This window comes from Electrona antarctica (assembly GCF_951216825.1).
Source record: "Electrona antarctica genome assembly, chromosome: 1".
NCBI classification, from domain to species: domain Eukaryota; kingdom Metazoa; phylum Chordata; class Actinopteri; order Myctophiformes; family Myctophidae; genus Electrona; species Electrona antarctica.
Window position 1 is genome coordinate 57923220 of NC_136806.1, and position 65150 is coordinate 57988369.

The following is a 65150-nucleotide window of genomic DNA, read 5'->3' on the forward strand; positions in this document are numbered from 1 at the left end:
GGCTAAATATGTAAAAAAAAAAAAAATTACAAAGTTTTATAGCGATTTATTGTTTTATTATTTACTATAGTCCTACTAGACCCCAGGAAATTACATCTGGCCACAAAAGATCACAGGATCTACTGAATGTGAAGGGGGTACTATAGGGGCCATACTGTGTTGTAGGCTCAATGTGTCAGTTGTGTCACATTCAAAAGATCCCGTGATCTTTTGTGACCAGATGTGATTTTATGGGGTCTATTAGGACTATAGTAAATAATAAATTAAATCGCCATAAAATGTAAAATATTTAGCCCCATGTTCAAATGTTCCCACTGTAAAAATTGCTAAAATCGCTAAAAGAAAGAAAGCAGCAAATTAAAAAAACAAATAACGCTCATCTTTTACGTCTCCAATAACCTAAAACATGAACCTTAAAACCTTAAAAAAATAAAGTTGTCCTTTAACCTCGTTTAATACAAGCAGATTGTAAATGCAATTTGGATCAATGGGATGTCAATGGAGAGCATTGCAACTCTAGATTCATCGCATCATTAAAAATCTAGTGTTGCAAATTGTGGTTAAATGACTCTTAATCATGAAGGAATTTCCAAACTGATTCCACTATATTTCAAAGGCCCAATTCATTCAGAAACACTGCAGATGACCCACAAATAATTTAGCTTCCGCACAGTGTCAATAAATTAACACATTTAAAACCCCTTTTATAGTTCTCTTGTGTGTTACTTAAACATGGTCTATATGTTGTACACAAGGAAACATATGCAACACAACACAACTTAACAGTCACTTCCAATCCAGCTGGTGATGTCAATTAGTCATTTGACGTGTGTGACTGTGTGCGTGTGTGTGTGTGTCTGTGAGTGCGTGCGTCGCTCTCCAATCCAAATCACAGTGTTGCACATTGCTACCGGTATATCAACTGCGGACCCAGATTTTTGTATAAAATGTATACAAAATAGATCTACAAGCTCACACCATGTCCAAATAGCCAAACAATCTCAAACGCACACAAAGTAGGCTAACAAATAAAATAGCCTCTGATGGAAGTAGAAAAGTAGGCTGTATTGAAAATTGGAAATACTCCAGATAAAAGCTTCATATCACAATACACAAAACAATGCTTCTAACTATAGTTGCTATTTATCAAGGAACATCAAGTGAAATTACACGCAATCCCATCAATTCCCTGATAAGCAGTTAATTAGCTAAACCCGTGCAGCATTGGTCCTTCCAGGTGTCCCCAGCTAGAGTTGGTAACCAAATGGACCCTTGCCTTATTAGATCTCTTGAGAATAGTCAAATGAAACCAAACTAAGAGTAAAGTTATTGTTAAATAGCCTACCTGCATTAGGCCAGCTCATCAAATGGTGGTCCGTGGCTCAAATGCCGAATAAATAATAGACTATAGACCTTGATATGAAAAAGGTTGAAAACCACTGAGCTAAGCTAACACTAGCTCTGGTCCGGACCAGAGCTAAGCTAACACCTGCAAACACCGTCTCACCTGAGATAGGCTGCAGACCTCTGTTTCCACAGCTTGTAGAAGCTTTTTTTGTTTTGTTTTTCACCAGCCTGGTAAAAAACACTGACGACTCTACTACTTTACTCGACGTCCATGTCACTAAATGTTATATTCAGAGTTGTTAATTTAAAAAAACGGCTTGTTTGCTGTACAAACACTAGCAGTGTTGCTTGTTGGCTTGTGTAGTGTGGTCACGTGTCTGGTGTGACAAATGTTGGCGTGCACCGACCTGAGCACTTAAATAATCCTGAGCACTTAAAACCCCGCCCCCCGCCGCTGCTGATCAGAACCCCCACTGCAACGCGCACACGCACACATTGATTGATTGATTGAACATTTTATTAACAGTTTGCAGAATTACAGTACATTTCAAGCACAAACTCAATACAAAGGCTGTTAACTGTGAGTGGACGACCCAATTAAGCATTACACTTGTTTACAACAGGGTCCACCATGTTCAATTCATCAAAAAACACACACACACACACACACACACACACACAGCGGTGGCAGCGGTGGCCGAACGGATAGCGGCGCGGTCTTGATACCGGAAGGTTCCTAGTTCGAATCAGCCGTCCGACACGTTAAAAAATTACCACCGTTGAACTGCCCTTGAACAAGGCATTGAACCACTACGATGAAATGTGTTCTATGAGCAGGGCATGGCTGGAAACAAGTTCTTGAGCTTAGCCCAGATACCCTGGGTAAATATAGATTCCATTTCATTTCACACACACACACACACAGTGACGGATCAAGGCCCTGGCGCTTCACAAAATGAAAAGGCCCTACAGATTCAGTCAATTAATTAATTAAGTAATTGCATTTCGCCGTTTAGCGCATATCCACTACTGCCTGCGCTGCCCGCTGACACACAAGACACAGCCGCACTGGGCACAGCCTTTCCAACTTCAGTCTCTGCTAAACTATTATGTAAGGACTAGGAGATTACTTTATGGTTATTAATACAGTCATTAACAATAAACATGCAGCAGCATGTTTTGTCTAAATTGTCTTTGTGGACAACAAATGTAGCTACATTTGCAAACAGTGCTGTTGACCATGTTGTTACATGGTCCATATAATGTGTGTACCAACAGACAATGCCAATATGCTATATTAATATTAGAACGTTTTAAAGACAGATTAATTATTGACGACAATGCAACCAAGTTGCATACATTAATTTACTCACGAGTGCTGAAATCGTGAAATGGAGGATGTAAGAACACACTTTTGTTGCATTAGAGAAGGGTAAATATGAAGTTTTGCGCCAAGGTCTTGTGTTTATATTCCTCTTACATAGGCTGTAGGCTATGTTATTGTCGCAACAACAACACACGTTGGTCGGTCTGAGAGAGGGGGCCTTCCCGAGCGAGGGGGCTTCTGACGGCGTCGCTTACTCGCTTCCCCTCTGTCGGAGGAGGAAGCGACGCGCAGCCGTCGGGAACCCCCCGTCGCTTACTCACTTCCCCTCTGTCGGAGGAGGAAGCGACGCGCAGCCGTCGGGAACCCCCCAGTGCCTCCCCAGTGCCTCCCCAGTGTGTCCCCAGTGCCTCCCCAGTGTCCCCCAGTGCCTCGCGAGTGTCCCCCCAGTGCCTCCCCAGTGTCCGCCCAGTGTCCCCCAGTGCCTCCCCCAGTGTCTGCCCTGCAGTGTCTGCCCAGTGCCTCCCCAGTGTCCCCCCAGTGCCTCCCCAGTGTCCGCCCAGTGTCCCCCAGTGCCTCCCCAGTGCCTCCCCCAGTGTCTGCCCTGCAGTGTCTGCCCAGTGCCTCACCAGTGTCCGCCCAGTGTCCCCCAGTGCCTCCCCAGTGCCTCCCCCAGTGTCTGCCCAGTGCCTCCCCAGTGTCCCCCCCAGTGCCTCCCCAGTGTCCCCCCCAGTGCCTCCCCAGTGTACCCCCAGTGCCTCAGTGATGCATGCTGTCAATGTATGACCACCATGTATTCTCTTAGCATTCTCTTTGTAGAACTTAGCTTTTATTTTATTTCAAGGAGAAGATTTTCCCCTCCAGTGCATTTGATGGCAGGTACGCATGATGTAGAGGCTCTATAAAATAGAGGCCATGGATTCTAGAGCAAGTCTGGCAGGGCATGGATCCAGTGAGTCACTGCCAGGTCCAGGAGGACGTTAACAGTGAAATAGTGAACAGCTAGCCTTTTAGGTATTTGCTGCGGTTCTAGTCATCATTTACTGCAGGGGTTCTCAACCCGTGGGTCGCGACCCCTCGGGGGGTCGCCAAATTATTTTGGGGGGTCCCACATTTAAAAAAAATCTTTTTTTTTTTTTTTTGCAACTGAATGGCTGGAAAATGGAAATGAAGAGTTTACATATAGTACACATAGTACATGCATACACCTTCCCTAATGATTATATCTGGTATATTTATGGTCTATTGTCTATATTATTAAGGTTATTGTAGCAGTACATTTATATTGGGGGTCAGGAGGGGGCGGGGCGGGGGTCCCGAGACGTTGCCAAAGCATTTTCGGGGGTCCCCGGCCAAAAACTTTGAGAACCCCTATTTTACTGTGCTGAAGCTACAGAAAAATGAGGCTGCATGGACGTGTGACTTTGTAGTCCAGGAAGGAAGTGAGACCACATTTTCATGACAGGTTTTTTGTCATGAACATGGCGTCATGAGTCATGACTAAAATATATATTAAAAAACATATTACACACATAAAAACCCCAGGAAAGTGTTTCCTGTGTCCATTAAAATAAACTCTGGTTGCAAAAGGGGTGAAGTGGCCGTTTAATACATTTGAAGGAAATCCATGTGTGCAACTAGCCAAAGTGATAATTGTCATGTCAAGGGCTTTATTCTAATAATGAAACTTGAATCATCGAAGGTTAAGAGCTGTTAGCAAAATGTGCAACGATTTGTAATGTGCTGGCCTCCAAATGTTGTATCATTTGGAGGCCAGAAAGATGCACAGTAGTGCCTATATTTGTGGCTTTCACCAGAGACTGGTATATTGCCTCTTCTAGCAGTGTTGGCCGCTTCTAATTTCCAGATCAAAGTTGATTGATTGAATGACTGAAACGTATTTTAGCAGGGAAAACAAACAAATTATACACATTATGTTTGTAAGGGGGGTGACTTACACTATCACTCGAACTACCAAAACGATACACTACCCTCTTTGTATTTGACGGTAGGTCGCAGATTACTATGAAAACCTGCAAAACCCGTCGCTCCGTCCATCTGTACATCACGCCTTGAGCCATCACACTTTGTGACACATCACGCCACCATATATGGCCGTCAGTCCATCACACCTTGTGACACGCTCGCCCTCAGCGTGACTTACTGGTAATAATAATAATAATAATGCAAAAAAATACAATTCACACTAGACAAAAAAGGGCCCTTTTCAACTCTGAGGCCAAAAGGGCAGGGCCTCAAGCCCCCCTCGGGCCCTATCTGACCGCTCCTGCTCCCCAATAGCTCTGCAGTCTGTTTGACTTTTGCATTCCTTGTTCATGTCAAATGTTGTGACAGTATTTGCCCTCATCATTCTCATCTCAACGTGCTTCGTGGTCCAAAATCAAGAGCACGCTCTCTCATCAGAGGAAGTGTTTCTTCAACAGATGACAGGAGAGAAGGAACCAGAAGACTGCCCTCATTGACACAACAGCCATCTACGTTAACTACGCATCATTTCGGCATCCAAATCACTCTTCCCCGTCTTGTCTTGCCGTTTGAGGGCTCAGCAGGAAATTAGGATTATGCATGTGGTGTAGCTCATCAAATTAGAGTGTTGCCTCTGTAGGGGCTAATTATATCAAGTGCTGTGTGTGAGAACGCCATGCAGTACTGCACAGCACCGTAAGCTAAATACATCATCGCTCGAGTAGGTGGTTTACCTTAAAATAATTGATTTTCATTTCAAGCTATCGCTCACACCGACGCGTTGACAGTGTGTAAATCTGTGATTTTGGGTAGGATGGAGTGTATATTAGGCTTTATTCTGAGGGAACACAGAGGCGGAAATTATGTAAGCAAGCCTCAATTTCACCACTATAATACTGTATGTGGGGGAAATCTTTAACGAGTTAAAACATATTTTGAGATTGGGTCAGTAGCCAAATACATATAATTTTGGGGACATGGTCGCGAGACAGTATATTTTGGGGTCACCAGCCCAAAAGGTTGAGAACCCCTGGTTTAGGGAACAGACCTCAGCGTCTGAGGAGGAGGATTATATGTGTATGCATCATTTGAAGCAAAAGTTGCTAAGTGACCAACTCTATACTGCAAGTTTGGGCCCAAAACATGAACGCGCAAAATGGGCTCGACTCGCGGGCTCGCACATGGAGGTAAGGCAAGGCAAGTTTATTTGTATAGTACATTTCAACAACAAGGCAATTCAATGTTCTTTACATAAAACGTTAAGCAAAAGAAACATGTTATTACAGGACATTTGAATTCAGTAAAAGTAAAACATTTAAAACATCTATCTCCTTAATAGGATGGAAGGAAGGTAGGTATAGTTTGTGATGTGGGCGCATGAAGGACACCGATGCGCATGCTTATGGGCACATTTATTATGTCATCAAATCCATCGGCCCAAACCAAGCACTATTAAATGAGGACAGGAAGCGAAGTCCGTACGGCGGACTCCATGTTGCTCCCTGGAAGGAAAGAAACATGCGCAATGTGCTATATGCAGCCAACACTCTCAATTCTTTCCTTCCAGGGAGCAACATGGAGTCCACCGTACGGTCTTCGCTTCCTAAACTTATTTAATTAACCTTGGCCCAAACCCAGAAGTGAGGGGAGTATGTGCCTCCGTCTGAATTTGTGACATCATGCCGACTGCACCATCAAATCTGACAGCTAGGACACACAGACTTATTTGTGAATCCCAAAGGTCAAATTAGCCTTCATGATTTTGGGGGATAAACAATGAACTCAAGAACATAATATACAGTACAATTAGTGTAATATCACTTATATGCCTATATATCTCATTCTGAAAGTAATCATTGCTATAGTGTTCAGTAACAGGGGTCTCCCTGCTCTTTAGTAAACAGAAAATACATGCATTTGCAGCATTTTGAGGTCACTCAGGTCAGGATCAGGCTCACATTTTATAGTGTTCTGGTTCCAATTTTGGATTGCTCTATTTTTTATTTTGTTCCATTACTTCCAATTTCACCCATTAATCCATGTATCCTGGAGATCTGTCGGTCTTATACAAGTTCACAAAAGGTCATGACGTGACACATGTGAGCCTGTAGATCTGCTATGTTGTGCTATTGTTAAGAAATTGTTAATGTTTTAAAAAAAATAAAAATAACAATAAATAATTTCAATTTAGAATTATTGTAAATTTCCTTTGCCTATAATGACATGCCCCAAACAGGGACACTGAGTTAGTGGTTATAGAAACTGTGCAGCTTCACAAAGTGAAAACGTGCCGTAATTGTAAACTGTAAACCTGTAAATAAAATATGATACAATACATCGAATGACAACATTTATGTTTTAAATCGCTTACAGGGGCAATAGCTAAAGGGAAAGGGTGCATAACTCCTCCAATGCCCGACAGCGAGTAGCCAACCTGATGTGACTCCAAGTATGGCCAGACAAGTTACATGTTTCCAGCTTCTCTACTGTTAAAAAAATGAAAAAATAAAAACACAGCCCCTAGCAATAATCAAACGTACAACCCATGTATTGCTTTATTACATTGACCAGGTCAGGGGGAGAACTGTAAGCGTGCACACCAGTCTGGACTGGTGTCTTTACAATTTACAGTAAAAACTGTCGTTAAGCTCAAGGTGATCCATCTGTGTCATCTGAACAGCTCATCATCCTAATGTGGCATATACAGTAAACCCCTCCCACAAAAAACACACCACACACACGCACGCACGCACACACACACACACACACACGTGCGCGCACACACACACACACACACACAATATGGACTGCACACATTCGAGGCGATGACGCAAAAGAGGAAAAAGCCAAACATATTTTAAAATTAAATCTTAATATAAACATTTTATTTAGTGCATTTTGTGTATACAACAAATAATAAACAATTGGAAGGTACCAGACAGCCATGTCAGCCTGTCGTGTGTGTGTTTTTTTTATTATTATTTTATTTTTCAAATCAGATTGATCCTGGACATTTGGAACACATGATCCAACATGGGTTAATACACATAGCCTACAATACATCATGCAGCTCTAGACCAGAATCCCCTTCCCTTCTCCCATGCAACAGATATTCACCCAATAAAAACCACCTCCTGAGGAGACTCATGACAAAGAAAGCCTCCCCGAAGCATGTGCCAATAAAGAAGCTGAAGGGAAAGGGTACACAGCCCACAAAAAGGGTCCTTTTTGTACACAATAATTGTGTGTTGTACATGCCCTGTGCAAGAGAGGGAAAGTTTTTTTTTTTTTTTCTTCTTATAGTATATATTTTTTTCCTTGTTTTTGCACTTTTACAAATGACATTACCTATAAAATGTTAAGCCACCTAAAATTCCACAGTATTCATTTCTTTAAATATAGAAAATTGTCACCACGATAAGTTACTCAAACACATAACAAGATTCCTTGGAAGGATCTGACACCATATATTCCTATATGGCGGACAAAATCGGCCGATAATGGTCGACAACGAGACGAGGGGGGGTGGGGTGGGGGGGGGTCTGGAGTATGTCACACAAACACGGGGGGAGGTGGGGGGGGGGGGGGGGGGGGGCGTACAGAGACATGATATGTGACACGATAGAAACAGAAGGGAACGTTGGGGGTACACACTGAACAGTCATTGTGCACCTCTGTCTGAGTACAGTATATCAGCAGAAAGCACTGACTAGACCACCAAGCAGGTTGCCAACTTCCACAGGCTTGAAACTAAATAAAAAATAGAAATCATCCCTTTTCCCCACTGTTCCTCTCTCCTCCTTGATATTGTTTCTATCCCTCGTCAGAAATGTGCGATAAGAAATAAAAAAAAGAAACTCCCGGCTGTGCCTCTATATACTGCATACTGGCTTGGTTTTTGAACGGCTTAAAGGGAACACTCTTTCAGTTCTGTCTTTGGTGTGCTGGAACCCCTTTCAATGGCGGAAACAGCAACAAAAACACAAATACTGAGGAAAGGACGATGGAAGGATTACAACATTGTGTGTGTGTGTGTGTGTGTGTGTGTGTGTGTGTGTGTGTGTGTGTGTGTGTGTGTGTGTGTGTGAGTGTGTGTGTGTGTGTGAGTGAGTGTGTTAGCGTGTGTGTGTGTGTGTGCGTGCGTGCGTGCGTGCGTGCGTGTGTGTGTTGGGGGGGGGGGGGGGGGGTAACAAAAACAATAAACTAATATTAAAACGTTCTCAGGCTAATTCCAAAAATAAAAAATAAAAGCAAGGTTGCAGCTGTGGCATCTCAGGAAAAAAAGAAAAAAAAAAGAAACAAAACGAAACAAGCAAGAGACACCCTGTCCCTCATATACTTCAGATCAGCTTGAACATAGGCTTTGTTTTCCCCATGCTAGAGAGAGCTCAGTCTCTGCGCGTCGTGTCGTGTCGTGTGCACTAGAATGCAGGAGGAGAGCTACCGTCTGGCTGGCTGGCTGCATGCCCCAGCAGGGCTGTGGGCTGCTCCGGGCACCAGGGAGGACATAGCAGACATCATCGTATTCACAGAAGCTTGGATGAGACAGAGGACTTGGGGAGTGGTGTGGCGGGTGGTAATAACCTCTACGGTTATTACCGTACATCTGCAGCCTATGATGACAGGCTACCTTTGAATGCCCACCGGCCTGCCTGCCTGCCTGCCTGCCAGCCAGTCTGCCTGCCAGTCTGCCTGCCTGCCAGTCTGCCTGCCTGCCTGCCTGCCTGCCAGCCAGTCTGCCTGCCTGCCTGCCAGCCAGTCTGCCTGCCTGCCTGCCTGCCAGTCTGCCAGTCTGCCTGCCTCCCTAACCCTGTCTGAAATGGTTGGTGACAGTGACGCATAAGCAAACGTTATGTTATCGTCCATTGGAAATAAATAATAATAATAAATAAATAATAATAATACTAATAATACTAAAGATGAGCTAAATGGCCATGTGACCAACGGAAGAAAGGAAATATGATTTTTTTTCCTTTTTTTCCCATAGTATTTTTTAAAGTCAAGAATGGATGATGTTGTTGTTGATGTCGGACTATTGATGTGTCGAGGACAAAAGAAAGATTGCCCCCAAGATATGGTTAGCTATTCATGATCAGTGGGTTGCGTGTAGGGTGGTGGTAGATGAGAGAGTGTGTGTGTGTGTGTGTGTGTGTGTGTGTGTGTGTGTGTGTGTGTGTGTGTGTGTGTGTGTGTGTGTGTGTGTGTGTGTGTGTGTGTGTGTGTGTGTGTGTGTGTATATGCTTTGTGTTGTCATAGCTAATCCCAAACTGCTGACTGGAGACAGAAGTCTGCTTGAATTGACGCTCTTGCTGGAGGTAAGGTTTTTTTTTTCGTCGTTCTGCCCGGCGGTGGCGGTGGCGGTTGCGGCGCTGCGGCAGGCCCAGCTACGTGGACTCATGCTGGCTCACAGCCTTGCCTCCGTTGAGCGCGGCCGAGGCACTCCGGCTCTTGGTGGGCGTGCCGCTGCCAGAGCGGGAGAACTCCGTCAGGTCGTGGAGGGATGGCTCTCTGTACATGGCCACTGTGGAAACACACAAAGACATTGTAAAACATGGATGAGGTTTTTGGGACAGCAAAACTATAAAGTCCAGGCTGTTTCGATTCAGTCAAGTCCTCTGCATTGGTGGTGGTGCTCTTGTATCATAAATGTATCCCGTACTGCGTTATGGAGGAGGGACAAAAACAGAATGAAGCCTGCAAGCATAGCCTGCTTTTCACATTGGCAGGGTTTGCTGAACCGAATTGAAGATCTTTTATACAAAATAAACCACGACCACCTTGCACTTCTCACCAATCACACACGGTGTTCAGCTAGTGGAGATGTTCGCCTAATTAGAAGGGCCAAAACACTCCGCTTGGGCTTACCGATGTATTTGTGCTTGATATGGAATGGCTCTTATGGGAATGGAATGGAATGGCTCTTATCTATATAGTAGCCGTCTGTCTTGTGTGTCTTTCTGTGCATGTCAGGTACTAATCTTGCAAATCAATCTGGACTAATCAGTGCCAAAATGTGTAAAAAGCTGTTTTTATTGCCACAGAAACTAAGAAAGGCATTATATATATATATATATTCAGGAGCGTCTAGTGCCTTTGCTTTGCTGTGTGTGCAGTGCACACTGCGTCCCATTCAGCAGATTCTGCATCAGTCTCTGGCTTCAGGATACTATAGTCAACATCCTTTTGCCTAGAATGCCGTTTGATGTCCGGCCCACGGGGAGTGTGTGGCTGAAACAGCGAACCCAACACTGCAGAGGGGCCCTGCTTTGCCTAGCATTTCTGGTTATGCCGGCAATACACAAGAGCATCCATAATGTACACACGCCAATCAAAGGCAGGACTTCATCGGGAAATGCCTGAGGATCGATACCAAGCTTGTTAGCGATGGTGTTAAGCAATTATAACTTTGGAGCCGACTGACCCAGGGGTCAGGGTATCACCTCGACAAAACTGCTGCTAGCTGTTCTCACGAGCAACCATTAACACCCATACTTCCAGCAACACTGTTGATTGTATTTCTCTATTTTTCACGTGAGGCACACCAGCCCGCAATGACCCTCTCGCAGTTAAAGGTGCATGCATGCTTGTTGAGATGCGCTGTGTGCATTCTAGGATCATTCTAGAACGTTCTATGGGGATTTGCTCCGGCTGCATTTGTATGACCCATGCTGAAGTCGCTTGTCGTCCGCTCACTTGGCCGCATTCGGCTTACAGAAAGATGAGAGAGGCGAAGTGAGGCGACGGTTAGAATTAAAAGCTGTGGGCTGATAGAGGCTTGTGCACTGGAACCAGTGGGGGAGTAAGGAGCGGCTGGTGGAGACGGTGTTGCCAGCGCAGAGACAGCTCTCTAATTGGTGCCCTGTTAACACCACCGCACGAGAATCTTTATGAGCTGCCTCTTGTCTCCCTGTTTCCTTTCCTTCCTTCCTTCATTCGTTCAGTCATTATTTTCTCTCCGTTTCTTCTGTTCCTTTTAGAATTGTGCTATATTTTTTCTTTCTGCAGCACTGCATAACGTGAAGTTTGAGTAGGATACAATGGCTGTAAAAAAAAATCTTTGGATAATAGCACAAACTTCCTCACTGAATTTATTTGTCCTTGACGTTTGGTATGAAATACACAAACGGTCGAAAAGCTAAAAGCTGATTGTATTTTTCTCTGTGTAGAGCCATTCTCTGGCTATATTCAGAATCAGAATCAGAATCCTTCTTTATTGCCATGACATGTAAACATGTTAGGAATTTGGTTTGGTGGACAGCAGAGTGCAGTTACAACATTAGGACAAGTGCAAAACAGGACAAGACAGTGCAAAAACAACATGAATGCAATGAATAGTGAATAAATATAAAGTGCAGCGAGTTCAAATGTTCAGGTCAGACAGCACAAGTCAGTCCATATTCACTCTGAGTGGGGATGGAGGGAGGATAGAAGGGTGTTGAGGCCCCCCAGACAGCCTGTTAAATGGAAGTGAAAAGCTATTAGGGAAGCTATTAGGGATCTCCGAGAGCAGTCGTAGATTGGTAATGAACCCCGGCGTTCAGGAGAACCACCAGCCGGACTACAATACGATGCGTCTTTCACCAGAGAGCTGGCAAACAGGACATGTGTTTGGAATATGAAGTCCAGCATAATGAATCAAGGGATAAATATTAGGGGTGTAACGATATAGTAACTATCGAAATATCGATTTTCATTTAAAAAAAAAAAGTAATGTAAGAAATGTAAACGGCAAATATCGTATCGTTTGACTTTGTATCGCATCTTTTTAAAATGGAGATAATCGGTATCGAATCGTTTTGCAATGTAAATAATATATTTGATCAATGCTAAGTATTTGTGCATTACATTTAGCAATTTTAAGAAAAAAAGAAAAATATGGGGTTTCCATTCCATATAGCTACAATTGGTCTATCGATAAATGTGTGTATTCTCTGTGTTCATGTCAAGGTGTGGGTTTGTCTTGTCCATATGTGTTCGAATACAATGTCCATCTATTAGCCAGAGAATCACTGTGTTTACTCATTTATATTTTCTTCAAACATATTTAATGTATTTTCTAAATAGTTACTGTATCGATTACAAATCATTGAATCGTATCGTATCTCATATCGCCATAATGAACCGATATCGTCCATGTATCGTAATACGTATCGTATCGCTGTTAAAATGTATCGTTACACTCCTAATAAATATAGAAGTCTTTTCTGTCCTGACAATTTTAGGATTCACAGGGATATCATTATGCCCACATAATATTGTAAACTATAGAGCGTCGCAGTCCCCCCTACCATGGACCAGGAAATGAATCCCAATGCATTTTTCCCATAGACATTTCAAAAAGTATTTATTTAAAGACGGTTACGCCGCGGACAAAGCCAACTCGAGTCGTGACAACTCATGACAACACAAACAATATTTTGGACCAAACAAATAATTACAAAGAAGAAAAACAACAAAAAAGTGTTGTAACCTGCCGTTTTTTTCTTCTTTCTAATTATTTGTTCGGCCCAAAAATTTGTGTTTGTTGTCATGATTTGTCACGACTCGAGTTGGCTTTGTCCGCGGCGTAAACGTCTTTAAATAAATACTTTCTGAAATGTCTATGAGGAAAATGAACAGAGAATAATTTCCTGGTCCATGGTAGGGGGCGGGACTGCGACGCTCTATATTGCTAGACTGTGTTAGTAAGTTATGTGTTTGCACTTAAAGAATGGGGTAAGAACGTAAAAGGAACCAAACTTGACAGATTCAATTATAGTGAACAGACTCAGCGATCACGCAAATAAATAAACTGCCTGCGGCCTTCATTGGTTGAATGACTAATATGTCTAGCGCTTCCCTTTTACACTCACATACAGATTCTCGTGTGCCTTTCATCTGGCTGAAGTGAAAACACACCCTCCCCCTCTCTTCCATCGTTGCTGACAGGTACGTCTGCATCTTGTTGGGAGATGAAAGGGCTGTGGTCTTTTCAACACAGAGTGCAGACCCCAATGCCTCCCGCCCCGCTCTCCAACAATAAAATGTTCTCATTTCTCCATAACCACGTGTATAACCACCGCCAGGTACAAGACCAGGATGGGTGGGGCTCCCCCTGGCTCTCCTGTAAAATATAATGCCTCGCCGCTTCTATTCAAAGTACAGAACTTTGTCACTTGTACTGCTTCTGTGCACAGACGACAACGCTTCCTGGTTGCACAGCTTTGGCTCCAGTGGAGTGTGAACAGCTGTATGTCTGAAAGCTTTCGATGGCCTGGTCCCTGCCATGCCTCAATGTTAGGGAGACTGAGAGAGAGAGCAATTCAATCAGTCTTTACAGGGGATGTTCTGGGAAGCTGCACTAGCGAATCATATATAGGTTGCCAGCAGTGGTGGAAAAAGTACTCAAAGTTTTTTTTACTTAAGTAAAAGTATCAATATTGAAATATAGAACTACTCGTAAAAAAAAAAGTCATAAATTCAGGGTTAGGGTAAGTAAAATGTTTTCTAATAATAATAAAACATCTACAAAGTAACTAGTAACTAAAGTTTTCAAATAATTGTAGTGGAGTAAAAATACAATATTTGTCTCTGAGATGTAGTGGAGTAGAAGTAAAAAGTACAAATACCGCAAAATTGTACTTAAGTACTTAATTGTAAGTAAGTTACTTTCCACCACTGACTAGCGAATGGTACAGGTTGCCAGGGTGGCGGTTCAGGTGGGTTAGGAACTGGGAAGGACAGCGTGTTCCTCCCGGTTAAACTCCTCACTGTCAGGTTAAAAGAAGCGGCTGGCCACATCACGTGTTTCAGTTGTCTACAAACTCCCTAAGACCAACCGACAGGTGTCAGCTGTTAACTTTATCGCTGCCACAAAACGTACAAACGTAGCTAGGCTAACAGTACCTACTGGTGCTATCTACGCGTATGTTCGTAGACAACCGTATACTCCATATATGAAAGCAGCGACCGATTATTTACCTTTTAGCATTGCTCCGGTTAGTATGGAGAGCCTCCGTCCCCACCAGCTATGGGATTTTTAAATCCAGCTCCGTTGAGCCTCCATTATAACAGGATTTTCAAAGCACTGTATCTCAAAAGGTTCGAGAGCTGTCCATGGTGGGCCGCCGCGCACCCGACGATCGTAAATCATTTGTGAGTTTGTACCGCATCGATGAGCAAATGTAACTGGTTGTAATGATAGCTAAGGGGTCTGAGCTAATGCGAGTGGTGATGTGCTCATAACAAAGGCTGAATAACCCCGAAAGGAAATCAGGATCGCAGCATTAGAGCGGACGGGTGGCAGTCCTTACGTGTGCTTATGCTGCCCCCTGCTGGCAGCTAAAAAGTGAAAGACTACATACGGGAACTGGGAATTGGCTTAATGACTAAATTGGAAGCAAAATGAGAAATCAAAATAAACATATAAATAAATGCATGCAACCAAAGACAGGAGCCGGACTTGCGCTTAGGCCTTTGCAAACTCACAAGAAGCAGATTGTCAATGCACTACTGGCTGAGTCATCAGGCACCCCAGGGATGCGGGACATTATAATCAACGCCAAAAGCCAGTGTCTCTCCTTGAAGCTTTTCCCCTTTGGAACAAAATGACCCGTCCAGGAATGTTGGGAAAAGCAACATTGCTGAATAGTCAAGAAAAGTTTCTCTATAGATGATAATGAGCACGACGTATACATCCTATAAAGAAGGGCTCTCACCTTTCAGAGGTTTGGGGAGGAAATGGGCTGCTGGCTTGTTCTTCTTGACGTGATTCCCCTTCATGATTTCTCCCTCTTTGTTCAGACCGAGGTACCAGCCCCTGCCCGACTGCTGCTGGCGGTAGAGCATGGAGGAGTACGTCACGTAGTAGTTCTCAAAGACCGACTCCTTGAACTTGCACTCCGGCGTAAAGTGTTCCTGTTGAAAGAGGGTGAGAAAAGAGGAGACAGCTGAGTGTACACGGTGGTCGCCGCCGGACACTAATCAGTGTGGTCTCGAGAGGATTATTTTCATACTCGTGGGCAGCCTACTCACAGAGAGCTGCTGAAGTATACAGTAACACTTCATTAACACCTTGAGGGCCCCGGGGTTATTTAATCCATTACATCAGAGCGCCCAGCGATTTATAGCAGCGAAGCACATTTAGCGACGGACCGGAAGCTATCCCGGATGTAGCTGAAGTGTAGCTTGATGTAGCCAAAACACTCCCGAGGCGATCGACAACAACGGGAGGTATGATTAATTCGAATGCGAAGGGACTGCGACGGGCCGTCTAACAGATAATCTTTGCTTAGAATTGGACGGAATGATTTAGATCAAGAGTTATTCACGTTTTAAGATTTCCGATGTCGTCGGCTAAAATGGGGTGGGGGGGGGGGCATTTTCGATGACGTCCCACTGTTGCGCTACATCGAATGTTGCGCAACAGACGCTCCCAGCCTGTGGAGCGATGCGATCGGTTTTGATATCAATAATCTCTGTCCTATTAATAAATCTCCGTCCAGGGCATTGCACATAATTCATCAATAGGACGGAGACCTCCGTCTGGGGCCCTTAAAGTGTTAAGGAGTGTGCGTGTCCGACATGCACTCCAGCACAATGAGGGCCAGGGATCCATTTCAACGCCCCTGATTGAAGATTTCCATCTCTAGAGGGTTTCTCATAATGCATGCATTCCATTTAGCATGGTGAATAATGCAGTGCTTTACAGCATAGATAACAGTAATATGACAGATACATTGGATCATTAATTAAACATACGGTACTGCATGATGAAGAGTGCGGGATTCTCATTTTACTCCCCATCTTAAATTATGTATTGGCTGATTCATAGTCTTTGTCAGAGGTCTGTGCCCTTTATTTCGGCTTCTGCTCAACCAGATCGTTGTGATCATTTGACTTACTACAAATAAAATCCAAGCACTTGCATTGGATGGCGTTAACAATCTGAAGTGCATCTTTGCACACCTCTATGGCGAATAAGATGTAAGTCTTATCTGCAACTTCCTACACATATTTGAATATAATATGCTCCTCATACCATAAATCAACTTTGGTCAAACAAATGGGTTCACTTTAAAAAGGGAACTGGTGGTGGGAAAGTCGACCGCTTTTTATTTAACCCATTTTGGGCGGGAACCCCTTTTGATGTTATACTTTAGCTATTGAAAAATAGCAGATCTACAAGCTTGTAGCGCGCCACCGAGTGGCGCGCTACGAGCTTGTAGGTCTTCTATTTTTGAAAAATCGTGAAAATAGGATTTAGAAGAAACTTTTTACATTTCGAGGTCAGGCCTAAATGGGTTAACTTATTTTTTATGATATGTAGTTTTATAGCCGAGCAACATGTACTATATTTTACTTTCCTGAATATTTAAAATATAGAAAACAGAAAAATAGAAAATTTGCTTGCTCCAATTTCAAAATCAGGCTATACAATTCAAAAGTCATTAGCCAATTATTTGGATCAGCTGCTGCACAGAACAGTATTACTGTATCATATGCCTAGTCCTCCTTGGTGTAAAGGAACTAAGTACATTTACTCAAGTACAGTATAACCTACTGTTTTTGTAAAACCTTACTGGAGTATTTCCAATGTTCATTACATTTACTTCTACTCCACTACATCTCAGAGGCAAATATTATACTTTTAATCCACTACAATTATTTGAAAACTTTAGTTACTAGTTACTTTGTAGATTTCGATTATTATTGCATACACATACATTACCCATTTCAGCCCTATACATTTCAGCCATTTGAAAATAGCCGGTCTACAAGTTCACAATGAGTTGCGATGAGAATCATGCAACACATTTTATTATTTATATTATTTGTATTTCTTTATATATATATACACATTTGAAAACGTGTGCAATGGGACATGCTGTGTAATGAGTACTTTCTACTTTTGGTACTTATTTTAACCCATTTTGGGCGGGAACCCCTTTTGGTGTTAGCATTCTGTTATACTTTAGCTATTGCAGATCTACAAGCTCATAGCGCGCCACCGAGTGGCACGCTATGAACTTGTAGGTCTGCTATTTTTGAAAAATCGTAAAAATGCGGCACAAATCTTTGAGTGCATTTTGATACCAATACGTTGGTATGCTAGTGTTATTCAGTCTTCTCAAGTAGAGCAGTAAGCTACACATCCCCATGTTGTGTCCTGCTGCCAGCATGAGAGAATTGGACTGCAGAGGCATGCAGCATTAAGTCCCCACCGCGTGGACTGAACTCAGCTCACGTGTGCACATCATAACTCACAGTTGCTACAGTATTTAACCCATTTAGGCCCGACATCAAATTTAAAAAGTCTTCTAAATCCTCCAGTTTTCTGAAATACCTGTGTTTCTATATCAGTGGTGCTCAATATTTCATGTCAAGGACCCCAAAGATTATATGTAATTTGCCTCTGACCCCCATCTGAAAATATGTTGTTCCAGGGACCTCCCCAGAAGCAAAGATTTGAGTTAAAAACGTCCAAATTAGAGCCACATTTTCATGATTTTTCAAAAATAGCAGACCTACAAGCTCGTAGCGCGCCACTCGGTGGCGCGCTATGAGCTTGTAGATCTGCTATTTTTCAATAGCTAAATTATAACAATGTTTAAAACACCAAAAGGGGTTCCCGACCAAAATGGATTAATGCCCGAAGCACTTGTGTCTCTTTCGCTAATGAACTGGCTGTTCAACAGACCCATGGCTCAACTTGCCGTCTGATTTTGCCGTCTACTGCCCATACTGCACTTTCTTTTTTTTCTCCCCACGATTTTGTAACCCATTTTTCACCCCTGTGTCAATTATCTAATGTGATCCTTGGCTCTACACACCCTCCGCCAACCTAGTCCATGGGGAGAGCAACGGACTTGAACTCATGCTTCCTTCATGCCCGAGTGTCCAAGTTGCTCCTTTACACGTGACAGGGGGGAGTTTCCCTGGTTGGACGTATAGCGCGTGGAAGGAACACGTTATTCCGACCAGTTCCTTTCCCCTCCATCAGGCGCCCCGGCTGGCCAGGGGGAGGCAGTTTAGAGACCAGGATTACTGCATGTTTTTTTGTGAGGGTACCTACCCTAGGGGACACGGTGGAGTGAACATGTTTGCATGTTCAAACTCCACACAGAAAGGCCCTTTCGCCAACCCCGCCTCGGGTATGGGCACTGATGACGCGGAGGAGGAAACACGCCGCCAGCACCCACAGCGTCCCGAGCGGGAATCGAACCCAGGACCTTCTAGCTGTGAGGCGACAGCACTACCAACTGTGCCACCGTGCCCCCCCCCCCCCCCATACTGCACTTTACACCACTCGCTCCACGCCTACATTTGGGCCAGTTCCTGGTGCCCACTGTGTACTGTATATAGGAGTTGGCAATTAATGCTCCACCAGCTATATGGCTTATTTCCCTGGAGGTGAAAGTGTAGGTACTGTACATACTGTACATACTGTACTGTATGGATAGTTATATAACCACTTTTTAACAGCCTGCTGCTCAGGGACTACAGATGAAAATTAGCTTTTGGTTAAACTCTGGCTCATTTACATGGATATGACATACTGACATAATGGTTAATGTGCACTGTCCCTGGTAAACACATACACAAATAATAAAATATAAAAAGAGCGTGCTACACAAAAGGTTTGTTCACTCCGCGAGGCTGCTTTGATGGTGAATCTACAGAATATAATCAGCTAAGAGAGGAGAGTGTGTTGCCCCCCCTGAGACTGGAGAGATGGTAGATCGGGGAGGAGGCATTATCTGACTGCGACTCAGCAGTACAATGCACGTTGTGTCGTCCCTGCTCTTCATTTCTCCCAATTGGTTCCCAATTGGTTCTGGACATTTCTTTCATAGGAAACGGTGTGCACGGCACTGGGTATGTACAGTACAGTGTGAAAGGAAAAAATGTATAGTATACCGTATTCAAGGCATATATGCATACTCTATCATGAGCATGTATGTTTTGCATTTGCATTCTTATGTACTAAAAAGACGCGCGCGAACGGATCCAATGTGGCCAGCCTGTAACTTACGATCCAAACCCTTGTTGTTGTTTCTTAACCCATTTTGGACTGATTTAGGCGGATTCTAAAAGCAACTTCCAAATCCTGACCTACGTTTTTTTTGAAAAACTTCAAATATTTATAAAAAAATTACAAAACAAAATCACACCCGTGTGAAGTAACAGGTGCAACTCCGTGTGGGGGTCCCCGGGGGGTCCCCGGAACTTCCAGACCCGCGGGAATGTGCCCAGGGTGCCGGGCCGGTTCCGGCGAGCCACCCCGCGTCCGAAACGGTTGAGAAATTACAGAGTTACCGTGTGGAGGTTCCCAGGGGGTCCCTGTACTGTACTGTACTGTACTGTACTGTACTGTACTGTACTGTACTGTACTGTACTGTACTGTACTGTACTGTACTGTACCACCTGAAATCATACAGTTAATATGTATGTGTGTGTTAGGCTGCACAACAGTGACACTTGATTCTGAAAACCAAACAAATGCAATTTCCGCGCTCAGACACAGCCACCCACCCAGCCCGCCAGGCACACACAAAGCTACTTTTAAGGAAGTGGTTGCACCACTTAAAAATGATGTCGTTTCATACTGTACATAGCAACAAGAACGAAGAAAATGGGTTCCCGTCTTGAAAGATAAAAACCTGAGTCTTTGGCCTACTGACAGTGTGCAGAATAGATCTGGTGCTGATCGGTCTAGCTAGCAAACACACACTTCCAGACACACTTATTATCATGGACATTTCTCTTAGCCATTCAATGAGCTCAAGGACTAGACTCGAGGTCTGTCTGTGGGCTTAACAGCCAGGCACTGTTAAACCCACACATCATAGACTCATAGCTCTCTACACTCATCTGTCACCCTCTCTTCCCCGTGTTCTTGTCTCACACAGACAACAGCAGTCAGGGGAGTGGTGACGGAAATGCAGCCGGTGTCAAAAGGAGCTCGTGACATGTCACCTCTGCGGGGACACATCATGTCGGCTCTGTCCTGGCTCTTAGCTGAGCTGGAGCCTTATGGGTGTCCGAGAGCAGCACTAAACACTACGAGGATGATGGATAGATAACTGTCTGGAAAGCCATACATTGTTATCGTACAAAAGGGTATTTTAACCCTTGTTCAATAGGCCAATAATTTGGCAGACATATACAGTACATTTATTTTGGTGTCACCAGAGTTTAGTTATGTACAGGGAGGGTACTTTTTGAGAGCAGATTAAACCACTTAAAAGCAAGCATGGCTAAACATGGAACATTAATGGTGAAACACTCATCACAGAAGATGAGTATAAAAATAGAGTTGACTGTTAACTCCCAGTGTTTATTGCATATCGTCTCTGTCGGGTGGAAACCTCATTATGTCCAAAACATAATGAGGATCAGGATTCAAATCAAATAAAAATAAAAATAGCAAAAGCTCAAAACAAGCTTCTAGATTTTTGTGTGACGCTGCATGTAGTATGAACAATTCATACTAGAATAAACACAAAAAGTTAAAAAGAGGTTTCTGCCCGACACCTTTCGATCCCCTAGGATCTTAATCAGGATTATTAAAAAAGAAAACGCCATACGACAAATTCGATCGATTTAACTAAATTCCGTTAAAATGTTCTGTTAATAATATACTGTATAGTGTTGGGTGGAAACCATGTAGAGTATAGGTCCAAAACTGTAGCTTTTCAGGATTGGCTATTTTTGCTACTTTTGCGTGAGACAAAAAAGGGCATTCATATGAAATGGAGAAGAAAGTGAACAAATGAAGATACAAGGTTTCTGCCCAACAGCGACAGCATCTTAAGTCTATAATGGATTAGCTGGTGTCCAACAGCCAGCCCTCCAGCTTTGAGCTGATATGCCAAGAGAATCAATGTGTATTAGAGGCCATGTCTGCAGTTGGTTACTTCTTTGATCTCAGCCTCAACCCTAGACATGCCCAGGGATATCTAGAGTCGTCCTGTGCGACTGAGTGCGTGCGTGCGTGCGTGCGTGCGTGCCCTGGGCCTCAGATGGCTATGTAGGTCCTAGTGCAGACACAGCAAGTCCCTCAGGAGTGTTTTTTTTTAATTGTTTTCAAATAATATTAACACTAATTATGCTAATGACGTGTATAGACATCTTTAGGTTTAGGTTTTATAGGTTTAGGTTTTATTGATATCAAACCATTTTATAAAAATCTTTTTTTTATTTTTCTTCAGCGATCCTAGACCGGTTTTGCGAATGCGCACTGCCGTTCACTTCCTTGTTTACGGGCCGTCAAAACTTGCTCATAACATCTACGGCGCTCTCCATGGTTTTGATCTTAGCGCCGATGTTCTGTGGTCATTTCTGACTACCTCAACGAGGCAAGCACCTCGTTGAGGTAGCGTGTGTGGTACTAAGGACACTTGCACACACTCGGATTTTTAGCAGCGTTTGTCCGCCGGTTTTCTGAAAGACGTGTCGAGTCTGCAAGGACCCTTAGACTGACTTACTGTACATCAACAATAGAGTCTGCAAGGACCCTTAGACTGACTTACTGTACATCGACAATAGAGGGATCACAAACATGCAACATCCTGGATGTAGATTAGTCAACGACTGTAAAGGTTTTTGGACAACCACTGATCTGCCCAACTTCCCACTTGGCCACACCCTCAGGTCCTCAGCAATATGCACGTTTGAAGGTTGTAGGAGTCTCAAGCACAAGGACGATTGGTTACACACACACACACACACACACACACACACACACACACACACACACACACACACACACACACACACACACACACACACACACACACACACACACACACACACACACACACACACACACACACACACACACACACACACACACACACACACACACACACACACACACACACACACACACACACACACACACACACACACACAATGACTTTATAGAAGGATTACTAGTTGATATGTACGGCCACCATCCGCAACTGATCTACTACCAAGTGGAGTGGCTAATGCAGGAGGTTTGAAGGTCAGCTGAATTAGAATCAATTGAACGCCGGCCACAAATTAATCTGCTTGCAGTACATACTTGGCGAGGGATTGGATTAAAAAGGCAGCGCTTTATCTTGTGAGAGGTAATTAACTGCCATTATGATTATGACATTCATGAAAACAATGCAGGCAAAGCATTAAGCCACGTTGAGCCAGAGAGATTGACTCAGATCCGTACAGAGCTGCCTGCCTCCCCAGGCTATGTTGTTGTATTGTCATGAATCATGATCTCTTCCTGATCACATGACAGTCCACTTTGTCCATGTCCGTCTGTCTCATCTCTTCACCTATAACATTAACAGTACATCTTGTAGATAAGTGGGAGCCGATGGAGGTGTCGATGGCCGGATCTTCCTCCTAACATGCCTTTCTTTTATTTCTCCAATGTCTGGCCACCCATTAACCTTCTCTTAAACACCAGGCTGAAAACTTAAAATGCCACTTTTGTCGACCACGTGGCTTCCCGCGTCCGCGCGTCTTACTTGTAACAGTAAATCCTGTAGATAGGTGGGAGCATAAGGACGTGTCGCTGGCCGGATCGTCCTCTTAACCCATTTTGACCCGAGATCAGATTCTAAAAATGTCTTCTACATCCTGACAGTTTTCTGAAAAAGCTATGTTTCTATGTCAGTCGTTCGATTTAAAAAAAAATAGGAGACCTACAAGCTCGTAGCGCGTAGATCTGCTATTTTTCAATAGCTAAAGCATAACATAATGCTAACACCAAAAGGGGTTCCCGCCCAAAATGGGTTAATTAATTAATAGTTAATGTCTTTCTTTTATTTCGCCAATGTCTAGCCACCCATTAACCTTCTCTAAACACCAGGCTAGGGCATTTTGTCTAGACTGCAAAGGAGACAAGGCAGTTAAGCTTAGGTCAAAATGTTAAAGCAATACATTAGAAACCTCCTATATTATCCTCCTTGCATACTTGATCAGCTAAGTAATGCGCTGGTCTTTTTCTTTCACTTTTGAATCCATACCGCACCTCAGCTCGCTCAATCACTTTTCCAATCTTACTTATTCCACCACTGTCCTCCTTCCAAGACCCATGCCTCTCCTTTCCTTAGTTCTTTCTGTCTGGTCAGTCTGACTGGCGGCGGCAGCCCTGGACGGCACTCATTTCACGTACAGTTATGCCCTTGCAGCAGTCGGTGGCTAAATAATGGGCACAACAGTGGCCAGCTGTCAGCCAGGCGGGCTGTGCACTACCTATTAATAATGAGCTTATGTGGATTTGGCCAGCGACACAGTTGCTGGGGATAGGAACCGGGAATCTATAACGGCAGGCGCACACAGACACAGACACAAAGCAAAGATGGAAGTCGCGGGCTGCTTGCCAGCTCTGAGGGCTGATGGCGACAGACACCCCCCTCTGACCGACACAAGGAGGGGGCTAAAATGGCTGGGGAGGAGGAGAGGAGACCGGCCCAGTTCTATTATAACAGGACGGTGATAGACAGACATAACCGTATCCACTTGACTGGGCTCCAGCCATATCTCTCTCTCTCTCTCTCTCTCTCTCCTTCAGTCAATAGCTGCAGATATCCAGTACTGTTCACTGAAACCAATCGCCCAATGGTGTGTGGGGGTGGGGGGTGGTGGGTGGGGGGGAGGTGAAACGCACTTCACTTTAATCACGATCCCAGTGGCAGTGTGGGGGGGGGGGGGGGGGGGGGGGGGGGCATTTTAGATTAGAAGGAGGAAGAAAAATAAATAAATAGCAAAAGCTATCGGCATAGAAATGATCTCTGCCATCGTGTCACCTTGTTCCCCCAGGTCTTGTCTTTCTGCGGTGTGTAGTGGTTGGGCTAAATGGACTTTAGATGATCCCATTACGCTTACATGCAGCCTTTAACTTGACTGTATAGAAGACTGCAACAACGAGGCCCTTTCCCCCAAAATGGTGCACAGCTGTCAGCTTGTCGCTTCCATTATGTCCATGGACATTGATTGTGATTTGTTTTTTCCATAAGAGCGGCCATTATTACAGCGTGAGCCTTAGTGTAAATATGCCGCGAGGTGGTACAAAGAATACGTCCGTCCTCTTATCATGGAGCCAATTAGCCGAGACGGATACATTAGATCAAAGGCTCTGCTGTTTGCCGTGTGCAGAACCACATTAACCCTAGGAGTCTCTCTCTCCATTTTGGGCACATTTTCTAAATGTTTCAAACATGTTCCATGAAGAATTGTGAATATTTGAAATAAAAAGATTGCGGTACATTTCTGCTATTTGTCATATACAATGAAGTATAAACCCCCACACTAGTAAAATAAATACTCACATATGAGTGCAAACAAACACACATGCGGACATATTGTGCATAACACAGACCTTGCTGTGTGCGCGCCTGTCAGTCCTATCAGGGCTTGTGTACCGCAGTCACGTTGCTGGGAGATCTGTGACGCATTTCTCCTGCCTTTGTGGCACGGGGAAATCCCGCAGTACCCCCCCCCCCCCCCCCCCCCTTCTCCCTCCCTTCTTATGACACTACCCCCCCCCCCCCTCCTTCTCCCTCCCTTCTTATGCCACTATCCCCCCCCTCCTTCTCCCTCCCTTCTTATGCCACTATCCTCCCCCCCCTCCTTCTCCCTCCCTTCTTATGCCACTATCCCCCCCCTCCTTCTCCCTCCCTTCTTATGCCACTATCCCCCCCCCCTCCTTCTCCCTCCCTTCTTATGCCACTATCCTCCCCCCCCTCCTTCTCCCTCCCTTCTTATGCCACTATCCCCCCCCTCCTTCTCCCTCCCTTCTTATGCCACTACCCCCCCCCCTCCTTCTCCCTCCCTTCTTATGCCACTATCCCCCCCCCCCTCCTTCTCCCTCCCTTCTTATGCCACTATCCCCCCCCCCCTCCTTCTCCCTCCCTTCTTATGCCACTATCCCCCCCCCCCCTCCTTCTCCCTCCCTTCTTATGACACTACCCCCCCCCCCACCTTCTCCCTCCATTCTTATGCCACTATCCTCCCCCCCCCTCCTTCTCCCTCCCTTCTTATGCCACTATCCTCCCCCCCTCCTTCTCCCTCCCTTCTTATGCCACTATCCTAACCCCCCCCCCCCCCCCCCTCCTTCTCCCTCCCTTCTTATGACACTATCCCTCCCCCCCTCAAAGGGTGTTTCCTGGCTGTGTGGGATCACGTGTACGGTACACGGTAACATTATCAGTGTTAGGGATGGGATGATATGAAAATGACGTGTCATGATTATCGTGTGGCAAAAATAATTGTGATTAAGGATATCATCGCGATAATCCGAAATAATGCTTTAAACTTAAAATGGCACTTTTGTTAACCGTCATGGACCACCAGCATCCCAATTCCGGGGTGAAGTTTCGCCCCCAAAATAGCCGATCTACCAGTGTTTGGCAAATCGATTTGTGTAGTGTGGAATAAGAGCGTGCCAAATGTGCTCTTTACAGGTCCGTTTTTATCAAGTATAGAGGATTTAAAGGTATATTCAGTGATTTGACTTAATTCAAATATCACTTTTTTTTTCTTTTTTTCTGGATAATCCTCCCTACTATAGAGTGTGCTGATCATATAAGGAGTTCCTCCCTGTCCCCAGTGAGCCCCTGGGGTCAAAAAACCCTAGTTTCAGTTTTGGTGGCGGGTGGCAAAGCCTTCATCCAATCAGGATGAGAGGGGCCTTCCTCCAATCATGATCGACTGGGGGCGGGCCTTGGTGCACATGCTGTTGGCCTGTTGCACTTCCCCCCACTGTAAAGCGTGCATGTGCACATTTTGTTACCGGGGCGGACTGGGTGGTTTTCCAAATCACCCAAATCACTGAATGCTCCTTTAAGTAGTACTCATTTTGCAGCTCAACAATAGCCAATTCATCCCATTGTATGATGGACATGGACAATTTCATGATGAAATCAAATCCCCACGATACGATTATCGTCCCATCTCCACATCAGTGTTCATCTAACTCAGTGTTTCAAATCTGAATGCAGAGGACTTTACTGTGCAGTGTGTGTGTGTGTGTGTGTGTGTGTGTCTGTGTTGTTTTCGTTTGTGTGATAAACAAGCAGGGGAAAAAAAAGTATCGGCCTCTGTGAGGGGGATCATAGTACAGTAAAATGGTTAGTGTTCATTTAAGCTTCAGTTTTCACTCTCTGGGAGTTTAGGTCCCCCACATACACACCGGGGGGCGTTTGTGTGTTTTAGTATTTAGTTTTGTGTTTTTTTAATGTGATTAATTCACCCGAAAATAACAGTTGTTTGTGTCGTGAATACACCCACACAGAACACTGTTAGAATAGAATAAAATGTTCATTTGGAAAGAGGAACAGCATGAGTAAAGGCATCAACGTCTATGAATGAGGCATCAAACTATATGAACCGTTTTGGTGCGGAATGCTCTTTCATATCAGTCATTTGTCACATCCCTGACTTAATACTGTATCAATTCACAGTGCACGTGGTGCTTTTGTGTGGTTTAATATCATAGGCACCTATAGGCTGCATGGTAATCCAGCCTGATAGCGTGGTGCGGGTTTGAGTCCCGATCCCGACGACATTTGCTGCATGTCCCCCCCTCCCCCCCATCTCTTCCCTGTCAAACTACTGCAAATCTATCAAAAAAGACAAACAGCCCAAAAATGGATGACATTTTCTCAAGGACTTAAATATACTTCACCGTACAATAAATTGTGAGAATCTGCAATGTGTTTGTTTGTTTGTTTGGTTGGTTGGATTTGCACAATGTAGGTTGATGTAGTTAACACACATTTTAAATTAAATTGTTAAATTGTTATATTTTTTGCTCAGGAAAGGGAAGTCTGGAGTTCTCTGTTGAAACTGTTGCCCCCACGGCCCGACTCCGGATAAGCGGTTGAATTGGGACTGTTTAGGGAGAGGTCGACTGACAGATGCCATTCTAATGGGGCGTGCGTGCCCCTAGACAACCTGTCACGTGCAGTACAATGCAAACTTGCCTGTAGATTTGCAGAGACATACAGTACATTCAGTACAGTTTGATCAGGTGTGTCCGCGGTCCTCTCACCATGTGTGCACAATCACGTCTCTTTTTACACTTATATCAAGTGCTTTGTCTGGCGTGGTGTTTTAGCGCTGAAGGGGGAATACCCACTCAGGCTCTTCTGGCGGCAGTGCCTTCAGGGCTTTATGACCCATGTAGCTGTGTGTGTGGGACTGGGTGGGGAGGGACCTTTAGCAAGCTGTGTGTGTGGGACTGGGTGGGGAGGGACCTTTAGCAAGCTGACGTAAGCAATGCAGCAAGAGGTTCCCTTGTACATTTATTACACACACACACACACACACACACACACACACACACACACACACACACACACACACACACACACACACACACACACACACACACACACACACACACACACACACACACACACACACACACACACACACACACACACACACACACACACACACACACACACACTTCTACTGCACAATCATGCTGGTAATGCGTTGACTGTAAAAAAAAAAAAAAGAAATAATAATAATTAAGCGATGTAACAATATCAAGGAAGTGCAATCAATTATACCATTCACTCCCAAACAGCCGCATGCTGGCTGGCTTCAGGGGAGTATAATTACTTTAGGTTTCCACTATAATGTTTCCCCTCGCCGATCATCTGAGGGCAGAGATGCTTGTATAATGGATCTGATCTAGCCTGTTAAAGGTATTGGCCAGATGCTTCGTCCAGCCGAGCCAAATCAATGCCCGCGCAACAATCCCTTTGTCACCCAGGCAACCATATCCCGACTCTAATGTTACCAATTAAGCCAAATGAATTGGGAGGCTGAGCGCGGTGCGGGGTTTTGCTGCATGCATCCATGGTTCAATGATGGTGAAAGTCACAGAAGCTTAAGCCAAGGCTTGGCCCTTAGAGACGAACCCAGCTAAATACTCGCCTTTCAACATCCTGGTCTGTTCATCAGAGTGGAAGTGGATTAGCAGGCATCTTTCTCTCTCAGCTATAAAGATGAATCGCGCTCTTACAATATTAATTTGTGTTGGAATAGATTGAAGTGCTTTATGCTGTAGGGACAACAAGACCCTCGCAAATACCAAAGACAAACACACTCGCGCGCAGGACGAGCACACATGGGAGCAAGCAACACGTGCACGAGCAACACGTTTGTGCATGCACAGCACACGGGCAAACACACACACATGCATGCGCGCGCAGACACACACACACACACACACACACACACACACACACACACACACACACACACACACACAGGCTTGTTAATGACACAGCTCATTGGAGAGAGGCCCTACAGCTCTGTTATTTACCAAAGGCATTGTGCTTATAGTAAACCCTTGAAAAGGCATGGATGGATGTGAGCCAAACCGCACACATCAAACAGGAGCACACAAAGTCCAAACACGGTACAAGTACATACAGTACAAAGTTTGACACATGCACCCTTCTCTCTGCCTCCGATTCTCCCTTTATCTCACACGCACGCACGCACGCACGCACGCACGCAAGCACGTAAGAGAGGGATTTATACAAAATACTCCATTACCTGCTAGCATTGAAAGGCAAACCCTCAGACTCATGCGCACAGCGCACGCACATGCAGCGGGGACTGGACGAGACTAGGCCCACAGTGACTCACACACGTTGATCTCAATGACCCACCCGGAAGTTAACACAATCCGTGCCGGGATTCCTTCAAAATAGGAGCTCTGGGGTGCCGGAAAGACATGGCCGCTTTTACTCTGAAACCCATGACCCGGAAATAATCCGCAAAAATAGTTTGCTTTACATTGCCATCGTTTTAATTTATACGATATACGATCCAAAAAGCGTTGATATTTTGAGGGAGAGACGGATGAGGAGCAGAAATGAAGCGCTAGTATATCCGTCAGATCAATATCAATCTTGTCGCGCTGGTCATTTTGAAAGTAGCTCTCAAGTCAATAAAGTGTGGGCACCCCTGGTGAGAACAACTCTTTTGAGAATGTAAAAGTTTTCAACTGAATATTTGAATACTCTATTCTACATAAACCCCCCCCCCCCCCCCCCCCCCCCACGCACTATTGTTCAATTTACTGAAGTAATAATAATAATAATAATAATAATAATAGAGGGCTCAGGCAGGGCTGCGGGAAGATATTTACAGTAGGCGGTGCTGAACGTTCAGCAGGGGGTGCGCGCCTGTGTTGTTTTTGGCTGCAATTTATTTTATTTTAGTTTTAGTCATAGTCTCTTGAATAGTGTGCATGGGAGGAGGGTGCCCCTACCCCCCTCAGCCATGGGGCGAGGGGCAGATACAGAGATGCTAGAGAAGAGTGAGAGAGATAGTGAGAGGCTAGAGGATAATACATTTTTAATTATTGACTCTCCTTCTCCTACACATTGTGACCATGTAGATGAATACATTATCACAAGTGCATTCTGCCTCACCCACACACACGCTCCTCTCTCTCTCTCTCTCTCTCTCTCTCTCTCTGGAACACAAAACTATACAAGCTCTCAAATAGCAGTTAGATTAAATTAGATTATTATGTGGGACATGGATCATCTGCAGGGACTGGAATAAATATGTAAAAATCTAAACATTGTATGTTAATGTACATGATAGCATCCGCACGCACGCACGCACGCACGCACGCACGCACGCAAAATGGGAGACAGCCTGATCACAGAGCCAGCTGTTCCCTTGCTAGAATGCGTCATCTAGTGCGTCTCCATCATTGATTGGGAATCTCCCTGCGATGCTGCCCTGCAATTGGCTGCCGGCTGCTGCGTTTGGCTTCAAAGGGAGCACTTTACCATAGCAGCACGTACTGCATGCCCAGCGAGTCAGCAGCTATTAGGCAGCCAGCTACACACTCACATCAATCCAATCCAGCCGACTGATTTAGGAATCTGGAATGGAAAGTGCTAACCTTGTCATTTCCGTCCATCCGCTACAAATAAAAAACATCTTCCAATTCACCAGACTTGCACTATACACCGTGCAAAATGCAACGTATACTCAAGAGCTTGTATAGCCTATTCATTTATATATTTTTCCAATAGGTTTTTATTTAATTTTTTTATGGTTTTTGGAAGGTAATTCAAAGATTCGGTAATCTCTGATTTTTAATTGCAGTATTTGAAACATCTGAATATATAATAATATTATATATTCATATAGGCTATATTATAGCCTATATATAGCATATATATATATATATATATATATATATATATATATATAAACTATAGGGTTCATGTGGTTAATTATAATGTAGGTTATCATTCCCCCCCCCCAAAAAAAAGAAAGGGGTGAGGGGGTTCATAAACTATAACCATCATTCTTCATCGCTTGCGAGCATAACATTAACATAACATTTTTTTTGGCCTCCTATTTGTGGAGAAGTTCCTTTTGGTGTTTGTTCCCACAAGAGATGGCTGTATAACCAGGGACGGAATTTCATCCGAGTTTGACCTTATGTTCGACAAAATACAAATCACACCCGTGTGAAGGCGCTCTAATCTTATCATCCTACATCATCCAATAAAAAAATTAATATAACATGCCCTATAGTTCTTTCATGTCATTGGGATAAGGCATTACACAATGCCCTACACTATATATACCGACGCAAATAATATTAACGAGAATTATATACATAGCCGATTAGCCGATTTTGCTCAGAGACATATGTAAATTCTCCTTTCATTGTCAATGGCATTTAATGTTTGTGTTTAATCGTCTCCACCAGGCCGAAGGCATGGGGAGAGAGTATGTTTTGCACTGTGTGTGTGTGTGTGTGTGTGTGTGTGTGTGTGTGTGTGTGTGTGTGTGTGTGTGTGTGTGTGTGTGTGTGTGTGTGTGTGTGTGTGTGTGTGTGTGTGTCCGTCCATCTGTTACCAGCTAATCTCCGGCACCGTTAACCCGGTCAATGCCAAATTTTGCACACGCACTCCCCGGATGCAACGATGAACCTCTGCCCCAAGAACGGCCTGTTATAGCGCCACCAGGTGGCCGACTTTTGAAAAACATTTTTTTTTTCATATTACTCCTCCAGATTCTGTCCAAACATCCCGCAAATCGTTACACACTATCTCTATTGTCATGTGTTCAAGACGGATCTGTCCGATATTTCATAATTTCCTAATTGGCTAACATTGGCTTTCAAAGTTTGCAGGATTGGCCCGTTTTGAACAAAAAGCCTCAAATCATGAACGGAGTGTGCAATCTTTCACAGACTTTCCTACTAGGCTGAGGAATATATCCCACCCTATTCACATTGGCCTGTTATAGCGCCACCAACAGGTGGATTTTTGCAAAACACATTTTCGGAACAAAATGCCTCAAATCATCCAATTGCCATCCAAGGCACGAGAAGAAAATGTCACCCTTTTCACATTGGCCTATTATAGCGGCACCAGGAGGCCACAACCTGACCTGGTGGAGACCTGTGCCCCGAGGGGCACTTTGTCTAGTTCATTTTCGTGTCAATGGCAAACGTGACACGAGTGAGGCTAGCACCCCTCAAAAAATTATATGCCTTGTGGCCACAGTGGCCGGCCGCACAATTTCAAGCCTGACACGAACCAGTGGAAAATCCATAGAGTTATATATAAACTAGAGAGCGGACTGCAACGCGAGCACAGAGCACGAATTTACTCTCTAATGTCTCCATGTCACGCAACTATTCCAGCACAGGCAGGCAGCGCTCCCAATCCTCTTTCACATAATGTTCTCATAATGTCCATTCTGGGCGGGAACCCCTTTTTGGTGTTTTAAGGATTATGTTATACTTTAGCTATTGAAAAATAGCAGATCTACAAGATCATATAGCGTGGCACAGAGTGATCTGCTATTTTTGAAAAATCGTGAAAATGTGGTGCAGATCTTTGAATAGATATTATAAAGTTTTGTAAAACAACAGTTTGACTCAACGTTGTTTGACTAGCTACTTTTCTGTAATTAATATCTTGCCCGCGGTGCTATTTCAGTTGTGATTTGATTCTGGCTGGTTAAAATGACTGCAAATAAGTGTTTGTTCAATCAATGCATATTCTCTGTTGAGGGTGAGGTTGGTTGCAGTTCTTTAATAATCCTTGTGGATTGGTCCACGTTGTGCTGTGCAGGGGGTCCTAGCCAGCAGGATCCATCGTTATTCAATTAACCACCTGCAGCTTGAAGTGTCTGCTTAATTGGTACACCAGTGGAGCTCATATCGTTAAAATCATCAATCTTCGGACTACAGGGGAGGCAAATTAAATAAGGGTGCGTGCGTGCGTGCGCGCGTGCGTGCGTGCGTGCGCGCGTGCGTGCGTGCGTGCGTGCGCGCGTGCGTGCGTGCATGTGGCGCCTCTGGTGGTTCCCACTGATATGATACTGAATGTGTTCAAACCTGAGCTCGAGTCATCATGACACACAACGTTCTCGACAGGCTAGGGGGAATTATGCTGAAGAATGAATGATCTGAGTCTATACACTAAAGCCGCAATCTGTAACTTTAATGTCATCCTAACCGTGATTTGTAAACGGTTCCAAGCCACAAGCACCAACATTTCTACTGCCGAGCTAATACAGTAAGTCTGTTTTGGGTAGACGACATAATTACATTCTTAACTTTATGCACCTCTTGTCATTCAACCAATAATAATGGTCGTACCCAACCACCGCAGACCACTACGCTCATTTACTGTACATGATGTGTTGATTAATGTGCACTAGCTGTCCCTGGTAAATAAATAAACCACACTAGCTGTCTAAGGTAAATAAACCACACTAGCTGTCCCTGGTAAATAAATAAACCACACTAGCTGTCCCTGGTAAATAAACCACACTAGCTGTCCCTGGTAAATAAACCACACTAGCTGTCCCTGGTAAATAAATACACCACACTAGCTGTCCCTGGTAAATAAACCACAATAGCTGTCCCTGGTAAATAAACCACACTAGCTGTCCCTGGTAAATAAATAAACCACACTAGCTGTCCCTGGTAAATAAACCACACTAGCTGTCCCTGGTAAATAAACCACACTAGCTGTCCAAGGTAAATAAACCACACTAGCTGTCCAAGGTAAATAAATAAACCACACTAGCTGTCTAAGGTAAATAAACCACACTAGCTGTCCCTGGTAAATAAATAAACCACACTAGCTGTCCCTGGTAAATAAACCACACTAGCTGTCCCTGGTAAATAAACCACACTAGCTGTCCAAGGTAAATAAATAAACCACACTAGCTGTCCCTGGTAAATAAATAAACCACACTAGCTGTCTAAAGTAAATAAACCACACTAGCTGTCCCTGGTAAATAAATAAACCACACTAGCTGTCCCTGGTAAATAAATAAACCACACTAGCTGTCTAAGGTAAATAAACCACACTAGCTGTCTAAGGTAAATAAATAAACCACACTAGCTGTCCTTGGTAAATAAATAAACCACACTAGCTGTCCCTGGTAAATAAATAAACCACACTAGCTGTCCATGCATGGTAAATACTGTATATAAACTACAGGATCTAAGTGTCTCAATAGAAGGGCAGGTAGACAAACTACAACCATCACCTCTGGATTATTGGTTATATTGTATTTACACACTCTTTACATTATATATGGATTGGTCAAAATAACATTTCTATCCATAGAAAGAGTTATATGGATTGCAGCTTTAAATTCATATTGTGTTGCGTGCGTGCATGTACTGTACACACACATGAGCACACACTACCAATCTACAGTTCCTGTCAGTCTCCATGGTGAATCCTGCCCAACTATGTACAGTACACTGCATGGAGTTGGTGAATTTGTGATGGCAGAGGAACAGGACATTTTCTCCCCTTCTTCTTTTGGGTGGAGGAGCGGATGGGTGGGGTGGGGGGTGGGGGGTTAGGCTTAACCCATTTTGACCTGAGATCAGATTCTAAAAATGTCTTCTAAATCCTGACAGTTTTCTGAATAGGCTACGTTTCTATGTCAGTCGTTCTTCGATTTTTCAAAAATAGCAGACCTACAAGCTCGTAGCGTGGCACTCGGTGCCGTGCTATGAGCTTGTAGATCAGCTATTTTTCAATAGCTAAAGCATAGCATAATGCGAACACCAGAAGGGGTTCCCGCCCAAAACGGGATAAGTTGCACATTCAAGCCAAGATGAAGACCAAGCTGCCATAGCTGGATAACGCAGATGAAAACCCTTTTGCACTGAAACTGAATAATGCTCCTGCGATCCCGCCAGGCGCTAAAGCCTGATTTATATACTTTGTCGTGCATGGTGTCTCACACCGAAAATAACACAACCTTTAGAACTGTGACAGTACGTTACATGCTCTCTCTCTCTCTTTCTCTCTCTATCATGTGTATGTTTCTGGAAGAGGAATGGCTTCATTCAGCCCACATACTGTAGATCTGCTTCCTCCTCCTGCTCATATCACCATAGTAACTAAGATGTCTGCCAGAGACCTTGTTTTTTTTTGTCTGCGTACGGGTGGACTGGAAGGTCACGTAACACACACACCCACCCACCCACCCACCCGCCCGCCCACATAACACAACATACAACAATGCCCCCAAATGCCCCCATATATCCACTAATGCTAAGCCTCATTCTATATCCACTGTTTCGGTTTCTTGTGACCCTACCATTACCATAACATCCTATGGCAGGCAAAAATTTAAAATGATCTGCTAATGGCAATGGATGCGGACAGGACCTCTCTCCTGCTGCTCCTCGACCTTAGTGCCGCATTTGATACGGTCGATCACTCAATTCTCCTCGATCGTTTAGAACATCTAATTGGTATCAAAGGTCCTGCACTCGATTGGTTCCGCTCCTACCTCTCACATAGATCTCAGCGTGTGCTCTTCAATAACTCAATGTCCGATTTTTCCAGTGTTAACTACGGTGTCCCACAAGGCTCAGTTCTTGGTCCAATCCTCTTCTGTTTATACATGACACCATTAGGCGACATTTTTAGAAAGTCTGGCATAGCATACCACTGCTATGCAGACGACACCCAAATTTACATCCCCATCACAGCAACTGACCCATCCAACATTCACAAACTTGAAATCTGTCTAGCCGAGGTAAAGAAATGGATGAACAGCTCCTTCCTACTCCTGAACTCTGCCAAATCAGAGATGCTACTAGTCGGTCCAGTCAAGCATACTCATCTGTTCAATAACATAACCCTTAACCTCGATGGCTGCCCAATAACCCACAAACCAACAGTCCGAAATCTAGGAGTCATTTTTGACACATCTTTATCTTTCACACACCACATAAAAAGCATTACAAAATCTGCCTTCTTCCATCTGCGCAACGTTGCTAGAATCCGTCCAATACTCTCACTTCCCGACGCCGAAACCCTGGTCCACGCCTTCATCACCTCAAGAATAGACTACTGCAATGCCCTCTTCTCCGGTTTACCATCAACAGCAACAAATGGCCTCAGATTAGTACAAAACGCAGCAGCTAGAGTACTCACCAGAAAAAAGAAATTTGACCACATCACACCAACACTAATAGAACTTCACTGGCTACCCATACAGGCCAGAGCCGACTTCAAGATACTCCTCCTGACCTATAAAACCTTAAATGGACTCGCACCACCTTACATGTCCAGTTTAATAAATATATACATCCCCCCAAGACCACTACGCTCTCAGGATGCTGGAAAACTCACAGTCACAACACATAATAAAATAACGGTTGGGGGCAGAGCTTTCACACACCGTGCCCCCTGTCTCTGGAACGCTCTCCCTCAGGATGTCAGAAATTCACACTCCCTGGAAATTTTTAAGTCAAGGCTAAAAACACACCTTTTTTCTATACATTACAGTTCCGCTTAGTTTTTATGCACATTTTACCATGTTTTACTATGTTTTTATTGCTATTTGTGTTTGATTTGTTTTGTATAAATGCTGTAAAGTGCACAGAGACCCCCTGGGGTGATTTTGTACTATAAATAAAATAAACTGAAACTGAACTGAATGAAAGTCAAACTTTCCTTTTGCATGTCAAACATGTCAAACTAGGGGGTTTTCATGATTCTGAATCCATTCCAAGCATTAGTTTTGCACAAAATACACTCCTTCAAGAAATCACAAGAAATAAAACCCCTATAAAAAAAAATACCAGGCCCAATAGTGACAGCAAGTGGATTCATGAATGTATGTGTATATAGACAATATTTTAGGCCAATAAAGACTATATACCAAATGTCCCACTTTAAACAAAAGAAGCCTGTCGGCTGCCGGACTATATGTAAAACATTTGGGACACCAACTTTGTCGTCAATATTATTAGACATTTCCCCAATCAACTGGTTTGTCCAAAATCTGTCCCCAAAATGGAATGTCAGGGACACAATAAAACAAACAAAAAGGTAGGAGCGCACACCAGTAGTGGGGAGGTGCTGACCGCAGGAGATACAACTTTGACTATAAGAAAGGAAAGAGGCCACACAGCTCCTAGTCACGATGCCATAAACTTTATTTTCCCAACGTTTCGGCAAACAGGTTGCCTTCTTCAGGGTATGCTGACAGGGTATGCTGATATGACCCTGAAGAAGGCAACCCGTTTGCCGAAACGTTGGGAAAATAAAGTTTATGGCATCGTGACTACGAGCTGTGCGGCCTCTTTCCTTTCTTAGTCAAAGGGACACAATAAAACACAAGTATAATAAAGACAGACTTACCGACGTGTACAGGTAACCCTCGCTGTTCATGGCCAGATAGAGCTTGGTCTGCACCCCTTGGATGGCCACCACTCGTAGCCCCACTGGGATGAGGTTGAACGTGGCTGTGCAGAGAAGAACAAAACCAGACAAGAACATTAGCACAATCCTCCTGTCACCCATGGTGTCGTCTCCCCCCCAGGGCTCGGTACTACTCGGTCCTCTTCAGATAGATCCTTTGCCGGGCCACAGCCTCCTGTTCCACTGCTTTGCAGATCTCCATTCCAAAACCACCCACTCCACCCTCGCAACCTCCTCCTAAACCACCCACTCCACCCTCGCACCCTCCTCCTAGCGCATTTTCATTCATATCAAACGAGACGAAAAATATTCAGAATTTCTTTCTTTTTTTTGGAGTTGGCCTCTCCTTCTGCACCATACTCCTTGCTCTTCGCGCATGCGTGCTGCCGTTCACTTATGGCTCAGAAAGAATGCCTCGTATCTCCTAATCTAAGGAGCTCTCCGTGGTTTTGACCAGATGGACCAGCTTTCTGACTTCTGACCTGCCTCTCGTTCAAAATGTGAACGCGAGGGATTATCCAGCGACTTTATCGTAACGATATCGAGGTAAGCAAGCAAAGATATTTCTCCCGGGTTTTGTCCGGAACGGAAGGGGCGGGGCTTACAGAGTAAAAGCGGCCCTATCTGCCACCGCGAGCTGTTATTTTGAAAGAAATCCCGGCGCCGATTGTGTTAACATTGGTCCAGATAAAATCATGTCATGTGCAGTTGTTTGCTTTAAATGTCTTAACTTTTAAAAGACATCCTGACAGGGCTTTCTCAGTTGCTTCCCCCCTTTCTATGTAACTCACTCTAAAGGTACCTACAGGTACATCACTCTAAAGGTACCTACAGGTACCTACAGGTACATCAACCACCCTCTCTTCTTTTTAAAACTGCCCTCGAAACCCACTTCTTTAGACGTGCATTCTCCACCTAATCATGTTTCCATTGTTCTCACCTTTACCATTTTAACAGTTTCTATAGTCTTTTTCTATACCCTATTCATTTGATGTATTGGCTTTAATAAAGCTTTAGTGTTTTATCTTGCAAAAGCACATTTGAGCACCTAGAAAAGCGTTCAATATGTTTGATGCGTTGTCATTACATTTCATATGAAAAATGCTGTTTTCTTCTGCATCGGGGGAGATAGGAATCATACGCGTGTTTGTGTGCCTGCCTGCCTGCCTGCCTCCCACATATCTCAAGATCTGTCCAAACTATCGACTTCAACGTTGGCTTGTGTATCACTGAAGACATGAGGAAGTCATGAGCCAATTAAGTACAAGGTTGGTCAGCTCAGCGGTTGACCAGAACCATATCTAGAAATACAAAACATCTCCACATCTGTCTGTCTTTGTCCGTGGCTGGACAAAGACAGAGACAGACAGTGGATGTCTGTCTTTGTCCGTGGATGGACAAAGACAGAGACAGACAGTGGATGTCTGTCTTTGTCCGTGGATGGACAAAGAAAGAAAGAGACAGACAGTGGTCTGTCTTTGTCCGAACATCGATGTCTCCAATATGATGTTATAGTACTGACATCATGGACTGGTCTCCAAGTACTATGATAATGGTTACTGCACTACTGTAAGTAGTGCAGTAACCATCGTTCCCAACAGGCCTCGTATGTAGAGAACTAATGTCGCAATAATGGAACCAAATAATGAAATCGCGCATTTCCCGTCAGTGTGTCGGGCACCATATATGGTGCCCAGATCTCGTGACATCATCACGTGTGGAGACACTGATGTCATAGTAAATGTGACCTGCTGTCGCAGTTAAGCCCATGTATGGAGATCCCTGGTGTCATCAATGTTGGCCAGCAACTCTACATCTAACCTCAAACCTCAAACCCTTAGATCTCCATATATGGATATACAGTACTGTATGTCAGAACCTGTTCATAGAACAAATGTTGATCCTTCCCCATCCATCCTTCCTCTTCGATGTCTCCCTTTTGACTGATACCTGTCCATTCAAACTCTAGACGGGACGTTATTAGTGCAGCCACCGCCGGCGAAAACTAGAGTTCTCAACAGGCCCGAAAATTAAGGCCCGGCCCTACCTGGGCCCTCATCAAATCATGTACACTCAAGAGAATGTCCCCGCTACCACCATTAGATCTCCATATACTGTATGGAGCTGACCTGTTCTGACATTCCATATGTTGATCTGACCTCATCAAACCCTGTACACTAAAGACATGCTCCTTATATGGCCAGTACAGAATGCATTCCATGTTGATCTGACCCCCCCCCCCCCCATGCCAAAGCGCCAGCGCTCGCCCAGCAGTCTGCCGTCGACGAGGCGGATGCGTGAGGGCGAGGTCGCGTCTCGCCCTCAGGCGTCTTACTGGTTAATAGTATTATATGTCCTGGGATTGATTCACCAGTAATACTGCATGTCACAGCCAGGCAACCAGCCAGCCAGGCAACTCCTAACTCCTCGCAACTGACGGCTGCACCGAGTTGCCTCCATCTCGGCCTGTTCAATGGTGAGAGATTTAAACAAGACGCTTAGACTACCCAGTGATGGCCTGCATGTCAAATCCACTCACAACTTTGTATCGCTGTCACTGCACAAGCTATAACACTGACAGTCTTCCCTTGAAATACCAGGTCTCACTGTCAAAGGAGAAGAGAGAGAGAGAGAGAGAGACAGAGAGAGAGAGAGAGAGAGAGACAGAGAGATGGAGACAAAAGCCGATGACAAGGAAAGGAAGGGAGGCAGAGAAAGAGAAAGCGATCGAGAGTAACACCTCGGACAGCTAAGGAAATTCACAAGTCTCCCAGAAGGTCGTGAAATCCTTCTCTGCTATCCTTTGCTACGACACAAAGCACTCTGACTGGGGCTATCAGTGTTTGTTAACCCATTTTGGGCGGGAACCCCTTTTGGTGTTTTAACTATTGAAAAATAGCAGATTTACAAGCGCGGCACCGAGTGCCGCGCTATGAGCTTGTAGGTCTGCTATTTTTGAAAAATCGTGAAAATGTGCCTCAAATCTTTGAATATATATTATTACAGACTTACAGAGTGAACATTTTAACTCAAATCTTTGCTTCTGGGGGGGCCCTGGAAGAACATATTTTCAGATTGGGGGCGGGGGCATATTACATATAATGTTTGGGGTTCTTCACATGAAATATTGAGAACCACTGATACAGAAACATAAGGTTTTTCAGAAAACTGTCAGGATTTTGAAAACATTTTTGAAATTTCGACGCCAGGCCTAAATGGGTTAAGGAAATAGCTCCTCTCGGTATACCAGCGAGCCCTGCAGGGGGCGTTGTGGGTCGGCCAAGCGTACCACAGGGACTTCAAGGTAAAGGCACAGGGCGTTGTGGGTCGGCCAAGCGTACCACAGGGACTTCAAGGTAAAGGCACGTTTAGCACATTTCAACCATAAGGCAATTCAAAGTGCTTTACACACAAAACATTAAGAGCATTAACCCGTTTAGACCTGAGGACGATTCCACAAATGCCTTCTAATTCCTGACAGTTTTCTGAAAGACCTCATGTTTCTATGTCAGTGGTTTTCAAACTATTTCACGTCAAGGACCCCCAAAATGTAATTGGCCGCCGACCCCCCATCTGAAAATATGTAGTTCCAGGGACCTTAATTCAAGAAGCAAATATTTGACTTAAAAACGTTCACTCTGAAAGAATATAGGCAAAGATTTGCGCCACATTTTCACGATTTTTCAAAAATAGCAGACCAACAAGCTCGTAGCGCGGCACTCGGTGCCGCGCTACGAGCTTGTAGATCTGCTATTTTTCAATAGCTAAATCATAACATGATGCTTAAAACACCAAAAGGGGCTCCCGCCCAAAATGGGCTAAGACAAAGTGCCAACGAAACATAAAATACATTTAAGGACATTTTGAATACAAATAGCCAGGAGGTGCTTTTAGTGGAGCTACAAGGATTATTAAGGACTCCCAAAACTCCCAGCAATGGACAGTTTGTGCTGCTTCGGTCAGGCAAATGCCTACGCTTCCACATAGCAACCTCATGTTCTGAGCTTTCAGAGCTCTAGACAAGAACCCAACTGTCTTTACTCTGTAAATACCGGCTCAACATAGAGCACATATATTATTCACATATAACATCTCTACGCACATCTCTTCGCACAAATTGTATTTTTGAGTGGTGCAACCACTCCCTTACGGAGCTGTGTGTGGGTGGGTAGCTGGCTGGGTATGAGCACGAAAACAACATGGTTGTTTTTCACCACCTGTGCGCAACCTAACGCACACACAAACACACATATTAACTGTATATATGATGCTTTCGGGTGTGCCAGTACAGTGACAGTACAGTACAGTACAGTAGAGGGTACTGTACTGTAACCCCCCCCCCCGGAAACACCCACACGGAGTTGCACCACTCACTTCACACGGGTGTGATCTTTTTTTATTGTATATCATGCAGCTCAGAATGTATGCCATATACTGTGTCACTGTTCTAGTGCTGCATCTTAATTACTGCACCTGCTGCTAATTTTAACTGCCCATATCTAACCTAATGTACCCATTTATGCTGTACATATACTGTAAAGAGCGTCGCAGTCCCGCCCCTTAGGAATAACCTGCACAGAATATCTTGACAGGAAGTAGCTCATCATAACATGTCTACGGTGGATTTTTCTTTGAAACAGAAACTTTACAGATTGAAAGAGGATAATTCAAGCTTTCCGTACAGCTGCAATGTCGTCGAGTTGTTTAATGCACTAATAGTCACTCACAACTAGAGCAACTCAGCTGATGACTTGTATTGATTTAGTGAGTGTTCTGTACACATCCAAAAAAGACATGCATATCTGTGCGTGAGCATGCAAGTGCGTGTTGTGTTGTAGTAGGTCCACACAAGCACTTGAGAAGGACAAACATGTCCGTGCACAGACACACCTGAACGTTTGGAAGTCTGCCAAGGACTGAAGGGCTTCCTCTCTTCCACACGCAGTGATATGTGAGTCAGAGAGCTATACTGAAGGTCCTCTTGTTAACCACAGAGTACATCCCCATCCACTGGCTCCTCTCATACAAGTGCACTATAGAGGCAGTCGCCATCTGCAGCTAAGATATTTATCTCTCCCTGATGGGAAAATCATATCCATGTTGTAAACAGCATGGACATGAATGTATATTTCATTGGGCTTGATGTGGGAAAAACAGCAATAGCCAGTGCATTTCTGGGTCAGCAGCGAGGCTTAAAAACCAAAGATATACACCCTAAACCAACAGTTTTTTGTCCTTGAGGGGGTTCCAGGTGGTCCCCAGCTAAATGATGGAGAGTTGGTAACCAAATGGACCCTTATAGATCTTTAACGCTCGAGTGTAAAATGAAAGCAAATGGACCCTTATGGGTCCATAAGGTTTCGCTGAATAAATAATGGACCTTGATATGAAAAGGGTTGAAAACCACCGCCCTAAACCACCATACTGTATTGTACCTCCTCTCTAGTCAAGTTTCTGTTTTTCAGTGTCTCTCTCTCTCAGTCTCTCTCGCTCCACTAATGCCACATCAGGACTGTGCCGGGCTTCTTCAGTTAATCGTACTCCCAGGAGCCCCTCGTGTGCAGCTGCTGCTGGCTCTCCAACAGATTCAACAACATTCATATTCGCTGCAATGTCAGGCTTAAGTCTATACTTTTTTAAGTCTGTACTTTGCTGCATGACCATGTCATTCCAATTGCTTTTCGAGTTAAAAAATAAATAAAATTAATCAATTAAGCCGTACATTTATGTACTGGATACTATAACTGACTGAAAGAGGGGCACACGGTGGCACAGTCGGTAGTGCTGTCGCCCTGGGGACGTGTTCCCTCCTCCGCGTCATCAGTGCCCATACCCGAGGCGGGGTTGGCGAAAGGGCCTTTCTGTGTGGAGTTTGCATGTTCTCCCCGTGTCCCCTAGGGTAGGTAGGTACCCTCACAAAAAACATGCAGTAATCCTGGTCTCTAAAACTACCTCCCCCTGGCCAGCCTGATGGAGGGGAAAGGAACTGGTCGGAATAACGTGTTCCTTCCACGCGCTATGTCCAGCCAGGGAAATTCCCCCCTGTAAAGGAGCAGCTTGGACTCCTCATGCATAGAAGGAGGCATGAGGTCAGTCCGCGTCCCCCCCCCCCCAGGTTGGCAGAGGAAGTGTACATTAGATAATTGGCACTGGGTGAAAAAACTGGGTTGCAAAATCGTGGGATAAAAATTATTAAAACAAATAAAATAACTGACTGTAAGAGGGACCGTTTTTTGTCACGTTTGTGTCCATTATTTGTATGGTTGAAGTACCGGAAACTTTCATTTGAAATAAAAAGGCACCCCGGGTTTTTTGTGTGTCTGAATACTCCATGAACTTGTATTCTCCTGAGTGGACCGTGAGCGTTGGAGCACAGCCTGATCTTAAAGGAAGGACATTTTCATCAAGCAACATTTTTCAAATTATCATTCGGTTCATTTTTTCCCCTGTAATAAGCACCTCACTGCATCACTGGGGACTTTCCCCATTATAATTGCACTCTCCACTCACACGCCACCTGTCTGAGCTTTCCTCATGCACGGCCCAGATTGTCATCACGACATCGTGCTCAACAGCTCATTTCCGGAGGATTCTCAAGCAGGGAAACTAAATCACTCGCCAGAAAACAAAGGTTGCGGCACACTAACAAGAATGAGGACGCCCACTCACGGACATTTCCTGCCTCAGAAGAGGCCAGCGGGGACTCAAGGCGGCGGCGAGACACCTGAAGTGGCCCTAAGCAGACAGTCACGATCTTTCGTCTCTGTCTGGGTTCCCAGTGGAAGCCCCGGAGGTCACAGCCAATTCCAGGGCCACGATAAATGTATAAAGGCGCCTTGAGGACACAATCGACATTCTCCTTTCAAACATTTATTGGCACCGGATTTGTTATCCACCAAGGAGACACATCTCCCTGCGTTTTGTTAGAGCACGTCGTCTACAAAAGCATCCCCATAACATGATTTTAATTGCTGATCAGTAAACAGCGGCTCTTTTTTAAAGGGTGATCAAATCCCTGCGTTCATTTCCTTTCCGCCCACCATTGTGCAGTGAAAGAAAAATAGACCCATGTGGATCTCGGGGATCGACGTCAGTCCTCTACAGTCTATTCTACGACATATACAGGACTCTACAGTCTATTCTACGACATATACAGGACTCTACAGTCTACTCTACGACATATACAGGACTCTAAATTTGCGTTAAGGTTTCAGCCAGAACATTTTTAAGTATAAAACGTGAGAAATAGTTAGGAAATAGGCTACGTCTGTGGCCTACGCCTTGCGCACAAGACATGTGGCACTGATCGATTTTTGAGATTAGCCCTGGACACAAAGAACTAGACTCCTGCAGACTCGCCACACCATAAAACCCTTGGTGCTGAGCGCAGTGACGGTGAGGCAAGGAGACACCAAAATATAAGACAGCCCCCTACTTTGCAGGGGGACCCGATGACGCACATGTGACCAGATTTGACTGAGAGCCTCATGCCATCACGCAACATCCAGCTTTTCACCAGCTTTTTTTTAAAATCCAAAATGAGTTAATAGCACAGGCAGACTCTTCACATACTAGAGCATGTCTGAAATACGTGTCAGAGCTGAAATGGACATGTAAATATCTATGAAATAAATGCTTAAACATGTGGTGTAATATGTTAGAGACCACAGAAGTGAACCTTTCACAAGCCTGTTTTCTCAACTCGCTGTTTCCCTGCAAGCCATTACTCTATAGGCCATATCTCCAAAACTGGTGGGTCAAACTGAACAACCAATATGTCAATTTGAAGCTATGATTCCCTGCTTTCATATGAGTCAAATTTGGCCACATATTGTTATGGACACAGGGAGACCCAATGACACATATGTATTGCTATGGACGGAACAACAGGTATAGGATTATCATTTCATGTCAAGTAGCCTATGTATCAGAAGTTGATGTTACCCAGGTAAAGTAGGCTAATGCGTCACTCGCGCATGTTTGACGTTTTCCAGATGTCCAAAAGTAATTTATGAAAAAGACCTTTTTTTCCATTGTTGATATAACGCTTATGTTGTGATATAACAATATAGCAGCGGGTATTTAAGGGCCAGTCAACTGTCATCCGTGAGAACGTGTTTTGGTACGATGAGGCGTATCCCCCCCCCCCCCCCCCCCCCCCCGTGTCGCGAACATTTCATGAACAGTCAGCCGGTCCGTGACAATAGAAAGGTTGGGAACCCCTGCCGTATATGACTACATAGATACAGTAAATGTACAGTATACTATATGAGACTTTATTTTGATCTCATCATGTCTTATCTCGGTGTCTATTTCTCGACACCGCTGACATTCTTTCCAATCACAGTGTTGTATGAAGCACGGAACTGTGGAGAGAAACACTGTATTTATTTAATGTTGCCTTTCTGATGAGAAATGTCTGCGGAAGGATCACACTTCAGCCAAACTCAGGCACATCAGAGGTTGGACATAATGGCTATTCATATAAATATGATGATATAGTGACATTAGTGTAGGTCCTCTTCCCACCACCGGCACCACAAGACACCATCTAGGCTCCAAGAGGACTAGTGCTGCCATCACCATGGAGACCAGTGCACCCCGGCGCCTAACACAACGCTATTTTTGGAGTGTTGCGAAAGGAGCTTCACTCTTTCTACTCTTCCCTCTCTTCAGCCCGCTCACTTTAATTCTCTCTTCAGAATCTAGAGTTGTGGCGTGTATAGAGTGTTGTGGATAAATCAGGCCATGATGCCGTTATGTAACACAGGGAAAAGTGGCTCAGCGCAGAACATGACGGGGAGTGGTCGCCGTTCGTAGTGCGGTGGAGAGGGACCAGTGTGGTTCTCAAAACATGTTCCTGTCGTGGACAGGATTAACTCATTTTGTTGGGGGGCCCGCAGGAACCCCTTCGCAGGCCCCCTGGTGGCCCCCGACCGTACCCCACTTTAACCCATTCTGGACGGGAACCCCTGTTGGTGTTTTAAGCATTATGTTATGCTTTAGCTATTGAACAATAGCAGATCGTACGAGCTTGTAGGTTTGCTATTTTTTGAAAAATTGCGAAAATGTGCAAATCTTTGAATATATATTCTTTCAGAGCGAACTTTTTTTTTTTTAACTCAAATCTTCTTCAAAGCTTCTGAGGGGTCCCTGGAACAACATATTTTCAGACGGGGGTCGGTGGCCAATTACATATCATTTTTGGGGTCCTTGACATGAAATATTGAGCACCACTGATACATAGGGTATTTCAGAAAACTGTCAGGATTTAGAAGGATTTTTTTTAAATTTTGACATCAGGCCTAAATGGGTTAAGAACCACTGGTGTATAAAGTAGGGCCTTCATTAATGTTTTTAAAGCAAAGAAAAGACAAGGGTTTCTGCCCGACAGCAACAACATGTTTCCCCTCCGCTGTCAATCTTAATTTCTAGCCAGCATACGCTATTCTATTCTATGAAGTGAAGCATACGCTATTCTATTCTATGAAGTGAAGCATACGCTATTCTATTCTATGAAGTGAAGCCCTACAGTACACTTTGTCATCACTTTGACGGGGAAAGGAACTATATCAGCAGTCAACCAATTACAGTGTGTCGTACTTTGATATCGACATGCAGTCTGCACAGAGCTGGTGCCGACATGGAAGATGCTTCTCTGTTAAAGTGACTTTAATTTAATATAGAGCTGCTAATTCAATGCTGGTGTTGGGCAGCAGGTGTGCAATCAGAACACCTGCCCCAGTTTGACATGATGTTCCTTTTCTTGACAGCAGCTGTGGGCTGGGAAAAGTGAAATGCAGTGGACAGGACACAGACACGCACGCACAGGCACACACACACACGCACGCGTGCACACACGCACACGCGTGCACACACGCACACGCGTGCACACACGCACACGCACGCACACGCACGCACGGTACAAAGTCTGGTTGAAGTCTTCTAAGTGTGAGTGATACTACCGTAAGTCTGCCATCTGTCCCTCTAATTACCAAACGCTATTGCTTTTGCTGCATTGTTCTTGTTGTTGTTTTCATGAGAAAAGCGAGTGCGTGCTGTATCTCTCTAGTATTGATCTGGCGTTTAATCTGCCCATTGGAAAACAAAGCGCTGGTGGGTGTAATGGTAATGATAGGGGAGGCGTCAATACTCCAGAGGATCGGATGCGGCCGGCTCTTATCAAAGTCGTGCGTGTGTAGGAGATTTAAAAAAAAAGCCAATTGACAGACTTGTTCAGACAGAGATGAAACCTAATTTAACTCATTTGGCTGAGAGATTTATTTCTCTCTGCGTTCAGCCCTTAATTGCCACAATTATTTTTTTCAGACCGTGCTCTTATTTTGAAGACCAAAAAAAAAACGGTAAATTGTTCCGCGATCTCATTTTAATTTACCCTGTAGGATCTGGGAAAAGAATCCGAGATAAACGGATTTTAAAAGGCATTGACATTGGAGGCGGATGGAGGCAGACCTTTTCACTTTCGGTTCATTTCCTGTTTATCGATCGCCTAGCAACCGCGAGTCCCTATTCATATGGTGGTGAATAGGGACTCTAACTTCAAACCCAATCCAAGGCAAGGAACGACAGGTTACGTTTTCAGCACTATAACCCCCTGTGCCAGGATGTAATTTTGCGTATTTTATTTTTTTACAATAGAAACGCTGGCACCTGGTCTGCGTTTCTATTGTAATGTACTGGTATGGATTGTGTTAATTCAATAAAAACCAAAAAACGTGTCTATCGCAGAAATCGCCATTGGGAAGAAAAGAAAAACACGTCTAACTCGTCCTTGGCAGTCAATGTCCCTATAGCTGCAGAAACCTTTCTTTTCGTCCACTGAACTCTACAGTGAGTTGAGCCTCATCACCAAGGGGTAGATTCAAAACTGAATCTACATAATGTGCCCATAATATTTGTAAATGTTTCTGCAAAATCAGAACAGAGAAAGTGTGTGGCTTTAGTGTTCAGTACAGCATGTTTACAGTGTTCCCAGCATTCTCACTGCTCATGTCACTGGTGGTGGTGGGAGATAAATGGTATGCTGGTGGTATATTCCCATGTACTGTTGCACAGCATGCAAACGGCAGCGATTAGGGTGAAAGGCTCTTCCGTATACAGTTCCACGGTACACACAGCAGCAGAGAGTGCATTTGGAGGAGACGTCCACAGGAAGGGGGAATTCCCCCTGGGTGTCATCCATGCAGGGGGAACCACTAGGCCGGTCACAATTAGTGCCCGATTGCATAATCTGAACCCATTTAGACCTACAGTACCATCGATTCTACAAATATCTTCTAAATCCTGACAGTTTTCTGAAAACCCTCATGTTTCTATGTCAGTGGTTCTGAACTTTTTTCATGTCAAGGACACCCCAGAATTATATATTTTTGGCTAAATATGTTGTTCCAGGGACGCCCCCAGGAAACAAAGATTTGAGTTAAAAACGTTCGCTGTGAAAGAATATATTCAAAGATTTGTGCCACATTTTCACGATTTAACTGATTTCACTGTATCTATTTTTCAATAGATACAGTTTAAAAGAATGGTTAAAACACCAAAAGGGGTTCCCGCCAAGAATGGGTTAATAATCATCTTGATTCACCATGACCATGTTGAAATATTTTCATACTGTACATTTTCCAAAAATAGTGGAAATAGCCGATCTACAAGTTCATCGCGACACGTTGCTAGCTTGTAGATCGGCTATTTCCATTATTTAAAAAGTAAAGTGAGTACTCAGTGAGTAAAGTGAAAGTGAAGTAAATGCCGAAGTAAAAGAAAATAAAGTCTTCTCGTTTTAGTGTTGACATGTTTTGCTTTCATTGTTGTGAAGCATGCTTTGTACTCTGATGTCTGTGAAAGGTGTTCTACAAATAAAGTGTATTTACTTACAATTATTTGTGTGAAGATTTGAGCGTAGAGGGCGGTCTGTGTATTTTCGGAACACAGTTCTTATTTGACGCAATCTTTTAGACCTGAGGACGATTCTACTAAATCATGACCGTTTTCTGAAAAAAACTCATTTCTATGTCAGTGGTTCTCAAACCATTTCATGTCAAGGACCCCCAAAGTATATATGAAAATTGGCCGCCGACCCCTATCTGAAAAAATGTCGTTCCAGGGACCTCCCCAGAAGCAAAGATTTGAGTTAAAAACGTTCGCTCTGAAACACTATATATTCAAAGATTTGCACCACATTTTCACGATTTTTCAAAAATAGCAGACCTACAAGCTCGTAGCTTGTAGGTCTCTATTGCCCTATGAGCTTGTATATCTGCTATTTTCCAATAGCTAAAGTACAACATAATGCTTAAAGAACACCAAAAGGGGTTCCCGCCCCAAAATGGGTTAAATGGTCACATGACTCATTTAAACACATCAGATTCCAATCCGGATGTGGCTCGGATCTGATTCAGGCTGGATTTGTCTGCCAGTGTAAATGGGGCCCATTTAGATCCCCAGTGAGAAATCCAATACAAAACATAAGGCTGTGACCCAGGGGGTATAGTGGGGATAGTGACGTTAGGACTTCTGTACTCGAAAGTCATGCTCGTGACCTATATACCCTATATACGCTCTGCATGGCGATAAAAATAACTAAAGATCACACCCGTGTGAACTGAGTGGTGCAACTCCCCTCTCCCCTCTCCCCCTGCCTCTCTCTCTCCCTCTCTCTCTGTAATTAGCAGGCAACAGTGCAACACTATCTCTCTCTCTCTGTTTCTGGCACAACAGCGCCACTTTTGCCCCTACTGGTACTCTAAACAGTCACAAAAATGGATAAAGAGAAGTTGACACTTAACTGTAACCACTGTCCTCCTCCTTCGTGCCGTCAATGGTTCCATCTGCTTGCAGCTGCAGGTGGAAACCCTGTCGACTGTACAGCTTTGTCACGATCCCCTTCAGCTGGGGTTCTGTGGGGGTGGGGGGGGCACAAGGTGACAGAGGGGTTAGACGACAGGCTTTGTGGCTTGCTGCGGTTCTATACGCATGGTGCTCTCGGGCACTGTTCACTGGAAAGATCTGCATTGTTTATTTAACCACAATTCTTTTAAACGTAATTCGTTAAGTGTTCAAACTGTCAGGCTACTATACTTGGCCTTACTCCCAGAAAACCCAAACTCACTCAATACCGGGCCATATGGGCCTGGTCTACGAGATTCAGCAGACGCTACACACCACTAAGATATCTGTAGCTGTCAAAATACTTCTTGAATGTCAGCGAAGTCCACGATCACAACATCACAGGGAGTTCCACAAACCACGTTCAACTCGGATTCAGCTCAAACAAGAGGTTGAATTAATTTCACTCCTATTGCCACTCAAATGTGGAACGCCCTACCAACAGCCGTTAAGAAATGTGAACCCCTAGACTCCTTCAAAACCACTCTCAACGAGCACATACGGCGGCTGCAATTCGAAACTGGCCCCTGTAAAAAAATGTATTAAAAAAAGTACCCCCCCTCTCTTTATTTCTATACTGTACACATTCTCCTTTTTTCGAACCGTGTATATGATGTTTGTTTTTTCATAGAAGTGTATATTTGTGTGTCTTTAAATGTTTTGATGAATTAAAAATGGAGGACCCTTGGTTTCATCCTTTTTGTATTGACCTGTACCTTCCTTGAACTGTACCCATTCTGCAAAACTGTTAATACAATTTTCAATCAATCAATCAATCAATCAATCAGTAGGGTCCCCCACGGACGCTCCTATTTTCCCTTTACATCAAATATCTTCACCAAAAATAGACAATTTACAACGTGCCGCATAGTGAGCTTGAAGTATTACCAAATGTCTGCCTATTTTCACCAAATATTTTCACCTGTTAATGTCCAGAATAGGGACAATATGGGTTCCTGTGGTTAACTCGGAGTGTAAAAATGGACCTGGAAGGGTGTGGTACTGTTAACATACCATTTCAATGTACAGTACAGTATTTTGTTCCATCTTGAATCTGCTAACAGAATAACTAAAGAGAACTAAGGTTACATGTTCTGTACACATGGGTTATTCACTCTGTACACACCATCTATTTCTGTATGGAGACAAGCAGTTCTGATGGTACACACGCTATGAACAGTTCTGATGGTACACCAACACCAGAGAGCCGATTACTCCTCCAAGATGGAGGTTTCTTGGTGAATATAGAACAGCAAAACAATTCCTCAGTGTTAATCCATTGATACCTGGAACGCATCCATGTCACGTTAGCGTTAGCGTTTTAAACATTATGTTATAATTTAGCTATTGAAAAATAGCAGATCTACAAGCTCATAGCGCGCCACCGAGTGGCGCGCTATGAACTTGTAGGTCTGCTATTTTTGAAAAATCGTTAAAATGTGCCTCAAATCTTTCCGAAAATTGTCATGATTTAGAAAACTTTTTTTTTTTTAATTCAGGCCTGAATGGGTTAATTTAACTCTGGGATTATTAACCCATTTAGGCCTGACGTCGGCAGACTTAAAAATTAAAAACATCTTATACAGTATACTGTATCAATGAATCGTCACACAACAATTCTAATAGATTATCGACTAAATCCATTACTCTGATTAACTACTTCTGTATTATACTTAGTTGTACAATGGTGTTGTACACAAATAGTTGTACACAAACACATGCAGCTGTGTGATCCGTTGTGAGCTTGTAGATCTGATTTTTTTCATTAAAAAAAAATCAAATCAAAATAAGCTTTCATTAATCGTATAAGCGAGGCAAAAGTTTGATCCGTCATGGATTTGAGGTGGTATCGCCCAGCCCTATTAGAACGAGGGGAGAACCAACGAAAGGGTAACAGCCCCCTCAGAAGAGGAATGGGATGTGAAGTGACCCAGAGAGGATTTAACCTACAACGAGCTACGCAGCGCTGAATCATGCTCAGCAAGCCTCTGCAGTCATCAATTAACCTGAACCAGCTCTGCACTGTCTGCAGACATTAACGCCAAACAGAGAGGGGGTAAAGCCCAGGGGCGATCTGCGGCAGATCTACATGGGTCTACTCTACACACAGACGTTGTCAGATCTACACGGGTCTACTCTACACACAGACGTTGTCAGATCTACATGGGTCTACTCTACACACAGACGTTGTCAGATCTACACGGGTCTACTCTACACACAGACGTTGTCAGATCTACACGGGTCTACTCTACACACAGACGTTGTCAGATCTACACGGGTCTACTCTACACACAGACGTTGTCAGATCTACACGGGTCTACTCTACACACACACAGACGTTGTCAGATCTACACGGGTCTACTCTACACACACACAGACGTTGTCAGATCTACACGGGTCTACTCTACACACAGACGTTGTCAGATCTACACGGGTCTACTCTACACACAGACGTTGTCAGATCTACACGGGTCTACTCTACACACAGACGTTGTCAGATCTACACGGGTCTACTCTACACACAGACGTTGTCAGATCTACACGGGTCTACTCTACACACAGACGTTGTCAGATCTACACAGGTCTACTCTACACACAGACGTTGTCAGATCTACACGGGTCTACTCTACACACACACAGACGTTGTCAGATCTACATGGGTCTACTCTACACACAGACGTTGTCAGATCTACACGGGTCTACTCTACACACACAGACGTTGTCAGATCTACACAGGTCTACTCTACACACACACAGACGTTGTCAGATCTACATGGGTCTACTCTACACACAGACGTTGTCAGATCTACACGGGTCTACTCTACACACACACAGACGTTGTCAGATCTACATGGGTCTACTCTACACACAGACGTTGTCAGATCTACACGGGTCTACTCTACACACACAGACGTTGTCAGATCTACACGGGTCTACTCTACACACAGACGTCAGATCTACACGGGTCTACTCTACACACAGACGTTGTCAGATCTACACGGGTCTACTCTACACACACAGACGTTGTCAGATCTACACTGCAAAACCGCATGCAATTTAACCCATTTAGACCTGATCCCGATTCTACAAAATTTGTAAAAAGTTTTTCAGAAAACTGATGTTTTAAAAGACATTTAATGTCTTCTAAATCATGAGTTTTCTGAAAAACCCATGTTTCTATGTTGGTGGTGCTCAACCTTTTTCATGTCAAGGACCCCCAGAATTATCTGTAATTAGCCCCCCATCTGAAAATATGCAGTTCCAGGAACCCCCCCAGAAGCAAAGATTTGAGTTAAAAACGTTCGCTCTGAGAGCGAACGAATATAGTGCAAATCAAATTTTTGCACTATATTTTCACGATTTTTCATACAAAGTATAACAAAGTATAACATAATGCATTAAAACACCAAAAGGGGTTCCCGCCCAAAATGGGTTAACTCTGAGAGTGTATATACAAAAATATGGAACCAAATAGACACATTTGTTACATTTTGTATACTCTTGGAGTTACAAAAATGAACACTGAGCATTGCACTGTGTATAGCAGGGGGGTTTGGCTCCCGTTGTGGAGGCTGAAGGCTGCAGTCGGGACTATAATGTCTTCCCTGGATTATTGAAAGCCGATAAGCATCGGTGGTCATTTTAGATTTTTTTGCATTGGCTATTTCAAAAATAGCAGGTCTATACCAGCTCACAGTGTGGAACTTCCTTCAACGCTGTGAGCTTGTACATCATTATTATTTATGGGTTAGGGTTTTTACATTTTTGAAAAAATATTGTATTGATTTAGAAGACATTTTCATTTCTGACAAATGAATCAATCCATCAATGTGTAGAATGTAATGGGTTAAGCAGTCTTCATGGTCACTCTGGAATTGAGATCAGCTGTGATTCTGACCTGCTGCATGCCCTCAAATACATTTAAATAAATGACTTATTTACTATCAATTACACACCCCACGAAGCCTTGAATTTGTTTGTTTTCATGAAGCCAATATATCATTTGATTCCCGGCAGAGTCTAGCCTACTGACCGATGACACGATCATCAAATGATTGGCTTAGGATTTGGCTTAGGAAAAATAGCAGATATACAAGCTCGTAGCGTGGCACTCGGTGCCGCCCTATGAGCTTGTATATCTGCTATTTTTCAATAGCTAAAGTATAACATAATGCTTAAAACACCAAAAGGGGTTCCCACCCAGAAATGTGTAATCGTTTTCGGGTGAACTACTCCTTTAACACTAGACTATGAGGAAATATAGCACTATATATTGTTGCAATATAATTACCATGGACGCTCGATCATACAAAACTATGATCATAAATGTTCACGTTTGCAACACACACACAACTCGTAAAATAGGTATAATGTGTATTTAAACTTTGAAATATTGATCATCCACTGTATAGGGATAAGCAATAAAGAGATAATTTACAAAACAAGATCATTTATAACAATTAAGCAATTGTCCTATATCCAACAACAACTGAAAAAGCAGACTTTGAAGAACGCAGGACCAATAATATGCAGTAATACATCCCTTAGTGCTGTCTAAAGATGTCACAGGTCATTATGTCCATTTGTGAGTATAAATATGGATCCCAACCAAATTTGGCATGCAGAGCCATTCATCTTTTAAAACTTAAAGGAATATAATACCATCCCATAGAACCACAGTGGAAACAAATGAGCCAGGCTATTTTTTCTTTCGTCTTCTTTTTCTTTTCACTCAATACAAATGTATAGGACTAGCCTACTATGCCATTTAAGTGCACTTTCTTATCACCAAATAAACTCAAATCAATCAAGCTATAGCCCCTCAACCTCGTAAATTTGAAGTAGACGCATGCGGTACAAAACTACAAAGATCACATAAATCTATTGTGAGAAGAAGTGGTGAATGATGGTGGCCTATTGAAATCACACAGTCGCATCAGACCTGGTCGTCTCCTCCGTCTCTTCTTGGAGCCAAAGAGTTTGACGCGGGAGAAGACACTCAGCCGACTGGGCTTCTCACAGGTCCCTTTGGTCTTGTTGGGGCTGCTCACCGTTCGCCCGGCATTGTTCTTCTCCCGTTCCCTCGCCTGCCTTTTTTGCCGGATAAGAGAGCTGGCGATCGCTGCGGCCATGGCCAGTTTGACTGCGCTCTTCTCTCGAGACAATAACTTCCAGAGTTAAGAGAGTCAGTCCTTCCAACCAAGCAACGACCAAACCCCCTCCTCCTCCCCTCCTATATCCCTCCTCCTCCCAAAATAATCTGATGGGCAGGCACCGTCGACAATACCTGTAGTGAGTAAAACTACGAAACGAAAAGAATAGAGGCTTACACGGCAATAATAGAACAAGTCTCCGTTACTAACGTTATAGTAATAGGCTACTGTCTGCAACGCCAGTTAGCCTAGATATAATGTCCTGCAGTCAGCAAGACGTGTCTTTTTTTGTGTTGCTTCTGGGCGTCTCTCGTAAATTGTGCGCGTCTCAGGAAAAAAAGTGACACTCGAGTCGACTCAACAACCAAAGTATTAAAAAGGCACACGTGTTCCACTCTGACGTTCCACAAAGAGTTTCACCACAGCGCATTACAGACAGTCCTCCCGGTCGGTGTCATTGTAGTAATCTTCATTAATAGGTAGGCCTACCATACCAATCGATTTGGTTTTGCCTTGGTAGCCTATATCCCATTAAACTATAGGCATCGCCGCGCACGCACATGGAGAGTCGGCTACAGGCAGGTATAGTGAATGAAAAAGCTTCAAAACGCACAGCCACGGGGGGGAAATAGGAAACACCTGTTTGCAAACACAGAGAAAATTATTTTTTTTGTAGTGTTTTCCTAATCGCTTTGCAGACGCTTTCCACAAACTGCTGCCAGTGCTTCTACAAAACAAAGTGGAGAGAAAAAAAAGACAAAAATAAATAAATAACCAGGCTTTGAGAAATGCAGTGAATCGCTAAAGAGATCTCACTTGTTTTCCCCAATTCTCTCTTTTTTAAGCGGGGGAACAACAAACCGAAACAGCGTGATTCGCCTCATTTTAGATGCAGTATTCCTACAGAGAGCACAGACATCACACGGACTACCTACTGCTGCTGCGCTCCCTAAAAGCACCTCGTTTAATGCTGAGGGGGTGGGGGTGGGGGGGGGGGGGGGGTGAACAGGGGTTGAAGGAAAGGGGGAGTGAGTCTATGACACAGGCTAGAGTAGAGATAGGTATTAATAATGGCCATGATGAACCCTGCGAGTTATGTAAAATGAAATTACCCAAAACTCCAGAGAGAGAGAGAGAGAGACACACAGAGAAAGAGACACAGAGAGAGAGAGAGAGAGAGAGAGAGAGAGAGAGAGAGAGAGACACAGACAGACAGAGACTGTTAAGCTGTTGTGTTTTAATGGGGAAGTTAAATAGCAGCAATTGGGTCCTCCTAGCTGTCTTAGCTCAGTAGGCTACCTGTGTGTCTGTGTGTCATTAATGGCTTTATTGTCTCCGTTGAATAAAATAGGATTATTTAAAATCCGCGTGCAAATGATGAATTAAAAAGACATGAACATTGAAACAAGAGCACAGCATTACTCTTTCCAGCAGAATATGTCAGATCTTATTTCTTCTCCTTTTTTCCCCCAAAATTAGGTGGGGTGAAGGTGCAGCTCCTTTTAGGACATCACTCACACAAGTGAGGCGCATGCATTAAAAACATAATAAAAAAGCACTTCTAGCCTATACGATTACTCGGGGTTTTAGTACAGCGTAATGTGACGATACACTATCATCATCAGAAGGGTCACCCCCGCCTGGACAATGCGATTAAATGAATGAAAACGAAACCCCAGTAGTCACCATAGTGTGGCTGCATGTGCCCCGACACTGAACTGCATGCATTGCATTGCATCCAGTGCCTGAAAGATAACCATGCCTACGATGTCCTCACCAATAGTGCCATCTACAGTCCTCACTTGAAATTGCCTTAGAAAAGACTCGTTTTGACTTCTTTTAGATGCCCACCATTACCGGAATCAATTAGATGCGTTTGAATAGGCTAATATATTAGTCAAATTGAAATTTCCCTAAAAATCGAAATACTTTTTTTTTTTTTACATTGTTTTCAATTCCGCTCTTTTCTAATCATTTTCATAGCCCATAATGTTGTCTGCCACAATATGCTTTTTTATTTTTTTATAAACAAAGTCTCACAAATTAAGTCTCATAAGGGCTACGGACCTTACGGTATAATGTTGAAACAACTTCAAGTTCAAACTCGACGAGAACGCGGCGGCAGCAGCACAGGAGCAGAGGCAATGAAAACATGATCGCTGAGGTCATTGCCGCTCCAGGACCAAGGACAGTTCCAAAACAGCCAACTGCAGTAAAAGCCGCATAAAGCGCTCAGCAAAAATCCTTCCTCAAAATGATCATAAAACAGCCCAAAATGCCATCGGCACTAAACCATAGAGTAGACTATGAAACATTTTTCCAGCACTTAAACACTTTGCGGAAACAGCAAACAAAGCAAAAAGCAAGTTACTTACGGAAGGGGTGCTATAAAGCAATGACAGCTATACACACACGTACCTGATACGGATTTTCTCAAGGGAAAAGTCTTATTCATGATTCTTTTGATTTTTTTTTTTTTTTGCGAAGCCCCCCAAAGCAGTGAGTAGAATATGTGCGGTCCTTAATGAGAGAACGGCGAGGAGACCAGATTCAACAAACTAACTTTAAAACCATGGTCAAAGAACTGTCAGAGGCGTAGTGTACACAGCAGCAGGCATCGAGGCGGGGCTATCAACAGGACGATCATTACAGGACATTAGAGCGACATGCCATTATGGACTTCTCGACTAAAATTGCTCATAAAACATTCATTTAGAGAGGTCTTGGCGGCTGTCCGGACGCGTGGTATATACTGCGCTCTGCGTGGGTCCAGATTGAAGAAGAAAAGTGATCGAAAATGGAGACAAGAGATTTGTATACTTCCTTCTTGAGGCAGAGAAGACATTCCTCTCATGTTACAAAAATGATTGTAAAATGATCCGATAATGCGTCGGGCTAAACTGGTTACACGGGCCTTTCCACTTTCGACTTTGAAAAAAAAAAAGAATATCGACTTACAATCAACTGGGATGATAATATGCATTAGTCTAAACTTGTTTCCAAGGAAGGGTTTTTTCTGCTCTGCATGGCCATGTTCTACACATGGACGCTTTGTGCTTTCCTGTCGTTTTTTTCTCCATTTCCCCAAACTGTCTATCTGACCATGACTATAGTGTTGTTGTGACCACACTGGGGTATGGGTTTCTTTATGAGCAACAGCAGGGGTGTGTAGAGCAGTGTTGATTTCGTCGACTAAAACTAAGACAAAAAAACAATGTTCGTCGACTATACCTTTTTCCACGGACGAAAACTATACATGAAAACTAAGCTATGATGACTAAAAGCTAAGACTAAATATACTGACAATTTTGTAGACAAATAAAAACTGGACTAAAATGTTAGGAAGGGACTATAGTGGACAAGAGATCCAGTATAAGTCATTTTACACTTGGTTGCATGCAGATAGAATAGCATACTATAGATCTGCTATTTTCAGCAAGTGTAAATCAGACATTACGACTCCATCAAGGCCCGCCAAAATACATTGCCGTCGACTAAATCAACTGTAGATTTAGTCGACTAAAATCTTATGATATTTAGTCGACTAAAACTAGACTAACACTACAACGTTCCAGGTGACTAAAATGTGACTAAAACTAAATGAAAACTATTCAAGAGACTATTATGACTAAAACGAAAAAGTGCAGCTGCCAAAATCAACACTGCATGCACTGAAGAGATGACCTTCCATTCATCGTGTCACGTGTGATCCCTTGACATTGACATACAGAGGGGTCTATTTGCATATAGTGTGTTTTGTTCTTTGAATATTACAGGCTACACTTAAACCATTCAAATTAGCTACAAAGTGTGTTTGTTTGTTAATAGTTTTAACTTGGAACAGAATAAAAAAAAAATGATACACAAAGAATCAGTTAAAATGTGAAGGAGAATGCCTTAAAAAAAACAAAAAAACAGGGCTTCAGAACTGACAGTCTCCGGGAATTGTTGTAGCCTATATCATAGGATAAAATTACATCCATGTGGAATATACACTATAGACATGTCATACTAATGGAAAAACAAAAACAATGTGGACAATATAGCAAAGAAAATGCAACAGTAAAAGTCATGTATAGGCACAAAAAAACGTAACCTCTGGGGAAAGTATTGAATCACGTTAATGTCGACACTGACATGGGTAAATTACACCCCTTATAACCCATTCAGGTCAGGAACCCCTTTTGGTGTTTTAAGCATTATGTTGTACTTTATGTATTGAAAAATAGCAGATCTACAAGCTCATAGCGCTGCACTCGGTGCCGCGCTACGAGCTTGTAGATCTGCTATTTTTGAAAAATCATGAAAATGTGGCGCACATTTGGAATATATATTCTTCTTTCATGAAATAGTTTGAGAACCACTGACATACTGTAGATTGTTTTTTCAGAAAACGTCATGTTTTACAAATGCCTTCTAAAACATGACAATTTTTCAAAAGTTTCTCTGTCATATAATTATTATATGAAATATAATAATAATAATAATAATACAAAGACAAAACAGCAGGGATGTTTTAATATACAGTAACTTTGTAACCCTTCTGTGAACCTTGGTTCTCTCAGGGCGAGGTTCATGTATATGAACACTAGATGGCGGAAGTGCACTGCAATAAACATCAGACTAGAACAGTGACATAAACCACAGCTGTGCAACAGCAAATCACGTATTAAACAAGTGCCACCTCAAAAGAAATGCCACTGTCACAACAGCATCACAGGGTGTTATTTAATTGGTGGTGGGGGAAATAAAAACAAGAAGTGTATGTCTGAAAAATGACAACGAGAAAGGCTGCAAAGCAAGTGCATTTTCGTTCCGTCCCCATCAGAGATCCATTTATCATTGTTTCTTTTCCTGTTGAAGGACAGAAATAGTTGGGGATATCTTTTGTTGTCCATATGGGTCAATATGTCAGTGTATTGACCATGCAGCTCTGGTCAAGGGATAGATTACATATACATTGTAAAGAAAATAATGCATTTATTTCTGTCTCTCGTGTCATAAAGGCCGAATACATGGTGTCAGTGTCATTAACAAAGAGTACTCTGACCGCCCAGGGGGCACAATCTGACCTTTAATCCAACACACTCTCCTCAGAGGCTGTCCGGAACAAAGCTTTAAACCATTAACCAGTATTAGACCTGAGGCCAATTCTAAATCATAACAGGCAGCGGTGGCATAAGGGTTAGAGGAGCGGCCTTGTTGCCGAAAGGTTGCCGGTTCGATTCCCCGGGGCGGGCAGGAAAAATCTGATTGTCGTCAAAAAGTGATTGTCATCACTCACCCAACACCGCTGAAGTGCCCTTGAGCAAGGCACTGAACTGCTCCAGTGGAGCTGCTTAGTGGCCAACAGTATGAGACTGTGGTTCTACTGGTCAGCTCCCAGGTTTTAATGTGTGTGTCTCTATGTGCAGGGCGTTGCTGAAAATGAGCACTTGTGCTCAGCTACTATCTTGGGTAAATAAAAAATAAAAGTTTTCTGAAAAACCTATGTTGCTTTATCGAAATGGTGCTCAAACCTTTTCATGTCAAGGACCCCCAAAATTATATGTTTTCAGCCACGGACCCCCCATCTCAAAAGATTTGAGTTAAAACCGTAAATTACATTAAATAGCAGTGCTGTTCCATTCAGTTTTAGTTACATTTTTGTCACCTGGAATGTTTTAGTGTTAGTCTAGTTTTAGTTTTTGGCGGGCCTTGATGCCGTCGTAATGACTTGCTGAAAATAGCAGATCTACAAGCTCACAACACGTTGTGCTGCGACGTGTTGTAGATCAGCTATTTTCAGCATGCAACCAAGTGTAAAATTACTTATACTGGATCTCTTGTCCACTAGTCCCTTCCTAACATTTTAGTCTAGTTTGTATGTGTTGACGAAATCGTTAACATATTTAGTCTTAGTTTTAGTCATCATAGCTTAGTTTTAATTTAGTTTCCAATTAGTTTTCGTCAGTGAAAAAAGGTAGTCGACGAACATTTTTCGTCTTAGTTTTAGTCGACGAGAACAACACTGTTAAATAGTCATGATGGTGATCTGACATTAATCTAATAGTCATGATGGTGATGTGACATTAATCTAATAGTCATGATGGTGATCTGACATTAATCTAATAGTCATGATGGTGATGTGACATTAATCTAATAGTCATGATGGTGATCTGACATTAATCTAATAGTCATGATGGTGATCTGACATTAATCTAATAGTCATGATGGTGATCTGACATTAATCTAATAGTCATGATGGTGATCTGACATTAATCTGACAGTCATGATGGTGATCTGACTGTTCTGACATTGCACAACCTTCACATTTCAAACCAATGCAATATCTACTGCAAATTCTACAGTTTACTGGAAGAAATGCAGCAAAGAGCTACATTTTAGACTTCATAGTACGACTTCAAGCTCACAATGCAATATGTTACAGTATATATATGCTTGTAGATCTGCTATTTTAGCTGCGTTAAGTAACACTCAGGAGAGGTACAGTACATGTGCGTTCCTACTGTAGTCCCTGAACCCTGAATGTAATAGGCCACTGACCCCCATCTGAAAATATGTTGTTCCAGGGACACCCCCCCCCCCCCCCAGAAGCAAACATTTGAGTTAAAAATGTGCCCCCTGAAGAATATATATTCAAATATTTGCGCCACATTTTCACGAATTTTCGAAAATAGCAGATCTACAAGCTCGTAGCACGCGCTATGAGCTTGTATAGATCTGCTATTTTTCAAAAGTGAAATTATAACAATGTTTAAAACACCAAAAGGGGTTCCCGCCCCAAAATGGGGTTTAATACCTGGCATGAAAAGGTTGAAAACCACTGCTGTGTACTGTAAGTACACTCTCTCTTCTACTATGTCCCCATATACCTGTATATATATATCTGTGCATATACCTTCCATTGCACTACAGAGTTTCCGTCCTCCATCTCTAATCCCACCCTGTGGGATAATGCTGATGGACACCTCTCTCTCTCTACACTGGATGTTAACAACCATGGTTTCTATATACCCTCTCAGCCCCCTCCCCTCCCCCCCCACACTGATATGCCCTGCCTGGGCCATCAGTCAAACCAGACAGACTGCATGATGGCTGGCTTTATCACTGACAACGTGAGAGAGATGAGGAGGGGAAGGACGAGAGAGAGAGAGAGAGAGAGAGAGAGAGATGGTGGGTGAGTGAAGGAGAGAGGGAGAGATCTAGAGACTGTGAGGGGGGGGGGGGGGAGATTGAGAGAAAGAGAGATAAGGAGGTAAGGAGGGAAGGAGAGGGGAGGCGGGAAGGAGAATGATGCAGGGGGGTGGGGGATATTGAGTGGAAGGCCTTGTCATGATTATATATTTATAGTCCCTCACATGACGGTGTTGCTTTCTGACAAGAACTGATTTTCAAGCTTTATACTGTAAACACGTTACAGCAAGCGACACCAACGGAATATAAATGTGGCTTCATACACAGCAACAATCAGACGTCAGAGGAAAACAGCACATGCATGTGTGTGTGTGTATAGGAAACAGCGATAACACCAGGCCATGTGACCGCTTACTTGTCATGAAAAGTGATGAATGCGCGATAACATAACAACATATGTGACTAAATTTGACTGAGGGACTGCCATTGGATTTTTTTGAATTTTCGTTTTTTAATGTCATATGAAAGCAGGGAATCATAGCTTCAAATTAACATATTGGTTGTTCAGTTTGACCCACCAGTTTTGGATATATGGCTTATAGAGTAATGTCTTGCAGAAAACAGCGAGTTGAGAAAACAGGCTTGAAAGGTTCACTGCTGTGGTCTCTAACATTACACCTAGCTACATGTTTAAGCATTTATTTCATATTTACATGTCGATTTCAGCTCTGACACTTATTTCAGACATGCTCTAGTATGTGAAGAGTCTGCCTGTGCTATTAACTCATTTTGGATATATATTTAAGTTAAGTTTTTCTCCTCTGGTGAAAAGCTGGAGTTTGCACGATGGCAGACTGTCAAATCTGTTCACATTTGTCATGGTACGGTACTGTACTGTACTGTACTGTACTGTACATGCATGCAGCGCAAATTCAGTCCAGAAAATCTTCTATTCTCAGCCAATCACGCCCTCACTTTATTGATGGAGCACCTCATTTAAATGGGGAAGTTTCCATTGCTCATTCCTTACTTGCCGTTTGCCGCTGCCTACTGCCAACTGTGCTACTACACCTGGATCCAGTTGCACCACCTCACACTAAGTAAATGACTTAACCCGTTTAGGCCTGACGTCGAAATAAAAAAAAAAGTCTTCTAAATCCTGACAGTTTTCTATATCAGTGGTGCTCAATATTTCATGTCAAGGACCCCAACAATTATATGTAATTGGCCGCCGACCCCCATCTGAAAATATGTTGTTCCAGTGATCCCCCCCAGAAGAAAACATTCGAGTTCAAAATGATTTGAGGCACATTTTCACGATTTTTCAAAAATAGCAGACCTACAAGCTCGTAGCGTGGCACTCGGTGCCGCGCTATGAGCTTGTAGATCTGCTATTTTCCAATAGCTAAAGCATAACATAACATACTTTCCGCCCAAAATGACTGACTTAGTGTGAGGTGGTGCAATTGTTTTGTACCTGCTTTTAGGAACTATATGAGGGATCCGGAACAGGGCCCCTATTGATAGGGGACGTGTTAGTGTGCTATACCTCAGAGCTGTTGAAAAACCATACTGTCCCAGTGTTTAGAAGAGTATGAAGAAGGGTATCATATCAAACAAGCAGACAGCGTCTATTCCTCTCATGGCTTCAGCCTTGCTTGTCGTCCCCTGACTCTCCTCAGCCCATTCCATCCATTCCAAAGACCTATACACGTTAGAGTCAACATCCTTATACAGCAGGGGTGCCCACACTTTTTTGAGTGGTGCAACCACTCCCTTACGGAGCTATGTGTGTGGGTGGGTGGCTGGGTATGAGCACGAAAACAGTATGGTTGTTTTTTTTGTGGCTCCAATGAAGTTGGCCCATCTTCATAAATAGACCATCTTTGGCCAAACTACCCGGACATTTGGCAGAATGCACTGGAGTCAATGAGAGCTCAGTGACCAGCTCATGAACAAACATTATTTATGAATGACTGAGACCTTTTGTAAAGTAATCACTTCTGGAAAATAACAGAAGACGTGTAACACATTGTTTGCTGTGTTGCTTTTCGATGTGTACACTGTGTAATTTGTATAGGTATGGTATCTAAAGAGCACAAAGTACCTTTCTGAACGTACCAAGTATCGCGAGACTTCCCACCGTTTCCTGTCTGTCAGCCAAATATCGCGATACTTCGGAGCCAGAAACGATACCTGCTGCTGTTTAGATCCTCAGATAAAATTATATACTGTGCACGTTGAAAAGTAAGTGATTAGAAAACAACCTGTGATATGTCTTCTTTTATATTCCTGAACCGATTATATGACAAAGGTCTCAATTGTTCATAAATAATGTTTGTTATGAGCTGGTCCAGCCGGCTCCATTCACTGCAGGAAGTAGGGTGTTGCCATGAAGCATGGAATTCACAGAAAAGCAGTGTCGAAATCTCCTGAACAACACATTTTGGAGGATCAGATAAATCAAGAAAAACAAATCAGATGGAATAATGTAATGTAATATAATAGCAGCCTGCCATGCAATCATGAAAATGATAAATCAACGTTTGACAGTCCAACATCGCC

The 65150-nt window shown here is 43.5% G+C and overlaps 1 protein-coding gene across 1 annotated transcript; it reads right to left on the bottom strand.

Annotated features, from left to right (window-relative positions):
• Positions 1-7525: 7525 nt before the first annotated feature.
• On the bottom strand, positions 7526-55436 carry fgf13a (fibroblast growth factor 13a). The gene is made up of 5 exons (XM_079508294.1): positions 55238-55436; positions 50196-50306; positions 37330-37433; positions 15355-15553; positions 7526-10178 (listed from the first exon to the last, which is right to left on the bottom strand). The coding sequence occupies exons 1-5, from the start codon at positions 55425-55427 to the stop codon at positions 10042-10044; spliced, it is 741 nt and encodes a 246-aa protein (XP_079364420.1). The 5' UTR covers positions 55428-55436; the 3' UTR covers positions 7526-10041.
• Positions 55437-65150: the final 9714 nt, after the last annotated feature.

Bases quoted from the DNA above. Each gene is read 5' to 3' on its own strand.
- fgf13a (XM_079508294.1), bottom strand. From the start codon at position 55,427: ATGGCCGCAGCGATCGCCAGCTCTCTTATCCGGCAAAAAAGGCAGGCG. The intron at 37,434-50,195 runs GTTAAGTGTCAA...TTCTCTGCACAG, and splicing joins GGAGGAGGACAGTGGTTACA to CCACGTTCAACCTCATCCCA. The intron at 10,179-15,354 runs GTGAGAGCCCTT...GTGTTTCCACAG, and splicing joins CCTCCCCAAACCTCTGAAAG to TGGCCATGTACAGAGAGCCA.